Source organism: Phyllostomus discolor, chromosome 5, assembly GCF_004126475.2.
Source record: "Phyllostomus discolor isolate MPI-MPIP mPhyDis1 chromosome 5, mPhyDis1.pri.v3, whole genome shotgun sequence".
Classification (NCBI taxonomy): domain Eukaryota; kingdom Metazoa; phylum Chordata; class Mammalia; order Chiroptera; family Phyllostomidae; genus Phyllostomus; species Phyllostomus discolor.
In genome coordinates, this window is record NC_040907.2 from 28789914 (window position 1) to 28859102 (window position 69189).

The 69189-nt window shown below is 47.4% G+C and overlaps 3 protein-coding genes and 1 long non-coding RNA gene across 11 annotated transcripts; 3 read left to right on the plus strand and 1 right to left on the minus strand.

Annotated features, from left to right (window-relative positions):
• The first annotated feature begins 2257 nt into the window (after positions 1-2257).
• On the plus strand, positions 2258-28374 carry PPIH (peptidylprolyl isomerase H). Of its 6 annotated transcripts, XR_004903159.1 has the most exons (11): positions 2258-2389; positions 2750-2814; positions 3146-3169; positions 3439-3483; positions 3746-3788; positions 6729-6821; positions 10172-10259; positions 10754-10794; positions 11554-11643; positions 26497-26662; positions 28029-28374. XR_004903159.1 is itself a non-coding variant. In XM_036025870.1 (10 exons), the coding sequence occupies exons 1-9, from the start codon at positions 2324-2326 to the stop codon at positions 11620-11622; spliced, it is 534 nt and encodes a 177-aa protein (XP_035881763.1). In that variant the 5' UTR covers positions 2258-2323; the 3' UTR covers positions 11623-11643; positions 28029-28374. The 6 variants fall into 6 exon arrangements, 5 of the variants coding, with proteins under 5 accessions (XP_035881763.1, XP_028368198.1, XP_035881765.1 ...); XM_036025870.1 differs by lacking the exon at positions 26497-26662; XM_028512397.2 differs by lacking the exons at positions 26497-26662; positions 28029-28374 and adding an exon at positions 24391-24589.
• Positions 28375-29139: 765 nt separating this feature from the next.
• YBX1 (Y-box binding protein 1) lies at positions 29140-49685 on the plus strand. Of its 3 annotated transcripts, XM_028511635.1 has the most exons (8): positions 29141-29455; positions 30139-30202; positions 42044-42077; positions 44460-44549; positions 44848-45150; positions 45376-45458; positions 48439-48704; positions 49292-49685. In XM_028511635.1, the coding sequence occupies exons 1-7, from the start codon at positions 29290-29292 to the stop codon at positions 48671-48673; spliced, it is 975 nt and encodes a 324-aa protein (XP_028367436.1). In that variant the 5' UTR covers positions 29141-29289; the 3' UTR covers positions 48674-48704; positions 49292-49685. The 3 variants fall into 3 exon arrangements, with proteins under 3 accessions (XP_028367437.1, XP_035881762.1, XP_028367436.1); XM_028511636.1 differs by lacking the exon at positions 44460-44549 and having other exon boundaries at positions 29140-29455; XM_036025869.1 differs by lacking the exon at positions 49292-49685 and having other exon boundaries at positions 29140-29455; positions 48439-48710.
• Positions 34360-35637, plus strand: LOC118500586. Its single transcript, XR_004903160.1, has 2 exons — positions 34360-35283; positions 35337-35637. It is a non-coding gene; the product is annotated as an uncharacterized LOC118500586 (long non-coding RNA).
• Positions 49686-61763: 12078 nt separating the features above from the next.
• Positions 61764-67137, minus strand: CLDN19 (claudin 19). The gene is made up of 5 exons (XM_028513385.2): positions 65960-67137; positions 64643-64807; positions 64453-64537; positions 62625-62777; positions 61764-61900 (listed from the first exon to the last, which is right to left on the minus strand). Exons 1-5 carry the CDS (start codon positions 66180-66182, stop codon positions 61852-61854), a joined length of 675 nt encoding a protein of 224 aa, XP_028369186.1. The 5' UTR covers positions 66183-67137; the 3' UTR covers positions 61764-61851.
• Between the last annotated feature and the right edge of the window lie 2052 nt (positions 67138-69189).

A 69189-nucleotide genomic window follows, 5' to 3' on the forward strand; every position in this document is an offset into this window, starting at 1 on the left:
AGTTAACAGCTAGTACCAAGGCCCTTAAAAGAGTACAGAAGTCCCCCTTATCTGAGGAAGATATAGTCCAAAACCCCCAGTGGATGCCTGAAACCACAAATGGTACTAAACCCTGTATACAAGTATACTATGTTCTCCTAGACATACACACCTATGATAAATAAGGTACAGCAAGACATTAAGAGTAGTAATAAAATAGAATAATTATAACAACATACTGTAATGAAAGTTATGTGCAGGTAGTCTCAAAATATCTTGTACTTGTAATGATGTGAGACGATGCAATACCTATGTGATGAGATGAAGCAGGGTGAATAGCATAGGCCTCGTGTCACAGCTGGAACACAAGCACTGTGATACTCTGACAGTTGGTCTGATAGCCAAGACACCTACTAGGTGACTAATGGGCAGGTAGCATATACAGTATGGATGTGCTAGACAAAGGGATGATTCACATCCTAAGTGTACAATTTAAAACTTATGAATTGCTTATTTCTGAAGTTTTTCATTTACTATTTTTAATTAATATAAATTAATATTCACGGTCTATATGCTACCTGCCCATTAGTCACTTAGTAGACGTCTTCTGACCAGATCAACTGTCAGACTGTGGGTTGAAGGCAGTCGACCAAAGAGGAAGGTGAAAACTCAGATAAGAGGGAGCTGATGTATCCATTCATGATGCTGAGGAACAGAAAGTCCTCAGTATAGTAGCTGAGGACAAGTATTGGGTTAGCCAAAAAGTTCACTTGGTTTTCTCTCTATGATTCTAATAGTGCTTAGTTGTCTTTAACTTCATTTGAAACAATTTTGTTACATTGTATTGTGACAGCTGTCAATCAGCATGCATTTTGAAACCATCGAAATTAGTGAATTCTTGTACAGCCATTTTAATATCAAAGATGGAAGAAAATATGCAACATTTTTGGTATATTATGCTTTATTATTTCAAAAAAAGTAAAAATGCAACTGAAACATAAAAAAAATTATGCAGTATATAGAGAAGGTGCAAACGTATCAAAAGTGGTTTGTGGCCCTGGCTGGTGTGGCTCAGTGGATTGAGTGCCAGCCTGTGAAACAAAGGATCATTGGTTTGATTCCCAGTCAGGGCACACGCCTGGATTTCAGGCCAGGTCCCCAGTTAGGGGCGCAGGAGAGGCAACCACACATTGATGTTTCTCCTTCTTTCTCCCCCGCTTCCCCTCTCTATAAATAAATAAATAAATAAATAAATAAAATCTTTTTATAAAAAGTGGTTTGTGAAGATTCGTGTTACTATTGACGTTTTGGCCAAGTTTTTTGCATCGGAAGATGTTTAGCAGCACCCCTGGCCTCTACCCACTAGAAGCCAATAGTGGGAGATAGCCAATATACTCAAAATATCCAAATCAATGTTATTGGTGAAAATGAAAAATGTCTTTTATTTTACAGAAAAAAAACTGAACAGACTTTTTGGCCGACCTAATAACACTAGATTAGGCCAAGATGAGGCTGCCAGATAATGCAATGTAGTCCTCAGTAGGTAAGCAATTGGATTTTATTCTACATAGGGAAGCAGGGAGTGATTTATAAGCAGATTTATTTTAAAAGCTCTAGCTACTCTGCTTGAAATGAATTGGAAGTGACAAAAATGGAAGCTTTTGACAGAACTGGAACAAAAATTTTACTGATTTCAAGGAAGGGCTGAGTATTTACTGAGCATACCTTATGTGCCTGGCTGTTCTAAGCTCAGAGGAAGAACAAGAGTTCGTGCCTTCTGGGGCTGACTAGTGGGGAGGGCTAAGAAGCAGCAGGGTGTGATGGTTCAGATATGTTAGCTGCAAGAGCTGATGAGTAACCTGGAGACTGCCTAGTACAAACTTCTAGCCTGAGCGAGAATAATTTCTACTTAGTGGGGTTACGTGAGTGGGATGTCCCTTCATTCTGAAAAAAAAAGAAAAGAAAAGAAAAGAAAAGAAAAGAAAACTACCCAGGTATTCCTCCTCTTCCTCATATCCTCCACTTACACCACATCCCCCGCGCCCTCCCTCCAGCCGCAACTCCCCTCTCTCGTTTCCCGGGAAAGTCGAGTGAACTAAAGGCTTGCAGATGTCTCACGGCCAACACCGAATCAAGCCCTGGCCACCGCAGCGTCTCCCAGTTTGCAGGCGGAAACCTGTGAACTTTCCGCACTGAGGGCGGGGCGGAGGTGTGGCGGGGCTTCCGGGGGCGGGCCCCAGTCTCGGTAGTCTCTTCCCGCGCCTGCGCAGGAAACCAAACCCCTGGGCCGGTGTTAGGTTCGCCGGAACCTCGCTCTCCTGACTTCTGCTTCCGGGTCGGAGCCATGGCGGTGGCAAATTCAAGCCCTGTCAACCCTGTGGTGTTCTTTGATGTCAGCATTGGCGGCCAGGTGAGGTCCAGGAAGCCACCCAGCCATGCACCGAAGGGAAACTGCAAGGGGCCAGGCAGGCAGAACTCACCCGCCCCGAGATAGCGGACTTGGGAAACTAGAAAGTGAATTTGGTCCAGAACCTAGCGACCTGTGGGACGTGGTGAGCGGGAATAGAATGGAGAGTCTTGCTCCTCCTCTCTCCCATCCTAGAGCCCCGCGAGTGGAAGGTCTGCACAGAACGGAAGGATAGGCTAAGGAGGCGGAGGTGGGAGAGATCTAGTACATGTGGAAGGGAGGAGTCAGCCCTTCAAGGTCCCTGCTCCGAGAGACCTTCACGGTCTTGGACTGAGCCTTCTGACTGTCTCCCGCCGGTTGCAGGAAGTTGGCCGTATGAAGATCGAGCTCTTCGCAGACGTTGTGCCTAAAACAGCCGAGAACTTTAGGTAAGGTGTTCCAGCTCTGCCGGATTATATATTCCAGTTTTGCCGGATTAACCGAACCAGAACTCATCCTGTAGAATCGTCAGCATCCCTCTGTCCGTCCACTCACTGCCCTTGAGATCTGATTCTTCTGGGTGTTGCTGTCTGAACAGTCACGTTTTGACACCCCCATGTCAATTTATGTTGTTAATTTGCATGCCTGGGGGCCTGGACGTCTAGCTGGCCAGCTGGTGGGCTTGCTGTCTGCAATGTCTGTGCTCTCCCCTCTGGAGGTTAGGGGCACTCACAGCTGTGATGTCATGGTGACTGAGTCCCTCTCTCTTTTCCCTTTCAGGCAGTTCTGCACTGGAGAATTCAGGTCAGTCTCATACGTGGTTGAATTATCTGCTTGTTCCTGAGGGGTGTCCTGGGGCTGCACTGAGGGGACTGGGGGACCACCATAGGCCTTGAGTGATTGCTGGTGACAGTAATAGAATGTATTATCTTGAGGGTATTCATTTGCCTTCTTTCTTCATCTCTCTTGTCCTGACCATCTTTAGGAAAATCACTTGAGCTCAAATATGTGGTAAACTGGAAAGGCTTATTGTTACCTGTCATCATAGCAAATTTCTTTCTGTTTGGCTGCAGGAAAGATGGGGTTCCTATAGGATACAAAGGAAGCACTTTCCACAGGTAAGGCCAAGACAAACCACTTGGGGCTTTTAGAATTACCTTCTTGGGGGATTAGTCTCTAGAGGAAAGTAAAACCATAGGATAATTCTTGGTTCTTGAGAAGGAATGTTTTTGTGAACTCAAGGATTGATTTGAAGATTTCTTAAAAGCCCAAATGATAAACATTGTATTTTGAAATCAATGTTAATCTAAACTACAATGACTAAATCAATGTTTTTCTAAACCAGAGCCTTATCTCACAATCCTTTGTTCTCTGTTTTAGGGTCATAAAGGATTTCATGATTCAGGGTGGAGATTTTGTTAATGTAAGTAGTTCCTTTCCTATCAAAGCTTTAGAGTCCTTCTTTTCTTTTCTTTCTTCTTTCTTTCTTTTCTTTCTCTCTCTCTCTCTGTTTCTTTCTTTCTTTCCTTTCCTTTTCTTTCTTTTTTTTCTTCTTGTTATTGCTGTTGCTACTATTTTTACTACCAGGACCCAGTCCTAAGGCTTGAGAACAATAGCCAGACTTGATGTGGGGAGGAGAGGGGAATGGGAATGCCCTTGAATGTTGCTGGCTACCGCTCACTGTACCACTAGGTGACACACATAAGCACTTTGATGGAGTCACTAGCTTCCCAGTCTCAGCCTTTCAGGGCCAGAAATGGACATTTTCCAGCATACCTGTAGAGCAGAGCTGTCAAACTCATTTTTACCAGGGGCCTCATCAGCCTCGAGGTTGCCTTCAAAGGGTCGATGTGATTTTAGGACTGTATAAATGTAACTACCCTTAACTAGGGACAAGGAGCTCAGCTCTGCTGCCGGGTAGAAACAAGATAGGCTGGGTAAAACAAGATAGAGGGCCAGATTCAGCCCACGGGCCTTGTGTTTGCCACCTGTGCTGTAGAGGATCCATGACAGATCCAAATTAATTAGTTCTGTGAAACTCACCTAGAAATCAGATGCAACTTGTTTTAACTAAATAGTAGTCTCTTCAGTGAGCTAAATGCTTATGCTCCATTTTCCTTTCCACTCCTGGTATCACAGGGCCTGAGTTTATAATCATAAGTTGATTAGGGTACAAGGAATCAGCAAGAGAGGTAGGCGGTTCTGGAGGGATATTTTCTCTCTTCACTGGGAGAGCCCAGTGGAGTAGTCCTCCGCTACTAAGCGTGACTTTCTTGTTAGAGTCTGTGTGTGTCCCCTGTAGTCAGTCTGCCACCCTTCCCCTGACCTTAGGGTTTTAAAGAGCTGTCTCTTTCCTATCTAAGTAAAGTTACAAAGTGCAGATTTTAGGCCAAATCGGTCTTTCAGATATGTTTTGTTTCAACTTTATAATAATGTAAAACTGGCAGTTTTCACCAAAAAATTCTGGAGTTTTGTTTTCTCTCTAAAGAATGGAAAAAAAGAATGTATTAGGCCCGTGTTTCTCATGCGGTGACAATTGGTTGAAATCAAATCATTGCTCCTTTTAGACAAGGTGTATTCTTGTCATTTCACTGTAGTCCCCAACACCTGCTTCCTTTGTTTATGTCATGTGCCCCCATAGGCATTTAGGTTTGCAGCCCCTAGCCACTACTGACGGTAGTAAGGCTTGGGTGACCATGCATTTCTTCATTAGCTGGTAAGAAAGGCTGTGAAGCTCTTCTCTGCCTTCTTTTCTTTCTTCCCATAGGCTCCTGTATTGCCATACTGACTTAGCAGGAACAGGACCAACTTCTTACTGGTCATTGCCAGGCTCACCCAATCACCTGCCGATAGCCCCAGGTTTAGACAATAGTTGGTCAGCCAGAAGGCTGAATATCAGAGAGAAGCAACTGCTCAGAGCCACCCTTAGAGAATTAAAAATAGAATGAGCAAGAGTCAGAAGGAGGATTTGAAACCTTCTAAAGTTGAACCAAGAATATTTGTTTTAATAATAATTTGTTTTTCATTTATTTATTTAGTTAGGTTTTTTTTTGAGAGAGGAGGAGGGAGGGAGAAAGAGAGGGAGAGAAACATTGATGTGCCAGAGATTCAGATCAGTTACCTCTTGCACACCCCCAACTGGGGACCTGACCCGCAATGCAGGCATGTGCCCTGACTGGGAATTGAACTGGTGATTTTTCAGTTCTCAGGCTGGCCCTCAGTCCACTGAGCCACACCAGCCAGGGCTTTTCTTTTTGTAAAAGAAAAGTGCAAAAAATGAAATAAGTTGTCTCTCAAGGAATAACTCTTGTCATTTTAGTTTACAGCTGCCAGTCTTTGCAAATGTATGTGTGTTGACTACAACTTTTAACAGACTTAAATCATACATATGTTTGGATTTTTTGAAGATTTTATTTATTTTTAGAGAGAGGGGAAGGGAGGGAGAAAGAAAGGAAGAGAAACATCAATGTGTAAGAGATACATCAATTGACCAGCCACCTCTCATTTGTCCTCAGCTGGCCTGCAACTCAGGCATGTGCCCTGACTGAGAATTGAACAAGTGACCTTTTGGTTTGCAGGCCAGCACTCAGTCCACTGAGCCACACCAGCTAGGGCAGATCATACATATGTTTTAATTTTTTGTACTTAGTAATTGTTTGCATTTTTCCTTGTTATTAAGTCTTCTTCCAAAAACACTTTCTAATAGTTAATTTATATTCCATAATGAACAGTGAATTTATTTGATCAACCCACTATTGTTGAAAATTTAAGTTGCTTTCTGATGTTTGCTCTGAAAATTAATTTTTGTCATTTTTCCTACTCTGGCTTCTGGAGAGCACTAGCTAATGTGATCACAGAGGATGATATGGTAACTGATCTGTCCCCTAGGTTTATTGGGAAATAGAGCCTTCCCCTGGATGAATCAGCTTTGGCCAGGAGAGTGGTATCGTGTGGTGCACACTAGGTTTCCAACAGCTCACCCACCACATAGTTTGGGAGGTAGGTTAGGGTAGCAGTCAGTTAGGTGGGTACTTTTATATGACTGCAGGCATGAGAGTCTGGGAATGGCAAGGATTATGCATATGGTCACTGTGCTGTTCCCTACTTTGTATCTTAACCTGTCTTCCTAGAGGCCCAGCTCTGACCTCTTTTACCCAATCTACAAGAAGACCTGGCCAGGTAGTAAGCTACTGGTGCCTTGGATGGGGCTTGCTTTGACTTCAGGATAGGGTCAAAGAGGTGTGACTCCCAAAGTGATCAGCAAGTGTGGACTTTACTAGACTCCAGGTGCAGCAGCTGTCCTTTTTGGCCTCTGGGCGGACCAACACTGGGAGTTGCTAATACTTCCCTTCTTTCTGCTCAGGGAGATGGTACTGGAGTCGCCAGTATATACCGGGGACCATTTGCAGATGAAAACTTTAAACTTAGACACTCAGCTCCAGGCCTGCTTTCTATGGTAAGTGAGGTCCAATCGAGACTTTGAGTTAGATTTATCGCCAGCTGGTTTCTGGCCCCCTCGTGAGGCTCAGTGCTGTCTCTTTGGAGGAAAGCAAATGCTTTTCTTCTCTTGCTCAGCCAGGACTCACCTCTGTCATGCCCACCTCTTTCTTCAGTCTGGCTTGATTTTGTTGGTTAGGGGAACTAAAACTGACCTCTGCTATGTGTTTTTTACCCTTTATTTGAGCCACGTCATGTGGCCAGGCATTTAGCCTCACACTGCTCAGTGCCCATTTACTCACACTGCCTACTGGCTGGTCGTCTCCTTTCACTCACTCCCCACTCATTGCTCTCCACTCCCACCCCCTGTCCTGGCACGCCCCTCCCCATTTATAACCCCACTCACACAGGTCACTCCTCTCTCACAGTCCCTCTGCCCACCTCACTTAAAACCGCACATCTACCCTACCCCTGCTCACTCTCCTGCATGCTCATTCCCCTTCGCTTCCCCTTATCCACTTCTGGCTCCTTGTTTTCCCTTACCCCTCCCACCTTGCTTCCCTCTCTCTCTCTAACCTCCTCCCTCCTTCCCTCCTGCTCATCACCCACTTCCTTCCGTCAGCACCCCAACCCTCACTCCCTCAGATCCAATGTTTATGTGCATGTTCCCTGCCCTGCTTGCCCACTCCACCACTTATCCACTTAGGCAGTCGTCAAGTAAACATTTGTTGATATCCTCTCTGTTTCGGGCTCCATAGTAAGGCATGAGACCTGATTCCTGTCCTTGTGTCACTTAACATCTGATGGGGGTATCACTCGTGCAAAACGACAAGTCTAGTATAGTGCAGCCCATGCAATCAGTGTATTAAGATAAGGACACCTTACTGTATGTAAGAACTCCGTGAGGGCCCCAAGGAATGAGAATGACTGCCGCTGGGGGGGTCGGCAAGGCTGCATCACAGAGGAGGGCACATCTGAGTTTTTGAAAGAGTTCTGTACCAGAGGGCATGTGGCGTAGTCAGGGGACAGACAGTGAGGAAGGTGCTGAGAAGAACACAGGATGGGAACAGCAGGTGGAGTGGACTGGCCAGTAAGAGACCCCTGGAGAGGCAGGTTGTCTGGCTCCTGAAGGGCTTTACATGGCAGAATAAGGGTGAGGTGTGCGGACTCTCATAGGTTACGGAGAGCTGTACTCTTTTTGAGCAGAGTTGACCAACTTTGTGTTTTAGAACAAAAATGCTAGCTGCAGTGTGAGTGGCACACAGGAATGGAGGGGCTGGGGCAGAGAAGCCAGTTAGGAGGCTGCCCTAATAACTGAGTGGGACCAGGAGTACAGTAAGCCCCTTCTTAGGAAAGTCAAGCTGGGAAGTACAGGTAAAGGGTGAAGTGGCTTAGGTTGGCTTGGATCTTCTCCAGGAGCATTAAAACCGCTCTGAGTGTGTGCCGCTATGTTAGCATCGATGGAGGAGTCAGAAAAATGGAAGAAAGCTTGGTCGTTACTCCCTTCAGGTTGACACTGGTTGAATTGGGCTGTCAGTATTTGGTGGCATGGTTGTTTTTGCTCCTGTCTTCACTAAATCACATGTTCCTTGGGGGCAGGGACTGGGTCTCTTTGATCTCTAAGCCCTACACCTGATACAGAAAGGTGTTGAGCAGATATTGATGAATGACTGGAAGATGATCAGAATAATGGGCAACATTTATTGAGCACTTAGTCAACAAGCACCTTATTTGCATATTTATTTTAAGCTTCCCCAGATCTTTAGGATAGGTACGAGGGAGGAAACAGAGGCACAGAGAGGTTATGGGACTAAACTCAGGGCATGCAGTCAGTGGTGGAGCTGGGATTCACACCAGGTCACCTGGCTCCAGAGCTCCACAGCGGATTCTCTGAACCAGTAAGTTGTACTGCCTCGAAGAATGAACAGAAGAGTGGCTAAGGTCAGAGAGTGTCCCCTGAGCTCTGAAAACATGCCGTGTGGCTGTTTTCCTTTCTGCTTGCTAATAAATGTTTAGACATAGAGCAGCAGACTAGATTGGATGGATGGATGGATGGGTGGATGGATGGATGGGTGGGTGGATGGATGGATGGATGGATGGATAGGATGAACTGGGACCCCTAAGAGGCCTATGCCTCGTTCCAAAGCCTAGGCCTGTTCTGACTGGCCCAGACAATGCCTTACTTTCATATATGAGGTGTTCCTGAATACATGTACAAAACCCAAAAATAATCTCATCTTACATGGGGAATTGCTAAAGTATGATACGAAATCCCTAATTAGAGCTTACTCTTAGACATTGTCTTTAATGTCTTTATAGTATATCATAAAGTTTTATTCACAGTTGAACACAGAATCAACCAATTTAAATCTAATATCCGATTAAGGCTAGTTATCTATCCAATAATTTCCAGCTTTGCATCAGTAATAGTTTTCGCAAGACCTGTGCTTTTAATAGTACTAGTACTTTCAGTTTTCCATTTTCTACTCATGTTTTTCCAAAATAGGGGAAGTGTCATAATATGTTTGTAGTTACACTGACATTGATGTAAGACAGTGCTGCTGAAACCTTGGTTTGCTGATATACAAAAGCCTAGATTTAGCACACTGAAGGCCATTCAGGAGTGTCAATATGTGATGGACAAAAGTACACTCCGTGTGGAAGTCAGATGTCTCTTTGCAAAGCACAACTCAGCATTGTGATTACAGCCTGTTCTTTTATAATGCGTTATAACTATAATGCGTTTAACTATAATGATGTAAAAATAATTTTAAGGGAGGAAAAGGGAAGGGATATTGCTATGCCTAGAAAGTTTCAGATTCTCTATTTTTAAAAATATTTTTTCTGTAAAATTCAGTAACAGGATTTGGGTATAGTGGTAAAAAGCAAATGTCTTTAACTAAATGTAGTCTTTATTTCTATCATAGCACTCGCAACTTGCACCTTCTTAAATTTTTTAAAATAACCATTCTAATAGCACAAAGCCAGTCAGACAAAACAGCTTATGGCATAGACAGCAGACCTTTCCTTGCCTAGTAGATGCTCTGTCATTGTAATTCAGTTATACCTAGTATCGGATTAAACACAGCAAATCAGGTCCCTTAAACAGTCGTTCCTATTATAAAAATTCACACTGTAGGAGAAATGTAAATTTATTCAAGCATCTAGTTCCTTGAGGGCAGAGATTGTGTGTCCAGTTTATCTCTGTATCCGTGGGTCCTAGCTCAGGCCCCGGCTCATAATGAGTGCTTGGTAAGTTTTGCCGAAAGAAAGTGTGGAGGAATCAGGGCCGCAGGCTCTTTGGAGAGTCTCACTCTTCAGCCAGCGTGGCCTGGAGAACTCATTGCAGCTACATTTGGTTTCCATCAGGCAAACAGTGGTCCCAGTACAAATGGCTGCCAGTTCTTCATCACCTGCTCTAAGTGTGATTGGCTGGATGGGAAGCACGTAGTGTTTGGTGAGTCTTGCCCCTGTCCCATGGTCCTGGCCCCATTCACCCAAAGTGGGACTTCCAAAGGAGCCATTCCCTGCACTCTCACACCAAGAGGCCCTGACTAGTTTACCTACTCTGTATAGTAGGGGGAAAGTGGCAGTGGTGCGAGGTGGGGAGATGTGTGGAAGGACAAAGGAGCCATCTGATGAAGTATATAACCCCTCGGGTGATATGTATGTATTGTGGGAGAAAAGCCAGGGTGGTGGTGCTTAAGAAACACCTCAGAGGGAGCGTCGTGCAGTGGGGCTTTGCAATCACTCAGATCTAGGTTTGAGGCCTAATTCTGCTACTGAGTGTGCTATCTGTTACCTTGGGTAAGTCATTTCACCTCCGTTGAATCTTGATTTCCTGAATTGGTGTGAGGATCAAATGAGACAATAGTGTGAGAATGAGCACTGAAAGCTGGACAGTGCTATGCAAATGAGAATAGTGAAATCCATCTCATACTCTTCTTACAGGGAAAATTATTGATGGACTTCTAGTGATGAGAAAGATTGAGGTGAGTCCTATTTCTCAGCCGTTCTGGTCTAGTACTACCTGACTAGGGTCAAGAGCTAGAGAATCCTAGAGTGGGCTTCGTCTGTTAGGCCCAGACTTCATTCATTGCCTCCATTCCATGGACTTCCTCAAGGGAAGGGAGGGGAGACCACGTGCCTCCCAAGTGTTTTTAGACTATAATTAGCCTCCGTAGTGCAAACCAAGCTATGGTCTGGAGTGGCCCCTCCACGTACTTGATAAACTCCTACTCAGCACTGCATTCAAGATCCTTCGTGACCTACCCCTGCCTGCCTCTGCCCTGCTGCCACTGCTGCCTCCAGTCATACCAGGCTACTAGCTTTTCTCACACATCACTGCCTCTTGTTCCTCCTTGCCCCTGAGCCTTTGCTCATGCTGTTTCCTCTGTGTGGGGGGCTCTTCTCCTTTCTTTTCCTCCTTCCCATTTATCCTCAGTCCAGCTCAAACAATCTTCTGTTCTGTGAATCCTTCCCTGACCGCTTTAAACAATGTTTAGTTGCTTCGTCTGCTCTGTTTACATTTTCTTATAACTTATTACATTGTTGCATATCATAGCTTTGATTTTTCAAATGTACATCGTATTTGTGATCTGTATTATGTGTTTTCCCTGTCTGCTAGGACATGGACTGTTGTCATTTCAGCCCCTGATCCCCCAGCCCAGGGGCTGGCAGACATCAGTAATGTTTGGGAAGCATGTGCAGCTAGCTGAGTGGATAGATTTTTACTGTGCTTTCTCTCTTAGAATGTTCCCACGGGGCCCAACAATAAGCCCAAGCTGCCTGTGGTGATCTCACAGTGTGGGGAGATGTAGTCCCGAGCAAGACTGAATCAGGTAAGTGTGTCTTCTCTTTCTGGTTAGGAGTCGCCGCAGAGAGGGCAGTGTGGCCTAGTGGAAAGCACCTTAGAGTGGCAGACATGAGATTGAGCCATTTCCTCTCTTGGTGACCTAGCAGAGGTCACTTCCCTTCTCCAAGCCTGTTTCCTCATCTGTCAAATGGAGACAGTACCTCTCTCTTAGGGTCCTTGTAAGGATCACAAGAGAAAGCGTTATTAGGGCACTTTACTTTTCTACCACTTTTCGGTTTACAGAGTATGAGCCTAAAAGCCCTCGGGCAGTTTCCGACAGCTCTCTCAGACGGTAGTCCCAGCTGAGAGACATGGCACCAGCTCCGGGCGACTCCCTGCGGGGCCAGCCTGAGTGGTCAGGAGACAGACCTGTCTCGCTTCTCATCGGAGCTGGTAGGGCAGTTCCAGTTCCTGACTTGTATTTGCCAGCTTCGTAGGTGAACCTGACACCCTACCCGTTCTTTTTTTTTTAATATGCATTTATTTTTAGAAAGGGGAGAATGGAGGGAGAAAAACATCGAGTGGTTGCCTCTCGCACACCTCCAACTGGGGACCTGCCCCACAACCCAGGCATGCGCCCTGACTGGGAATCAAACTGGCAACCTTTTGGTCCACAGGCCAGCACTCAATCCACTGAGCCACACCAACCACCTTCTACCCATTCTTACCACTACCTGCTCTATGCTGGGCATCATGCTAGGCATGCTGAGGGGGGCAAAAAATTGAAGAATGTCTCTACCTTTCAGGTGCTTATAGGCAGTTAGACACATTCTAAGAGGTTATCACTAGTAATATGAGTGACATTGATAAGTGTCATAGAATTCAAGGGAGAAATTCATCACTTCCAGCTAGAATGGTGGTGACTTTCTCTCTCATTTTCTTTTTTTTTTAATATATTTTATCGATTATGCTATTACAGTTGTCCCATTTCCCCCCTCATTCCCCTCCACCCTGCACACCCTCTCCCACCCACATTCCCTTCTTTAGTTCATGTCCATGTGCCATAAGTTCTTTAGCTTCTACATTTCCCATACTATTCTTGTGCTCCCCCTGTCTATTTTCTACCTACCATCTATGCTACTTATTCTCCGTACCTTTTCCATCTCTCTCCTCCTCCCACTCCCCTGTTGCTAACCCTCCATGTGATCTCCATTTCTGTGGGTCTGTTCCTGTTCTAGTTGTTTGCTTAGTTTGTTTTTGGTTTTGTTTTAGGTATGGTTATTAATAATTGTGAGTTTGCTGTCATTTTACTGTACATGTTTTTTATCTTCTTTTTCTTAGATAAGTCCCTTTAACACTTCATGCAATAAGGGCTTGGTAATGATGAACTCCTTTAATCTGACCTTATCTGAGTAGCACTTTATCTGCCCTTCCATTCTAAATGAAAGCTTTGCTGGATAGAGCAGTCTTGGATGTAGGTCCTTGCCTTTCATGATTTGGAATACTTCTTTCCAGCTCCTTCTTTCCTGTAAGGTCTCTTTTGAGAAATCAGCTGACAGTCTGATGGCAACTCCTTTGTAGGTAACTGTCCCCTTATCTCTTGCTGCTTCTAGAATTCTCTCCTTCATTTTCACCTTGGCTAATGTAATTATGATGTGCCTTGGTGTGTTCCTCCTTGGGTCCAACTTCTTTGGGACTCTCTGAGCTTTCTGGGCTTCCTGGAAGTCTGTTTCCTTTGCCAGAATGGGGAAGTTCTCCTTTATTATTTGTTCAAATAAGTTTTCAGTTTCTGGCTCTTCCTCTTCTCCTTCTGGTACCCCTATAGTTTGGATGTTGGAACATTTAAAGATGTCCTGGAGGTTCCTAAGCCTCTCCTCGTTTTTTGAATTCTTATTTCTCCATTCTTCTTTGTTTGGTTGTTTCTTTCTTTCTTCTGGTCCACTCTATTGTTTTGAGTCCCAGTTTCCTTCCCATCACTATTGGTTCCCTGTGCATTTTCCTTCATTTCTCTTACTGTAGCCTGCATTTGTTCATCTAATTTGTGACCAAAATCAACCAATTCTGTGAGCTTCCTGATCATCAGTGCTTTGAACTGTGCATCTGATAGGTTGGCTATCTCTCGGTCGCTTAAAATGGTGGGTTCTGGGGCTTTGATTTGTTCTTCTGTTTGAGCCATCTCTCTCTTTTTTTTTTTGTCTGGTCGCACCTGTTACAGTAAGGGGCAGAGCCTTAGGTGTTTACCAGGGCAGGGCACCCCAGTGGCTGGGTTGTGACATTGTATGTGGGGACGAGGTCAAGAGGGAACAATGGCAGTTGCTCCATTCTCTGTGGGACCTCAGTCCCCTCTGCTGCTTCCCCCAAGCAAACTGCGCTCCTCTGGTGCCAATTCCTGTGTGGATGGGCTGGTGTACACCGTGGGACCCTCCAAGGACCTCTCCTGTGAGGCTGGGTGTCTCTCCGTGCGACTCAACTCCCACAGGTGTCCTCAATCAGTGTCCCGAGGCTCTGTTTCCCATCACTGGGATCCTGGGTTGTGAGCACTGCCTTGCTTTACAATCGCCGCCTCACTGGGCCTGCCAGTTGCCACCCCTTGGCCGCGGTCTGCCAGCTGCCGCTTGCGCACTCAGGGTCCACCTACTGCGGTCTTGCACACCCCAGATACCTTATGCGCGCCCAGTCCCAACTCTCTCTGCTCTCTGTGCCCAACCCGCACCTGGCTGCTCATCTCCGCCCCTCCTACCGGTCTGGATGCACAGGTCTATTTCAACTTCTTGGTTGTCCGACTTCCATTCAGATCAATTTTCTGTCAGTTCTGGATGTTATTCTGTTTCTAAATTGTTATTGTTCCTATCTTGGTTGTGCATGGAGGTGCGGTGCGTCCACCTATGCCTCCATCTTGGCCGGAAGTCCTCGGAGCAGTGCCCTGGTCCCTGTGAGCAGGCTGTGCACCAGGGAGACACAGATGTTTTGTCACTTCCAAGGGTCCTGAGCTGCCCCGGTGTGGGCAGCAGCTGCAGGTGAAGGAGGTGAAGTCGGTGGAGGCGGCACTGGTCATGAGGAGCCCCGAGGGCACCAAAGCCCGGCGGGCAGGCTAGGACCTGATCAGTTCCTTGGGCCCCTGCGCACTCAGCCTCAGTGAATCCGACACCCGCTATCTCTCTCTCATTTTCACACCTGGAAAAAAATTGGAAGAATAGGACATTCAACACTCATATACATTTCAACTAGATTAACATTCTTAGTTATCATTTTGCTTTCACATTTGGTTTTTTCTTTCTTTCTTTCCTCCTCTCACATTCCCATTCCTTCTTGTCCTTGCTCTTGCCTTCCTTCTTTCCTCCCTTCCTTTCCCTTCTTTCATTTCTTTCCCATTTGAAAGCTGAAGGCTTCTTGACACTTTACCCATAAATACTTCGGCAAGCAGCTCCTAAAAACAACAACACCCTCCATAACCACAATAATGTCCAGTATGCATGTTCAGACTCCCCCACTTATTCACAAAATAACTCTTAGAGCTCTAGGAAAAGGCATCCAATCTAGGTTCACATATTTCCTTTGGTCAGTTATTAAATAACACTATATACTGTATTTTGCCATGTATAATGTACACTTTTTTGCCCAAATTTTTGAGGGAAAAATAAGGATATGCGTTATACATGAGTATTACTAATCCTGTAGCTATATAAATGTTTTTATTCCTTTATTTATGTGTATGCATTAAAAGTGTAACTCTAGAAAGCAATAACGATATCCTTATGCAAAATAATACCCTGGAATATGATCATTGGTTTTGTTTCTAAATATAAATAAATAAAAATTTGAATTAAAAAATGAAAACAAAAGATTTTTTTCCTGAAAGTTTGGGCCAAAAACATGGGTGCACATTGTATACGGGGCCACATTATACACAGCAAAATATGATAATCTCATACAGATTTTCACACAAAACAGTTAAAGTGAAAGTCCTCCCCACCACCCACCCTTGGCAATACTGCAGCCCCAGTCTCACTCCTGTCCCCAAACGTAACTTTATCAGTTTGATGTGCATCCACCACGGCCTTTTCTTTGACTAATTTTGGGAGGTTTTGTTTTTCCTAAATGTCATCATACTACAGGGTCCGGCAGAAGTAAGGCCTGCTTCAGTGTGGTTTGTTGGTAGGGTAATACTATGGGTGTAATAATTTATAGTTTTAATTTGAACATTTCACCTAAAATGTCATGTGGTGTGCTTGAGGGCGATGTTGTTATGTTACAGAATTACGTGCTTATGATTTTGTAGTAAAAAAGGGGCGTTATCTATGCTGGACTCTGTATATTGTTCATCATTGTGTTTCCATTTGGTATTATGTCCTCCTCTGTTCAAGTAAAACTATCTCATTAAAAAATAAAAAGCAGACTTCCAGCCAAAATGGAGGTGTAGGTAGACACACTGTGCCTCCTCACACAACCAAGATAGGGACAACAACAATTTAGAAACAGAATAACAACCAGAACTGACAGAAAATTGAACTGTATGGAAGTCAGACAACCAAGGAGTTAAAATAGACACGTTCATCCAGATCGGTAGGAAGGGCGGAGTCGGGCATCTGGGTGGAGAGGGGTCTCGGCACAAAGAGCGATGGCATCCCGGGCACACAAGACCACAGTGGGTGGACCCTGGGCGTGGGGTGGCAGCCAGCAAACCCAGCAAGGCAGCGATTGTGAAGCAAGGCACTACGAGCAACCCAGGGTACCATCGCTGAGGAATAGAGCGTCAGGGCACTGATTGAAAACACCTGTGGGGGTTGAGGTGTTGGGAGAGACTCCCAGCCTCATAGGAGAGTTCGTTGGAGAGACTCACAGGGTCCTAGAACGTGCACAAGCCCACCCACACGGGAATGAGCACTAGAAAGGCCCAGTTTTCTTGGGGAAAACAGTGGAAGGAACTGAAGTCTGACAGAGAGGGGAGTAGGCGCTATTGTTCCCTTTCGGACCCCGCCCCCACATGCAGTGTCACAACCCAATGACTGGGTTGCCCCACCCTGGTGAACACCTATGGCTCCACCCCTCATACGTAACAGGCACGACAAGACAAAAAAAAGTGGCTCAAATGGAAGAACAGATCAAAGCTCCACAGCAAATACAGCTAAGCAACCAAGAGATAGCCAACCTATCAGATGCACAGTTCAAAGCACTGATGATCAGGATGCTCACAGAATTGGTTGAATTTGGTCGCAAATTAGGTGGAAAAATGAAGGCTACGATAAGAGAAATGAAGGAAAATTCACAGGGAACCAATAGTGATGGGAAGGAAACTGGGACTCAAATCAATGGAATGAATCAGAAGGAAGAAAGAAACATCTAATCAGGAAAGAATGGAGAAATAAGAATTCAAAAAAAAAAAAATGAGGACAGGCTTAGGAACTTCCAGGACATCTTTAAATGTTCCAACATCAAACTATAGGGGTACCAGAAGGAGAAGAGGAAGAGCCAGAAATTGAAAACTTACTTGAACAAATAATAAAGGAGAACTTCCCCATTCTGGCAAAGGAAACAGACTTCCAGGAAGCCCAGAAAGCTCAGAGAGTCCCAAAGAAGTTGGACCCAAGGAGGAACACACCAAGGCACATCATAATTATAATACCCAAGATAAAAATGAAGGAGAGAATTCTAGAAGCAGCAAGAGATAAGGGGACAGTTACCTACAAAGGAGTTGCCATCAGACTGTCAGCTGATTTCTCAAAAGAGACCTTACAGGAAAGAAGGAGCTGGAAGGAAGTATTCCAAGTCATGAAGGGCAAGGACCTATATCCCAGATTACTCTATCCAGCAAAGCTTTCATTTAGAATGGAAGGGCAGATAAAGTGCTACTCAGATAAGGTCAGATTAAAGGAGTTCATCATTACCAAGCCTTTATTGTATGAAATGTTAAAGGGACTTATCTAAGAAAAAGAAGATAAAAAACATGTACAGTAAAATGACAGCAAACTCACAATTATTAGCAACCACACCTAAAACAAAACCAAAAACAAACTAAGCAAACAATTAGAACAGGAACAGACCCACAGAAATGGAGATCACATGGAGGGTTAGCAACAGGGGAGTGGGAGGAGGAGAGAGGGGGAAAGGGTACAGAGAATAAGTAGCATAGATGGGAGGTAGAAAATAGACCGAGGGAGGGCAAGAATAGTATGGGAAATGTAGAAGCTAAAGAACTTACGGCACATGGACATGAACTAAGGGGGGGAATGTAGGTGGGAGAGGGTGTGCAGGGTGGAGGGGAATGAGGAGGGGAAATGGGACAACTGTAATAGCATAATCAATAAGATATATTTTTAAAAAAAAGTTTTTAAAAGCCCTGGCAGGTGTGGCTTAGTGTCTTGAGCAGATTCCCAGTCAGGGCACATGCCTGGGTTTCAGGCCAGGTCTCCATTGCAGGTGTGTGACAGGCTACTGATAGATGTATCTCTTGCATGTTTCTCTCCCTCTCTTTCTCTCTAAAAGTTAATAAATGAAATCTTTAAAACAAAAAAGCCCCCCCCCCCCCAAAAAAAACGGCCTTTGTGGGATGGCTCAGTGGATTAGAGCGTCATCACCATACACCAGAAGGTTGTGGTTCGTGCCTGGTTGGGGTGTACGTGGAAAGCAGCCAATTGATGTTTCTTTCGCATCAATATTTCTTTCTCTCTCTTTCTTTCTCTCTCAAATCAATAAATATATCTTTGGGTGAGGATTAAAAAACCTAACATAATATTCTGGGAGATGTTTGTAGCATATAGTTTATTTTTCCTTTTTCATTTTTAAAGATTTTATTTATTTTTACTTTCAGAGAGAGGGGAAGAGGAGGAGAAGGAGAGGGGGAGAAACATCGATGTGCAGACGTGCGAGAGAAACATCGAAATATCAATTGGTTGCATCTCACATGCCCCCACTCAGGGTCCTGGCCTGCAACCCAGGCATGCGCTCTGACTGGGAATCAAACTGGTGACCCTTCAGTTCACAGGCCAGTGATGAATCCACTGAGCCACACCAGCCAGGGCTGTTTTTCCTTTTTCTTAATGATATGAATAGTTATGCATTCTGAGTCTTAGTTCTTTGTAAGTTATGACTATTTTCTCCAAAAGTCTTAATTCTTTATATGTTGTGACTATTTTGTCCAGGATGTAGTTTAAGAAAAATTTGGCAGTGTGTTGCTTATCTGAACTTTGCTTATATTCTTTGTTGAACAGAAGTTCTAAATTTTGACAAGGTAAAAATACCAGTCTTTCCCTTATGGCTTTTGTGATTTATCTTGTGTAAGAAAGTCCTTACTACCTCAGATCGTAGTCTTCTATATTCTTGCTAATATTTCTTTAGTTGTATTTGTATACTTACAAAATTATCTTAGAATGTATTTTTCTCAATTTTGCCTTTTTTCCCAAATGGATTTCCAGTCAAATTTCAGACTACTTTAATGACTGTTTGTACCTCTATCTGTGACTTATTTTGTGTTCACAGCATCTGGCCCTTATAGGCATTCAGTAAAATTTTGTTGCACCAAGTTAATAGAGAGAGAGAGAATGTCAGGCATGTTAGGCAGGGAACTGCTGTGAGCAAATCCTGAGGCAGGAATGCACAAGTGTGTGCTGGGAGCTGCACATGGACCTCTTTCTTGTCCAGCCAGATGGTCCCTTTCCAGGCCTAGCTGACACCTAAGCTTGCCCTTCTGCTCGGACTGGGGCCCTCGGGCTCACCCTGTATCCCCCTTGAATAGCTGCTGGCCATTCCCTCCCTTTCTCCCTTAGCTTTTTGCTGTAACTAAAGTTGAACTCATAGGTCCTTTTCCTTCTAAAGACTGACCACTGATTACTGCCAGAGGACAGAAGATAAAATAAAGAAGATAAAAAAATAAATTATTTATGTTTTGGGCCTCTTGTCTATATTTTTCTGAGTCCCTGACAGAAAGTTACTAGATATCCTTGTTGGGGGTTTGATTTCTGACGGTGGCGGTCATCAGCCCTCCCTGCCTCACTCCCTGTTAGCAGAGACCATATAACCTTTGCCCCCGTGAAAGCCCCCCTTCTCAGCCCATAGCGTAAGCAGAACAAATTCCATGGGGGCCGTCATTCAATGTTCCCGAGGCCCTCAGGACCAGAACTGCCCAGCAGACATTCCTCTCTGCGATGGAGAAAATGTTTATGGCTGTGCTGCAATGGTCGCTTCCAGCCAAGGTGACAGTTGGGTACTTAAATTTAAGGAGCCACATGTGGTGGTGCCAGTTCAGACACCTAGTCCTGACTTGCTCAGAATTGCATCTTTCGTAGCTAATACTGAGGAACAATATAATGAAAGCAGTTATCAGTTATTGAATACTTCTTATGCTCAAATATTGAGCTAAGAATTTTACTTGAATTATCTCACTTAACTTTACCAAAAGTCCTCATCATAGGTTTTAAGGCACAGGTGGCCAACACAAGGCCCGAGGGCTGAATCCGGCCCTCCACCTTGTTGTATCCGGCCCAGCACCTTGTTTCTACCCAGCAGCAGTACCGAGCTCCTTCCCCCTGGTTAAGGAGTAGTTACGTTTATACAGTCCTAAAATCACATTCAGCCCTTTGAAGGCAACCTCAAGGCTGATGAGGCCCCCGATGAAAATGAGTTTGACACCCCTGTTTTAAGGTGTTAGGGAATCTACATGGCAGTGTGACCTAAATGAGTTCCAGAGATGGGAGCCCCTCCTTGGGTTTCTGAGTAATGTCATTTGGGAGAAAGTAAGGAAAAGAGGAGAATAATTCCTCAGGCAACAGGGTGCCATCCCATCCCTCTTCCCAGCTATAAGGTTACAAGCATCTCTAATTCTGAGAGTCCACCCTGTTCCAATCGGAAAAGACCTAGGAGGAGATGATCTCTTGGGGGCACTGGTTTAGCAGGAATCTACTGCATTCGGATCGAGATGTCACCTAATGATGCACTTGAGGCCTCGCGCCCAGGCCCTGAAAATATAAGGAGCTAGAAGGTGGGTGGGGCCGCTTGATCCACTGCAGCTCCCTGTGAAGCGTGTCCTTTCAGAACTCTTGTGTTTTGCCTTAGACCCTGAGTGTGGTTGTAGTGAAAATGAAGTTTTCTGTACAGTCTTCGATGTAGGAACCTTGGTTTTATGTCGGGGTCCTTAAAAGCCTTTTACGATAAATTTGGATGCATAAAGGAACCTTGCCCCTCAGGAATCTCCTGCCGTAGTCTGAACTGTGTTCTTTGCTGCTTACAATCACATGAGGGCTGGTGGAACCTCTGTTTTAAAAGCCTGAGAGTCTCTTGGAAAAGGGAGTGGCTGTTGGCTCTGGCAGCCCTGCTAGTCTGAATTACTGACCACCTCCCTGTGATCCCCAAACCTGGTATGTGTGGCCAGCAGTAGAGACTTTCTTTAGTTCATTGAACCCCAAGTTCCCAAAGAAAAAGAATCACTTGGGGACACTTGTTAAACCTACTAATTCCCAGATCCCTCCCCTGGAGAGTTTATTTAACATTTGCATCTGAGGAAAACATCCATAATTAGCACAACACATAATTTTACAATTATAGCTTATAATGAGGCATTATTGAAGTTCAAATAGTGATTAGGTTACAATTAATTGTGGCTGTGGGTGGTGGATACAGGAACAGTTGTGCAGGCGCTGTTTGGAAGGGCTGAGGTTTAGGACATGGTCTTTCCCATTGCGGGATTACCTGTAGACGTGATGGGTGCTCTCGGAGAATGAGCGTGAAAGACATGCGGTGGCACATGGGCTGGTCCTCTGTTCTACAACTCAGCCCTAATTAATTAAAATAGGTCCTGTGCTGGGCGATCACTTCCTAAGGTATGTAACTGTCTCTAATCCCTATGCTGTTCGCCTGGAAGTACTATAATACTGTCTGTCATTGGTCATTGAAAATAACATTTTCTTACACGATAGGCCCCTTGCTGCAGACGAGGCTACAGATTTGAAAAGCCCAGTTCCTGCCTTCAAGGAACGCATGGTCTCTTGGGAAACTTGCAGTCACAGACAAGAAAGCACGGGACTGCAGGTTTGAGGATGAAGTAAGGAAAGCAGGAGTGCCCGTGTCTGACTGACTATGTGGTTTGGGAAGACTGCGAAAGAGACAATGCTTCAGCTTAGTACACCAGAGAATAGCTTGTCAGGTGGCTGAAACTGGGGGAGGCACTCCAGGCAGAGGGAACAGCAGAAGCCAAGCACACCAGAAGGAAACAGCAGGAAATGTGTGGGAGATGGCAAATAATTCAATATGGCTGAAGCAGGAGGGTCTGAAAAGCTGACAGAAAGAGGTGAGGCTGGCTGGCAGAGGACAGGGCTAGCTGTGAGAACCAGCACAGGCTGAGGGGCCCCTGCGCTGTCCTGGGGGTGGGGGTGAGCTGCAGGCAGTGTGTACGTTTTTTTTCTCCCCGGAGTCAGGGTCGATTGTGCCCCTGTAATTCTCAAAAGGGGGCCTCATCTTCCAAAAAGAACCAAGCCAGTAGGAGCCCCAGAAGATTTTGAGCAGGAGAACATTGTGACTGAACTTTCTCAGAAGTTGATTCTGGCAGCAATGTGGAGGACGAGGTGGAGGCCAATATGGTGTCCCCTGTAGTGGTCCAGGCCAGAGGAAAGAGGTTCCACACCAAAACACTGGTCTTGGGAGCACTGGAAATTTGGTGGCAAATATTTGCATTCCTGTTGTGTGGGCCACTGTTTGTCCCCTGCCCTGAACAACCTGAGATTAAATCAAGCACAAGAGAAAAAGATGAAATTAGGAAATGTGATAAGCATGAAACGCTGCTGGTGAAGCATAGTATACTGTTTCCAGCAAACTTTCCTAGGCAGAAGGAGTATACTCTGATGATAAAAAGCATCATGTACTGAGTGCATAAAGCAGTAACATAATCGTTTATTATCAGTGTACATCATTGCATGTGCTGCGCTTTTATAAGACTGGCAGTGCAGTGGGTTTGTTTACACCAGCAGTGTCATGAACACATGAGTAATGGATTGTACCACAACGTGGCAATGGCTACGACATCACTAAGCAATAGGAGTTATTCAGCTCCATTATAATCTTATGGGCCCACCACCATACATGCAGTCCATGGCTGACCGGAATGTCACGTGGTGCGTGACCATACAGAGGCAAAGCCCCTTATGTCATAACCAGGCCTTACACACGTTGAGGTACCCCTGTCAATGGAATACGCTAGCCTTAAAAAAGAAACAGGTAGATCTGCATGTGTTGGCGGGATTTCCAAGGTAAATTAAGTGAAAATGTCAAGATGTACTACATTATATAAGCCATGATACTATTTATTTTGAATAACTATTTCAGAAATTTGTGTAGTGATTCATAGCTAACTGTTAATAATGGTTACCTCTGCAGAGTAGAGATAGCAAAGAGACTTTCTTTTCAATTTATATTGTCCTATATATCCTTGAATTTTCTACATTGAACACATATCTCATAACAAATACATACCATATATATATAGTTTTAACTAACCCTAGTGCCCCCAGCCCCTCCTGGGAGCATGTGGTCAACATCACTTTGAATCACTCCCAGTTCCTCCCTCTCCTCCCCGCTGTGCTCCGCCGTCAGCAGCCCCTCCTGTGAGCTGCCAGTACTTGGTTCATCTCTCCATCACAGCATTTCACACAGGTGTGTCTGTCGAGTTTCCTCTAGACCGAGAACTCCTCAAGGCAGGGACCACGCTGACAAACACAGTGCCTGGTCTGTGACAGGGCTTAGGATCTGGAGCAGCATGCAACTTACAAAGTGCATTTATACATTTTTGCACATTCTGCATTAGGGTCCAGAGTCCAACTTCTCTTTGAGCTTCATTATGACACCAGGGCTCCCTGTCCTCTGGAGGAAGAGGGGTGTGGCCACATTCATAGGGAGGGGAACAGTGTAGTATCTGAGTGTACTCACCGTGTTCTTTTAATACAGCTACCTCCAAGGCCATAAACAGGGTGTGGAATTTCCTTTCTCCAAACCCTGGGACCAAAACCTGCAAGTAAAAGAACTGCTGTTTGTTCTGCAGCTGCATAGAGTGCCAAAGAGCCTGGCAAAAAAAGACACATGCACCCTGACTGATGGTCTCAGTTGGGCCATTGTCCTGTTACCGGGTTTGATCCCTGGTCAGGGCTCGGGCACAAGCGACCCCTGGTCCGGGCACATAACGAGAGGCACCAACTGATGCTTCTCTCTTGCATTGATACGTTCTTTCTCCCTTCCTGTCTCCCAAAAAGACATGTGCTTTGGAGCCAGTATATTAGAAAGTCCCATCTCTGTCAAACCATTAAACCCCTGGGGACCCTAGTTTTCTCCTTTGCTTAATTGTACAATGTACACTGCACAGAGTTGTGAAGGGTAAATAATGAGATAATATGCTTGGTGGAATATTTTCTTCTTGGTTCTTGTATAACATACTTTTCAACTTTGCTTGGGAGAACGTAAGGTCTGGCCTATGTAAGGAATCATGTCCTGGCTGGTGTAGCTCAGTGGATTGAGTGTGGAGTGTGAATCAAAGGCTCACAGGTTCAATTCCCAGTCAGGGCACATGCCTGGATTGTGGGCCAGGTCCCCAGTAGGGGGAGCGTGAGAGGCAACCCACATTGATGTTTCTCTTCCTTTTTCTCCTTCCCTTCCCCTCTCTCTAAAAATAAATAAATAAAATATTTTTAGGAAATAAAAGGAATCACACCAGTCTTTACTCTTTTGGGACAAGAGGATCAGGAGTATAAAGGTGGGAAAGTTGTCCCATCGAAAGTCCACTTCCAGTCCTCTGAGCTGCTTATCTCTTCCTTCGCAGACGTCTGGGTCTCCGCCATCATAGGGCTGCCCGTTCTCTGGGCGATGCTCTTGAGTAAGATAATCTGCACTGGTCCCTGTGTCTGCTTCCTGGCCTGCCGATGCCCTGTTTGATCAAGAGACCTTGGAAGTATCACAGATTGAACCCAAGATTTTCCCTGTTTTTCAACTGTAAATAAAGGTGTGTTTGTTTGTTTGTTTGTTTGTTTTGGGGGGGTTGCTTGTGTGTGTGTGTTACTGTCATGACAGCCCATCTCCTCACACCTTAGCTGCAGCGCTCGTAGGTGCACAGCCAGTGTGGACCTGAGCCAGACCCTCGCTATGTAGTTGATGCCTCAACTTTACAAATAGTGGTCGCAGTCCCCTCTTATGTTCAGGCTGAACAAGCAGAAAAGGCAACGCCCTAGGGCAGACGTATTCCAAGGATGTTCCCAGTAGGGTCAGTTTGGTTGGTTCCGAAGCCTGTGGGAAGAGGGTCACTAATGCTGGATATTATTGGGTGGGAGGGTGTATCTTGATCATGATGAAGCGGGAATAATTTAGTCAAAAACCTTGGCTTGAACCTTGGGTCATTTTTTTTAATGGTTGAGGTCCTGAGAAGTTCACTGCCCCTTTCAGATCGCCAGTCTCTTCATGTACAAAATGGGGATGAAACACCTGTCTACCTCCTAGCATTGTTGAAAGGCTCGAAGAGAATGGAGGTAACTTGTAGATAGTAACATGCCTCGAGAATGTTAGTTTTGAAAGGCAGTGACCCATACAAAAAGTTCCCACTGAGAACAGCGTTCAAGAGGTGAAGAGTTCCCAATGTCTATGTTCTCCCATTTCTACTTTCTCCTGGCTCAGGGATAGGATGACTCATAACTCCTGGCAGCAGACGGCTGCAGCTGCAGAGATAACAGAGAGCTGAACTCTGTGGCAGAATTGAACCTGGTTAAAAGTGCCATTTCAGTGCACTGGCAGGGAGATACAAGGGACTTATAGATATTTGCAACTCTATAGCTGAGTAAGCAGTTCAGGGGACCCAGTGAAAAAAAGAACTGTGATTAACTATATCAGCTGGGACCCTGAGCTGGTGTTCTGGTGAGGGGCCATTCGATTGGAGGTGGTTATACTTGACACCTGCCTTCTCTGCTGGCCTCTGTCCAGGGCACTAGGGCTGCGGAGATGAGTGAGATGTGGCCCGTGCTTGGGACAGGAGATAGGCGCAGTTTTGATACAATGTGGTGAGTATTAGAATGTGAGCCCTTCTAAAGGCAGGAAATTTGGCCGGTTTTGTTTTTTGTTTTGTTTTGTTTTACTGCTGTGTCCCCTGCACCTAGAAGAGGTAAGCATCTAGCACCTGGTCAGTGCTCAATAAACATTTGTTGCATGAATGATAATGGTACGTACAAGATGCTGTGGGAGCAGAATGGAGAGACGGCCTGAGAAAAAGAGATACCATTTGAGGTAAATATTGACAGATCAGAATTCGTCAGGAGATAAGGGTGAAGAAGGCTTTCCAGGAAGAGGGAGCTGGGTTCTTGAGCCAGAGTCTGTTAGAGATGGGGACAAGGTGAAAGTCATTTTGTAAAGGAGATTGTTGGAATGAACCCCCTTCTTGCCTTTCACATCACTTAAAAATAGGCACTGGAGTTGTCTAACGTGTGGTCACCATGCTGGGCAGTGTGAGCTCTCGGGACTGGGCGACTGGCACAACTGCAGAGTAGAGAGCTCCCGCTTTGGAATAGGAGATGAATTCTGGCATGAATACTCCAAGTGCTTCAGAAGCACCTCTGCAGTAGTAGAGAGGTGGCTGCAAGGAAACTGGTAGAAAATAGCTCTCATCTTTATGTCCTCTAAACACGAGAGAGCTTAGCGAAGTAATTGGGTAAGTGATACTTTTTTAAGTAACATTTTAAAGGCAAATGTTACAGAATTTATATTTCTGCTAGAGAAACCATCTCCTCAAAACAGTTACATAGGGAAAGTTGCTCACTTATTTTCACAGGTGCTGTTGCCATTGTTCTGTCTTTGTAACTCTACTTTGAGAAAAAGCTTTCAAGCCTATACAGCACACTTTCAAATGTCGGCAGAACTGCCTTTTGAGGAAACATTGTTTTTTTAGTAGTCAAAAGTCATCTAGAACTGGAACAGAGGAATAGCAGCTCTGGAATCCACCTACTTCTCTCCATACATCTTGTTGCAGCTGCCCAGATGACCTCCCTTCTGCCAGTACTTCCTTCTCCGGGCCATTTCCTACGCCATCTCCCTCATTTAACAGATTTATTCAGGTATTGTGTCTCCTGTACTATGCTAGGTGCTCCAGGAATTCAGTCTAGCTGGGAAAATTTAACTAGTACAATACAGTGTTAGGATAGGAAGGTCTCAACCTAACATCTGAGACAAGTCCTAAAAGATGAAGAGTTAAGCAGGCAAAGGAGAAATGCAGAGTGTTACAGATAGAGGGAACAGCAAGTGATAGCCCAAAGGAAGCAAGGGCTAAATGATCACCCAGAAGATTGGACAAGGAATGTGGAAGAAGAGTGGGAGATAAGTTTAGAGAAGTGTATGCAGTCCTATAGACCACAGTAAGGAGTTTGAATAATCACTGGAAGATTTTAAATGAGACAGTGTCATGATCAAATAGATGTTTTCTAAAGAACACTCTGGATGTGTGGTGGGGAATATCAGAGTAAGAAAGAAGTAGAGAGATTGGCCGGGAAGCCACAGAAGTTGCTCTAAACCAGGGGTCAGCAGATTACAGCTGGCTGGCCGTCTCACTCTCTATTTTCCAATGGCTCGTGAGCTAAGAATATAGTGGTTTTTAGATGTTTAAATAGTTGAGCCCTGACTGATGTGGCTCAGTTGGCTCAGTCATCCCACAAAGGAAAAGGTCCCTGGTTTAATCCTTCCTGTTGGTCAGTGCACATGCCTGGGTTGCAGGTTCTCCCTGGTTGGGGCGAGAAGCAACAACTGATCAGCGTTTCCCTCTTTTTCTCCCTCCCTTCCCCTCTGTCTAAAAATAAATAAAAATATTTTAAATGTTTAAGTAGTTGAAAAAATTAAACGGTATTTCATGTCATAAAAATTATATGAAACTCAAATTTTAGTGACCAGAAATAAAGTTATTTAGAAGACAGATTTACTTGTTTACTGATTGTCTATTGACTACTTTTAGGCTGTAAAGTTGAGCAGTTGAGAGAAGATCGTCTGGCCTGCAAAGCTTAAAATATTTATTACCCAGCCCTTACAGAAAAAGTTTGTCTATTTCTGCTCTAGGCAAAAGATGATGGTGGCCCACAGTAGAGTAGTGGCAGGAGGAATGAAGAGATCAGAGGATTTTAGGACAGATCCAGGGAGGTCTTTATTAAGTGGCTTTGGCAGGCCTAGATGATACTAATGGGGTGAGGACTGCTGTACCAGCTTCCTGTTTCCCTACTTCCATGTTTGCCCTCCTACAACCCATCCTCCACTGAGTATGCATTTTGTAAAAATTATGCCACTCCCTACTTACAACTCTAAATTAGCCTTCTCACTATTGCCCTTAGGATAAGTTTCAAATAAAGTATCCCTAATTTGACCCTGCCTACCTCTACAACCCAGTGTCTTCATTCTAGTTTTATTGAACTTTACTTGCTTTTTCACCATCTATTCTAGCCTGTAGGATTTTACATAAATCTCATGTGCCTGGAGTCGGCACTCCACCTTCTCCATTTCCATTCCCAAACTGCTTTGTGATTTTGCCACGCTGGAGTGTTAGGTGTTGAAATTTCTGCTTTCATCCCTACACCGAATTTAGCAAGGCAAAAACTGGAGAACTAGTCCATCCCCAGGAGATCGTAGATGCTTAATAAAGAAGGATGACGGTGGAGGATTTCAGCTACACCATGTGGCAGCCTCAATTATAAATCGTTTGTGAAACATGGATAGTAATCCCTATTTCACGTGGCTACTGTAAGAATGAAATGCAATAAAAAATGCCTAGCTTGCTCAATAAACGTGATTTGAAAATAAATATGATTTGTGGCCAATACAAAAAGATGTGAACGCTTAACAAGACGGTCCTTAACGTGCCTGGTAAAACGGATGGGAAGGCAGGTCTCAATGGAGTACACCCCGCCCTCCACCCTAAATATGCAGAGTAGGGGCTGCTTGAGAGCCTGCGAGGTCCCCCCAAGGTGACTGCTGCGCCGAAAACGGACGCTCCTTGAATGCATAGGTTTAAGTCTGTTTCAGAAGCCCTCCGCTGTTCCGCGAGTACACGGCCATTGTAGAAAATACGACTCTATCCGCAGTAATGGTCTGAGGTCACGACGACCATATTTGGAGCGGGGAGGGTGGGAGGCCTTCTCTCTACGCGGGGCTAAAGTGTCGGCCGGCACTCCTCGAAGCCCTCTGGTGACTGGGCAATCCCAGCTCAGGCATTCGACCCTGCCTTTCCTACCACCAGCCACAACCCTGGATGTGTGGCCCGCCCGACCATGCTACCTCCTCGTGAAAGTCACGTTCTCTCTGCCCGTCCTCTGGGGTACTCTATGGTTCTCGTGGTGACTCTAATTCTAGTTCCGGTCTCTATGGCGGCGGCGGAGGCAGGAACGGTTGTAGGTCGACCGAATTAGCCGCCTAAGAGCCAATGAAAGTGGAGGAGTGATCAAGTACTAGCCAATACAAGTAGGGAGTTAGGGTCAGGTGGTCAGATTGACAGCATATCTGGCCAGTGAACGATGCTTAAGGCGGGTCGATCGCAGGGCTTATCCCGCCCGTCCCGCCATTCTCGCTAGTTCGATCGGTAGCGGGAGCGGAGAGCGGACCCCAGAGAGCCCTGAGCAGCCCCACCGCCGCCGCCGGCCTAGTTACCATCACACCCCGGGAGGAGCCGTAGCTGCCACAGCCGGCCCCAGTCACCATCACCGCAACAATGAGCAGCGAGGCCGAAACCCAACAGCCGCCTGCCGCCCCCCCCGCCGCCCCCACCCTCAGCGCTGCCGACACCAAGCCCGGCTCCACGGGCAGCGGCGCAGGGAGCGGCGGCCCGGGCGGCCTCACATCGGCGGCGCCTGCCGGCGGGGACAAGAAGGTCATCGGTGAGAGCCGGACGGGGACAGGGGTGGGGCCGTAGGAAAACCTGGCGGCGGAACCGTTACCCGAAGCGGGGCGAGCCGGCGGGCGCGTGGCCGGCGGAGACCGACTCGGTAGCGCGCAGCTGCCCCTCCCCCAGGCCTGCGCCCTCGCGGACGCCGGCCCGCCTGGTCCGCGTGCCCGGCAGGCGCACGCGCGCCGCCTCCCGCGCCCCTGGGCCCCGCGTGGCCGCGCGCCCCTCCCCCCGGGCGGTCGCGCGCCACCGACCGCGTGTGCGGCGGGGTCCCGCCCTCCCTGCGGGCCGCGTGCGCTGGGGCTCGCTTGCCGTTGTTCCGTCCCCCCACCCGCTCCCTTCCGCGTGTACCCTGAGGGCGCGGCGCGCCGCCTACGCAGGCTGGAGTGGGCTGGGCGGCTTCCCCTTCCCTCACGTGCTCTGCGCCCCGCAGCCGCCGCCTGCTGTCTCGGCGAACGCCCAACTTGGGCCCCCGCCCCTGGCCGTGGCGGGCTCGAGGTCACCCACGTGGACCGCGGAGGCGCGGTGGGTCCGGGAGCAGGCTCTAAAGGAAAAGGCTGTCAGGTGGCCGCGGACCGCCGCCGGGAAGCACACGAGGGACCGGATGCTGAAGCGTGGCGGTTTTAGAAAAAGGATGTCTGGTAATCGTGGGTTTTTTTTCCCCCCCTCTTCCAGCAACGAAGGTTTTGGGAACAGTAAAATGGTTCAATGTAAGAAACGGATATGGTTTCATCAACAGGTGAGCTGACCGTCCCACCCCTTGCTCGCTCTGTTCCAAGGTGCAGGCTTTAAGGAGTTGGGATTGTTGAAGCATGCTTAGATTGCTGCTTCTGGTATGTTGTTTAGGGGATTTTTGTTTTCCTTAATGACTGAAGGGATTAGTGGATCTAGAAGTCGTCTTTGTTTTGTGACTAGTAATTAATTTAAAGGTAGCTTAAAGGGTTTGTTATGGTACAATGTAATTTAAGAGCAGTCGGACTGAGCCCTGGCTGGTGAGGCTCAGTGGATTGAGCCTGCGGAGCAAAGTGTGGCCGGTTGGATTCCCAGTTGGGGTGTGGGGGAGGCAACCACACAATGATGTTTCTCTCCCTCCCTTCTTCTCTTTAAAAATAAATAAATAAAGTCTTTTTTCTTTTTAGTGGAATGAGAGAGCCATCTCTTAACAGGGCATACTGATGAAACCAGGATTTAGTATAAATCTGTTAGACTGGGGCCCACTGCATTTTTATACTTGTTTTATACGTTATTGAAATTGGTACTTGAAATCAGTGTGACCTATTGATCAGTGTGTAGGCTATTACAACTTGTTGACATTTGGAGGTAACATGATTTAACAGTGCAAATACACGAGGTCTGGTCATCTTGACTGAGGCTATATTGCCTTTGTTTAGTGTTTCAGCATAGCTGTCTTGAATGCCTTGGGTGAATTTCATACTAGGACTGCTTTGACAACAAGGGTTGTTTTCATTTGCTCGTAGAGTAAGTAACTTCTGGTATAAAATGGCCCTTGCCTTCCTCAATATTTAGTTCTTCTACTGCCTTGTCCGAAAATCAGACCTATTAAATCAGTTTTATTAAAGGTTCGGTTGTAGCTTGTTAGAGTGGCCTTAGCCCACGGTGGCAGTTCTCTTCGTGTTTGGAGGCAGAGGTACAAACTGCATCTTCAGGAATACTACTAGATGGCCTGCAGCAGCAGCCATGGCGAGGTGCAGTTCGCTGGCAGCACTCAGGGGCTCCCCCCGGAGCAGGGCGTCATTTTCAAGATGGCTGCCAGGGCGGGTCGTGCAGTTGCAGGGGGCTGCGCGCCGGTGTGCTGAGAGTGTTGGCCTTGCAGGTGTGACAGTCGCCTCAGCGTTTTCTTGCATCTGTACTTTAGAAGGCAGTAAACAACTGAAGGTATATAGGAACACAAGAATACCGAATGTTTGTGAAATGAACAACACTGCAGGAAACCAAATGAGCAAGATCAAGCTTAAAGACAAACGTGATTGGCTGCTGAAAAACCGGTCATCACTCAGCTGTAAAGTAGTGTGGGGGGAGCAAAAGGAATTGTAAGCACTGATGGTCTGCTTCCACGTTTGCAGTTGTGGGGAAACGTTTTGTTTCTTCCAAAACCTTTAGGAATTTTCCATCTGTTCTTAACACTGCCTTGCTGACAGGCCAAGGCTGCATTTTTCATCAGTTTTTTGATAATAGGTTGCTAGGAAGGGAAGGAATACTTTGGTGCTTATAATTGACCACTTTCTAGTTGATTGATCCCTGAACTTGTTAGCATTTCATTCAGTATTACCATTTTCAGGGCTTAAACCTTATACACTGGTTTTGGATTTGTGTGATTACAGTACTTTGAAAGGGTACAAATTCCTGAGTTCTCCTTCCCAGCTTGGATTCATTGGGTCTGGGGTACATTTTTAAACAAGAATTCCAGGTGATTATGGCTTGTGGATCATACCTTGAAAAATGTTGCTTTTAACCTTGACTCATTGTAATCATAGGATATCACAGTAGAAGGGACTGTAATTTGCAGCCTTTTCAGTGGTTAGGTTGTAGTTTGTGTGTTTAAAATTGTAGCATGTGCCTTCGGTTTTGCTGTATTTTGTTAAATGGACATAGGTTATATTTTCAAAGTGAACAATTGCTCTCAAGATGAAAAAGTAGTTCTTCACATTCTTAAATTTTTATTTTATGAGATGCCATTGCTTATATGCTCCTGTTCTGACTCTCAATGCAATTGGTCATCCTCCAGGGCAAGTTAAATTGGTTTTTGATGATCCTTTGTTTGGACTGTCCAGACCTCAACTATTTTGTCAAATAAACAGTTCAAATGTACTTTATGTTTTTCTAAATTGGTCATTTCAGTGATTCTGAGACTTTCGAATACGACGTAAAATCTGACTGCAATTAGTCCAGGAGAGGTTTGCCTTGATTGGGGGGGTGGGCGGGGGTGGGGGGGGTGCATGTCTTAAAGAACTAAAGTTCTTGAAGCTGGCAGTTGGTTCAGTTCAGTATGTAGATCTGCCTGGAGACACCTGGCCAGCAGGGGGTGGGGGGGTGTGAGATACACAAATGCTGTTTCTCTGTGAAGGAGAGGATAGATGGCATTGTTCAGGATAATTGCTGTGGCTTTAATTTTAAACTTGGGGTTCTATGATTGTATGTTCTGAGTTCCTAAGATTTTTATAATTAAAATAAAGAGGCTTTATGTAAAATTTTTTAAAAGAAATTTATTTTGCCTGGCTGGCATAGCTCAGTGGATTGAGCACGGTCTGCGAACTAAAGTATCACAGGTTTGATTCCCAGTCAGGGTACATGCCTGGGTTGCAGGCCATGACCCCCAACAACTGCACATTGATGTTTCTTTCTCTCTCTCTCTCTATCTCCCTCCTCTCCCTCTCTAAAAATAAATTAATAAAGTCTTTAAAAAAAGAAATTTATTTTGTAAACACTTGTCGATCTAAATTGTATTGTAATTATTGGTACAACTTAGTTAGAATTATTGGTGAAAGGGTTTTTTCCCTGGTGGTTCTAGTTTTTCTGAGAAATTCATTGTTAGTGTTTGTTTGCTGAGTCTGCATAAGATAATTGGATTATGGGACTAGAGGGGCTTATTAACCCCCCAGGATTATTTTCAATTTATTATTAAAAACTTGATTTGGAACTGCTGAAGGTGTCGTTAAAAAGATGCCACGGGGGTCACTGGTTTCAGGATTTGATCTCTGCTGTTTCAAACTGGAAGGCTGATTGTGTCTTTTGCTTCTAGCTGTTGTGGATTGATCATGCTCACCAAGCTTGTCAAAGGTTGGCACTAGTCAGGAACAATTTGCATTTCACCAGGGCGTGCATCCTTTATAATGACTACAATGGGAATATTTTTCTACTCTATAGAGTGCTTAAAATGCTAAATTAATCATTCTAAAGTTTTATGGCAGGCAAGGAGTTTGGAGCAGAGACCGAATAAAGCAGAGGTCACGACCTGGTGGCCTAGTAGCTAAAGCTTCCCCCAGGTGTTTTCATTATTTGGGATATAGCACCAAAAATATCCAGATGATTATTTTTAAGATTGGAATTTTAGCCTTAGGGCCTATAGTCCCAAGTAAATAGAAATTCAGCTGGCTGTGAATATTATTACCACCTGTAAATGAGGCATATCTTTACCACCATCTGTCAGGTTTTCTTTTCTCCTGTTGGTTTCCCTTCCTGCCATTCCTCTTTACAAACACACTTAGTCCAGGCTGTCAGGTTTGGTCTCCCTGGCACTCCTTTTTGGGGATTCCATGTATACATAACTGAAGGTGACTTCCTTCACACAGTGGTGATAAATAAAGGTAACTAATGTTTGTCAGGAACTTAGAAGCAATTTAAATGCCTTAAGTGAACCAATTCATGTAATCCTCAGACTTTTGAGATACAGTACCACACTTAGGCACAGACAGGTTGGGTAAACTGCCCCAGAAAGAGACTCGTGATTGGCAGACCTGGGATTTAAAGTGAATTTTCTGACTCGAGTTTGTGTTCACTGACTGCTGTTAAACAGTCTCTGAAAATAGACCCTAGTCATCCTCAATTTGGTTGTTGTCCACATAGTTACAGATAATTTCTTAGGGTGGCTATTCTTAGCTACTGAAAGACTCTAGTTGTCACTAGAGCTGTGTGCTGACTAGTTCTGAGATTTGAAAACTTTCTACCTTTCACTGCCTGTTTCATGTAGTTAGGCATTGCTGTAATAGGACCAGTTGAGTATAGAGATTGGCCTTACAAATTAAAGGACTTGTTTAATAGCTAATACTGAGAAATTAAAGTAGAGACTATCAGACCTTTATTCTGAATCTTCTGAATCTTACTGGTTTTATGTGGCCTGCAACCTAAGATTGGGTCTTTTAAAAACAAAAAAAAAAAACATTGAGCCTGTGACCCCACAAAGCCTAAAATATTGTGATTCTTAATTTTAAAAGTTTGTAAGCCTGTGGAAAGATGACTGCCAAGTCTCTTGGTCTGTCACAGTGAGACTGATACTAACTTGAGCACACAGCAAGATCCGTCCCAAAGTCATGGGTGGTCTATAAGGTAATTGACTAAATGCTTTGTGGCACTAGGGAAAGCTTAAAGGCTTGTGTGTTGCTAAGGAAGAGAATTTGGGGGCAAGGAGGCATAAAAAGATACTTAAGTAGTGCTCAAACCATGTCTTAAAACACTGTGTTTTTCTTTGAAACTGGAGCTTTTCTGACAGTGACTTTTATGCAGAACACTTGAGGATTGGTTTATATGCTGGTTATGTTAGCTGCTGATCTGAATGAAGCTGTCCAGAGGTCATTCAGTGTTCACCAAGTCACTGAGAGGTAAGATCTTCTCGTCCTAGAATCTAGAATAGAGAACTGGTGTATTCCACTTTGTTTTCCTAGTACTGTCAAATGCTGAGTTTCCTACCCTCCAAATCTTAGCCCTTGGAAGCATCTACAGTCTAGCTCACCTAAGGCTGGCAGAATGGTAAAAGATACTATGGGAAATAAAAGTGCCTCTGCTAGGTGTGTGTGGCCAGAGTGTTTTTTATAGAAAATAAATAAAACAATATTTGTGATCTTACAGTCATCTGCAGGACTGGGAAGTTGGTGTCTGGATACTTTGGCTTGTGGAACAGGTGGAGGTAAATCCTGGAGTTTGTTTTTTTGTAACCAAAGGGTTATAAATTAATTTATACAGTTGGTCAAATTAGTTTGTTAAAAGTGGCTTGGTGTGGTAATCTGCAACAAGATAAGAGCACTTAGTTGTGGCTACATAAGCTCGTATGGTAGGTCTCATTTCAACCAATGTTGTGTATTGCGCGTGCGCGCCCCCCCGCCAAAAAATGCTTTCTAAAACTTTTAGGATAGCTTCAGACCCTTTTAAAATTGGGTCGATTGAGTGGTTTAGAGGTTTTGTGCTGGCTACATGTTTTACTTGCATTGCACTACATTGGGATCTGTTGAAGAGACTTCTGTTGTCTTTAAATCCCAGCAGGATTCCCCCTGCCTTTTTTTTTTTTTTTTTTTTTTTTTTAAGCATTCTAACTTAAACTGGTGTCTGTCCCCAGCCCCCATCCTCTTCAGCCTCTTGCTCTTTGTGGTTCCTTTTTCTTGAAGTCAGTACTGTGTCCTTATTTACTGATTGTGACAATACTGTACTATTTCTAGATAGATTAAAACAACCTTGACAACCTATTTTTCAGTAGTAAATAATGCCCTTATTAACAAAAGAGGTGGGGGTACACAGCACGACGTTCGCTTGCTGCCGGAGGACAGGTGGATGACGGGTGGAAAGACACTGTTGGAATAGTGGAGACTGCGCCATTGGGTGCAATAGCAATAAATGTGAACTACACGTCAGGTTATAAAGACTTCGTATGAAAAGAGAAATGTAACATACTTCATGTTGACTGTATGTTGACATAAAAATTAATTTTGCCTGTTTTTATTTTTTATTATGGCTACTAGAAAACAAACTTAGATACTTGGCTTGTAGTTTATTTCCATTGAAAAGCAGTTCTAGACACTGGCTACAAGTAAAATTATTTCAGATGGCAGCAGTATGGACTAGGGTTAGGTTTGATGATTATAGTATGGCCTTCACTAGGTTTTTAAATGATAATTAACAAACATTTAATAGGTGTAAAATCTCCACATTTCGAATAAGGCTACTTACCCAAGATCATGTAGTTGGAATGGAATAGCTATCGTTCCAACCATGGCTTTTAGTGGTCCTAGTAGAGACAGACCTCTCTCATGCCTCATTTGTTTCATATGGCTTAACATACTATAATGTGTAGGAAACCATATTTGATAATTTAGCTGTTGCATTGGGTTGAATGGTAGGTGGCCTTCTGGATTTAAATCTTCGAGGTTGGGGCTGTGTCTTATTAAAGGAATGGATGAGGCTTTTGGGCTTGCTGTCCTTTGTATTTTAGAAATATCTTTTATTTTCTTTTTTAAAGATTTTATTTATATTTAGAGAGGAAGGAGGGGAGAGAAACATCACTGTGTGGTTGCCTCTAGTGCACCCCCAACTGGGGACCTGGCCCACAACCCAGACATGTTCCCTGACTAGGAATTGAACCGGTGGCCCTTTGGTTTACAGGCCAGTGCTCAATCCACTGAGGCACACCAGCCAGGGCTAAAAACTGAAATTTTTGCTGTCAGATTTCTTTAAAATCCAGATAAACTTTGGTCATGTTACAGTAATTCCATCTCCCCTCCCCACCTATATTTCTGGGGAATATATTCCAAGTTCCCCAGTGGATGTCTAAAATCTCAGAAGCCTCATATATCTTTTTTTTTTTTTTTTTTTTTTTTAAGCTATACATACCTTTACACTTAAAGAAAGCACTTTACAGATTCTCTTTGGCATCCAAATTGCCAGCATCACTACTCTTGCACTTTGGGGCCATTCTTAAGTAGAATAAGGGTACGTAAGCACTGTGATACTACAGCAGTCAATCTGGTGACTGGGCCAACTCCTAGGTTGGGTAGCATTATACACTGTGGACAGCTGGACAGAAGAGAATGAGTCAGATAATAATGGGATGCAGCGAGGTGGCTCAAGATAAGATTTCATCACACTACTCAGAACAGTGCATGACTTAACTTATGGGTTGCTTATTTCTGGAGTTTTCCATTTTAATATTTTCAGAGTGCAGAAGGGAAACTGGGTGGGGGAGCTATACTGCATTTCCTAGTAGGCTAGTATAAAGGAGTACTGTGTTGCCTGACATGACATCATTTGTGAGCCTGTATTGGTTTCTACATATAGTCCTCCGAGTATTCATGGGGGATTGGTTTCATCACACACACGCACACCCCCTCGAATACCAAAATCCTGAGGATGCTCAACTCCTGTTCCCTACTGTCCTTGTAATTGTCACAGCATCTTAGCGCAAAGTTGCAAAAGTCAACGAGACTGGGGTTGAGATGACAAACAACTTTAAATGTGGGTGAGGGTGACATTGAGGTACTCCTAGATGTGGTTCCTGAGAAGTTGACTAATGAGTTGCAGCTGGAACAGGAACACGTGGCTGAGGAGGCAAGAGAAAGGGGAAAAACTATAGGAGAAAAAATAACCTACAAGAAAATTCACAGTGAACTGTTTAGCAGAAGCTTTTGTAGACTTCAACAAGCTTGTTAAAAAGTTTGAAAACATAGATCCCAACACCAGAAGGTTTTCATTGATAGAGAGGAATGTTCTTGTGGTGCATTATCTGCTTATAAGCAAATCTAAGATGGAGAAAGAAACCATAGACCAATTTCTGAAGAGTGACACCTCCTCAAGAAGAGACTCAGACAGGTACTTCAGAAGGTATTCCATTAAGAAGGCCTTGTTATCATACGAGATGACAGATGACAGCTCTGTGCTGTGAGTTCCCTTGAAAGACCTCCCAGTGGGGCAAAATGTGAAGGTGGAAGACCATAATGTTGATCTTGAACGCTGTGTTGGCCTAAGCTAGGAGAGAGAGAGTGTGTGTGTGTGTGTGTTTATATATGTCTTGGTTTTTAACAAGAAAATTTAAAAGATGTTAATATTCTTTTAACAAAAAAGCTTATATTGTAAGGATACAAAAAAAATGTTCTGGGTCCTGGCTGGTGTGACTCAGTGACTGAGTGCTGGCCTGCAAATCAAAGGGTCACCGGTTCGATTCCCAGTCAGGGCACATGCCTGGCTTGCAGGCCAGGTCCCCAGTTGAGGGTACATGAGAGGCAACGTCACGAAGTCAATTAAGTTAAAATTAAAGAATTAAAACTTACATGGTGAAGTAAGGTTGCAGCAAGCTAACATTCATGGAAGAAAGAATGTTTTAAAAGGAGTGGAGCCTGAGTGGACAGTAATGCCCTAGGCCTTCGCATTCACTCACCACTTGCTCACTAACTCACCCCGAGCAACTTCCAGTCCTGCACCGTTTGTGGTAAATGCCCTATGCAGGCGTGCCATTTTTGTCTTTTATACGGTATTATTACTGTACCTTTTCTATGTATGGTTGCTTGAGTACTTAACATTGTGTTTACATTAACATCTTGTACAGGTTTGTGTAGATGCTCTCTGATTGCAGGGCAGATTCACCTAATGGCGGGTTTCTCAGAATGTATCCCTCTTAAGCAATGCATGGCTGCAGAGTCAATGCTGTACAAATGGTTGTTATAATGTATTTATGTAATGACAAAAATATCTGTATATGTTCCTTCAGTAGAGATGGCAACTATTGTAGGCCTGTCTACATAGTACATATCACACATCAGCAACAATATAACTTTTCTTCCTTCCACCCCTCCTTCTGACACCTGCTTCACTGCCTTTTTTCCTTTGTCAATATGTTCCATTTACTTACGCATTCACTAGTTGATTTTTTTTTTTAAGATTTTATTCATTTATATTTGGTTTTGGAGAAGGAGGAAGAGAGGGAGAGAAACATCAATGTGTGGTTGCCTCTAGCACACTCCCTACTGGGGACCTGGCCCACAACTCAGGCATGGGCCCTGACTGGGAATCGAACTGGTGACCCTTTGGTTTGCAGGCCAGTGCTCAATCCACTCAGCCACAATAGCCAGGGCCATTGGCTGATTCTTGTAGGTGCCCTGACCAGGGATTGATTCACCACCTTCTTGATGTCATTGTATTTAACAACTTTCTTCAGGTGGCAGATGGGATCCACAACTGACACGTTGGTGGGGACACAGAAGGCCATACCAGTGAGTTTCTTAATTCAGTTCAGGGATGATCTGTGCAGCCCCTCAGCCATCACACCACAGCATCCCAGAAGAGCCACCTATAGTCTTCTGGGGGGCAGTGATGGCATGGACCGTGATTGTGAGTCCCTCCATGATGTCCAAATTGTCATGGATGACTGGCCCCAGGGGAACCGAGCAGTTGGTGGTGTAAAGAAGGCATTGCTAACAACCTTGAGGGAGTTGTCGTACTTCCATGGTTCACACCCATCACAAACATGGGGACATCTGCAGGAGGAGCAAAGATGATGAATGATCCTCTTGGCTCCACCCTTCAAGTGAGCCCCAGCTTTCTCCAAGGTAGTGAAGACACCAGTGGATACCAACATATTCAACATCAGCATCACCCCATTTCATGGCGGGATCTCGCTGCTGGGAGATGGCGATGAACTTTCTATTAATGACAGGCTTCAGGTTCTCTGTCTTGGCCGCCTTGGAACTCGGCATGGGTAGAATCATACTAGAACACGTAGACCACGCAGTTGAGGTCAGTGGAGGAATCATTGATAGCAACAATATCTACTTTGCCAGAGTTAAAAGAAGCCCTTAGTGACAAGGTGCCCAATACAGCCAAATCTATTCACTTCACCCTTCACCGTCATGTCTCAGGGTTGCAGCTGTCTATTGAATGAGTGAGTGGAGCGCCACCTTGTCTGTTTTTTTAGAAGATTGTCCTCATTAGATAAGTAGTTCTGATTAATTTGCAAATATTTATTCTACAGTCCTGAAATAAAATTCATAAACTACTTTTATTTTGGTGTGTATGTGTTGGTATGTATGTAAATACCTATTTGTCAGCTTCATTAGGAGACATGGTGACTGGTCGTTGCTACCACAAATAATGGATTGATAAAAGGAGCACTATAATGGCTACCCAGACACGCTTGTGCCATTATTAGCATTAAAAAATAAATATGCTGTCTGTGGAAATTGCATATTTAGTAAATTTAATGCATATTAAAACAGTAAAAAAAATGCTTGACTCAAAAATCAAGTAAGTTTGCTTATATAAAAGTCAAGTAGAACACCATATAGTTATTTACCTAGTCATCTTGAAGCCTGACACTCTTCACCCATAATGCAAATAGTGCTCCTGTTGAGAATCATTCTCCTAGACTTCACTCAAGTTCCTGTTTTTCTCAGATTTTCTAACTTCTTCTACCAATTTTTTTTTTTGGTCCACTTAGCCTTAGGGATTGAAAATTCATCATATTGGGCATGAACACTAATCAGTGGTGGCTCTGAAAACTGTTTATAGATGGCCGTTATAACCAGCTATTAATTCCCTAGTGTTCCTAATACTCAACCAGCTGGTGAGGTCAGTTTTCAGTCACATGCCTTGAGTAGTACTTTTGCAGTTTATGTGTAGGTTTTATTTTAAAAGATTGAAAATTGTCCTGTTCTCATAAATAAATCCTCATGTCAGTGATATTCCAAGCTATATGGATTCTTAGGTGTATGCTTTGCTCCGTGGATCAGCAAGGAACCAACAGTCAGTAAGTCAATCTAGTTCATTGTAACCTTTGTTCCTTTCGTCATTCAGCACTAGGACTACCATGGAGCCTTTCTCTGGTTTACTAACAGTGAAGAGGGTGGGGGAGCTCAGTAACAGTCTGGAAGTCTGTTTCTCCTCTAGGGTTGGTTCTTGTTCATAGTGTCATCACCATAACCCCAGCTCCCAAGCTAAAAGCTCTACTAATTCTCCACTCCCCCACCCTTGCTTTTAACATCTTTTTATCCACAAAGTTTTTTCCATTTTACATTTGTCGTGTGCAGTACCTTAGTCCAGGCCTCCCTTCAGTCCTGGCCCAGACTTCTGGAGTAGCTTTTGTAACAAACTAGGCATCTCTTGGCTTTTCATAATAGCAGCCACTGGATTTTAGTGGCCAGTCATTTGTATCATGTCACATTTCTCTACTCAAAAGCCTATCAGCAGACTGACTAGACTAATGGTTGATGTAAAAAGAAGCAAAAGGGGGTTGTGTGTGCTAGTACAAAATTCCATTTACCTTCATCTGCTTAGTTCTGCAGCATTAACGCTTGTCACATGAATGATGTGGGTATTGGTGGTGTCCGTATTTGTACTTCATTATGGTGTATTTTATTAACACTTTGTTTTTCAGACAGTATTGAACAGAAAACAGGAGTTCCCATGTACCCTGTGCCCACACGTGCACAAAGTCCCCACCATCCTGCACCACAGTTGATGCATTTGTTATAGTTGATGAATCCACGCGGACACACTTCCTTCTCTAGTCTCTAGTTTTCGTTAGGGTGCGCTCCTAGTGTGGTACATTCTGTGGGGTTTCTAGTGGTCATTTTTAAGACCTCAGGTAGAGTTGGGAATAGGAAATGGTGAAGAAGAAATGATGGAGGTTGAAGTGACAAAGAAGGAAGATAGTAATTAATGGGTGGAAATATATTTGTGGTCTCCTACTTCAGTTAGTAACTATGCTCTAGTGGAAAGAGGTGGGGTTTGCTAGAACATTGGTGATGTTTATTCTAATAGGATAAGGAGTGATAATCTTTGTTCTGTCCTCCACCCTTTTAGTGGCTTAGTAGGTCACTCTTTGATTTCTTACATGGTGTTTTATCCTTCTACAGGTGGTGAAGTTAATGACTGTAGGCAACTGCTTAGTCTTTAAAGCAGAAATCATAGTGGCTTACTAATTTTGTTGTTTCATTTTTAAATTTTCTAATGGCTGATTGAGAGCCCGAAAGTCTCTAATAAGAAAAATAGGAGGGAGATGCATAAAAGACCCAGTGTATTCTTAATCTTTGGCAACATGAAATGTATTCCATTTTTAACTTGTTCAATTTGGTTCTCTGTCTTGCAGGAATGACACCAAGGAAGATGTATTTGTACACCAGGTGGGTGCTTGTGTGGATATTTATGGTTCTGGCTCAAGGCTTTTGAGAAGGGGGGGTTGTCTTCTCAACTGTTGTTTCTCGAAAAAAAGAATTGTAAATCCAATCACTGAGACATTTATTTCATCCCTATAGGAAGAGTCTAGCATGTCTAAAGGTATAAATGTATTGGCAGTTCACTTCAGATAGATGTTTCAAATTGATGTTTTGTTCATAGTTACCGCTTTTTAAAATGTTGGATTACTCAAGCCATTACACTGAATTTTTTAATGTAATTTTAGATGGGTAATAAACCTCCATTAACATGAACTTGAACTATAAGTCATTTTCAAATGTTAGGTTTACCTGTATGGTAAGGACAGATTGCAATAATCCTGCAAGACAAAGCTGCAAGACATTAATTTGAAATGAATCCTAGAAAACTAGCAAAGTAGCATGGTCCCTTTCGCTTTTTCTGAAGCACTTTGAGTCGTTAAGATATATTTTTACCTTAGGAGAATTTTGGCTGGCTTGGAAATTGTAGAAGTCCTCACCTAGTTTAAGGCTAAAAGAAGAGGCAATGTGGCAAATTTGGAACTTAACCAAATAATTTTTAGACCAACTTCAGTGTTTTGGGAGGGGGGAAAAACCCAGTTGGGTTCTACATGCTGAACTTCCTCTAGTACCATTTAATGAAAATATTTTGGAAAATGCTTGAGCAATTAAGGGCTGTATTGTTAACGTAAGCCAGTTTTCACAAACATCTTTTTTCAAGCCATTGTGAACTTGGGTGGCAGCATGCTGTCTTAGGTTGGACTTTGTAGCTCTCTCAAAGTGTCCTATAGAGCATTTACTGGCAATCAAGGGGGGAGCCGGATCAATTTCTGATACATCAAAAGCCCTATCAGATAAACACAGGGTCATTTGTAAGTGTGGAAACATTTAAATTCTAAATACAAATACAGGGCTGCTCAGACAAAATGATATTTTAAAACAAGTGTTTTATAAAATTGAAGACCAACTCTTAACTTGTTCCTTCCCTTTTACGTGTTCAAAAATACAGACTTAGGACCAAGAGATGGCAAGATTTGTTAATCTTGCTGCCTGTTAGCAACACTAAAGGGTTGGGGGCAATGGGGGGGAGGGCATTGCAGGTGCTGACTGAAATGAGAGTTTAGGAATTTTAATTATCCATACTTCTGCTATCCCCTATGACTGCAGGTAATTTAGAGTTGGATATATATGAAAGGTACGAAAACTTTGTGACAGTTTAGATGACAGATGAGATCATTTATTTGGCTGAATGTGTGTCACCCACTTGTTCTGACCCACAAGGTGTCACCAGTATGTTCTCCTCTTTATTTTGGAAGTGGTTTCAACATTTACTTGTTTCTTGGGACTTCGGCTGCTCAGGTCTTAGTGATGTATTAAGGAGACTGCAGTTCTGGGCAACTTAGCTTAATCGGCTTTGGATTGTTGGTTGTCCTGCCCCCTTTGGAATGGAATGCATGACTGATCCCGTAATGGATACCGCTGTGATGTAGTGAATGAACATGGGATTTGGAGTCCCGAGACCTGGATTCAGAGAAGTCTGCACTCTGCCACTAATTGTCTGTGTGACCTTGGGCAAGTCACGTAACCTTTTAAAGCCTGTTTTACCTGTTAAAAAAGGAGCATAAATACCTCACACACATCATTTGTCATGAGAGTAATAGGTAATGTGTGAAAGAACTTTGTGGAAGTATTGCCCACAGGTGTGAGGTGTTATTCTTCCCCTTTTACTTTGTCATAGCAGTCTGGAGAACAAGAAACGTGAGCTGTATTGTGGGGATGGTAATGGCCAATTGTCCCATGTAGTCAGATACATAAAAAGTAGCATAGATAATACATGAATTACATCCCATGGAAGGGTTTTCACAGACAGGTTTGAAAGGGTTTGGGTTGACATTTGTATGGTTTGCTGGGCAAAGTTGGTTTGGTCAACTTTGAAGCATGCAAAACTAAACTCGCCTGTCATCTAAACTGGCCCTGGGTGGGCTAGCTTCTACTATTAAGTGCAGTCTTTGGGGGATAGATTGATGTCCTCATTTCGTTCAAAGCAACAAAAATGCTTTTGCTAAAGCATTTAGAAATGTATATATTGTCTTGAGTGTTAAATTACTTGTTTTAGTTTGGAAAATAGTGGTAAAATGCTGGGGCCTTGTAAGACTGTAATAGAGTATTTTGGTTGAGGTTGGGGGTAGCATTGGTGCCTGTTTTTGTATATTTATATTGCTGGTTTGGTGTTATTTAAAGCTAATTTTAAGTGTATATTGAAGCTAAAATAATACTGACTCTGGTACATTTTAAATGAAAAAGCACATTATTCTCCCCTGTTAATCTATTTTTGGAATGTGATATTACTAGACTGCCATAAAGAAGAATAACCCCAGGAAGTACCTTCGCAGTGTAGGAGATGGAGAGACTGTGGAGTTTGATGTTGTTGAAGGAGAAAAGGTGAGGATGCTTTTTGCGTAAAGGTTTGACTTCAGTGTGGAAATATTTTGGAGATCTCATCCGTTAGGATGGTGGCTCTAATGTGGATGGATGGGTCAGGTGACCACATGAACACAGGTGCCTCAAGCCTAATATGCTGGCTGCAGTTAGAGGGCAATCTCATCAGAACAGTGAGGAATTAATGTTTAATCATTTTTGTGCACCCCTGGCCACAGACCCTTTTTTATTTGCTTTGTGTAAATTTTGTTTAGTGTACTTAATTCCGTTGTCATTTTCAATATGTGATGACTTTTTGTAGGGTGCGGAGGCAGCAAACGTTACAGGCCCTGGTGGAGTTCCAGTGCAAGGCAGTAAATACGCAGCAGACCGTAACCATTATAGACGCTATCCACGTCGCAGGGGTCCTCCACGCAATTACCAGCAGAATTACCAGAATAGTGAGAGTGGGGAAAAGAATGAGGGATCGGAGAGTGCTCCTGAGGGCCAGGCCCAACAGCGCAGGCCCTACCGCAGGCGACGGTTCCCACCTTACTACATGAGGAGACCCTATGGGCGTCGACCACAATATTCCAACCCTCCTGTGCAGGGAGAAGTGATGGAGGTAAGTTTTGCCAAAAAGTAAGAGGATCAACAACAGTTATACGGTAACTTTTGATAGAACTACATTTTTTAAATTCCTAATAAGAACCAAAAGGATTAATAACTAACTTATAGAATAGTCACAGTTACTAGGTAATTTTTTAATTCCTATTCAGACTTTGGACTTGTCTTGTTGGCATTTTACTCCATTACTGATCAGTCGGCTTGGTTTCCTTCGTCTTTTCAGGGTGCTGACAACCAGGGTGCAGGAGAACAAGGTAGACCAGTGAGACAGAATATGTACCGGGGCTACAGACCACGATTTCGCAGGTATGACTTTATTTTAGAGATTTCCAAGCATACTTTAGGGCTTGGCAGTATCGCGCTCTCCTGCAGTCTTTTTGAATAATGCTTCACATTTTCTTTAATCAGATGTCTAAGAGGTGAACCTGAAGTCAGTTATCTTTGAGACCGTTCTTTGCATCTTTTTTACTGGCTCTAGATGGGGTCATCTTGACAGGTTGAGGGTTTTTTGTTCTGGGGGTATTTGTTTTTTCTTACCTCTGTGATGAGGGTATAGAATTTCAAATTTTCTGTTCTCAAACAGGTGAGAGAATAGTTTAAACTGCATTCTGTCTTAAAGACCTGTGGTAGGGAGAAGGGTAAAGGTGAGCATCACCTTTCTAGCACGAGGAGTATCTGACTTGTACTGCACCAGAATTGAAGAATTGAGAGTTTTGCCTCTGGTGATGGCATAATTTTTCCTTAATCATTCTCGATTTAAGTGTGTACTTTTTGTTAGTCATCCCAAAGTTAGGAAATATAATCGCTTGATGAAGAATTTACAGTTTGGGGCCTGACCAGTGCGATTCGGTTGGTTGGGCGTCATCCCGCACAGCGGTGTTGCTGGTGCGGTCCCTGGCTGGGGCACATAGGAGAGACCACTGATGGGTGGTTTTCTCTCACGTCTGTGTTTCTCACCCTCTCTCTCCCTTCTTTTTCCTTTCTCTAGAAATCTTTTTTCTTTTCTTCCTTTTTTTTTTTTTTAATTTACAATTTTGGGGAAAGAAACCCAGTTCCAGACTTCAATTAAATAACCAGCCTGCCTATTTGGGTATTAGAAAGAAGATCCTTTTTCACAGATGTTTAAATATTAGAATATGGAGTAATTGGGAAAGAGCTCCATCAGCCAGACACGGTTAATACATAAATGTATACTACACTTTGAACCAATATTCCCAGTCTCACAATGGTAGAATGTAATGGTGTGACAGTTAAGTTCTCCAAATGTGATTTCTAACACTGACAGGCAATATACTCAAGGAAATTGGTCTTTTGCTAGGAACCGTGTTTCTTGTAGAAGAAGCCCGAGGTACGTGGGCAGCAATGTGTTAGTAGAGTCTAAAGGAGAGGTTTGAGGGGGTTGGGTCAAAGATGTGAACGTGTCTAGAAGCAACAGGGGGACTCAAACAACAGAGTAGTGATCACAAGTTTAAAGCAGGCTCACCCACCAGCATGGTTGTGTTTTTTCTGGCCATTTTGAACAACAGGTTCAGATCGGGCAGAATTTGATTTGTGTAGCATTTGTTTATCCAAATGAAGATACTAGGGTTGGGGTTGGTTACAATGATTAATGGTGGCCTTTGTATTGGGTGAAGATAAGAGGAAAAGATTAAGGGAGAGTTAAGGACATAGGTGATAGGATCATTGGCTTACAGATGCTAGTGGAAATAAAATGGAGAACAAGAAGAGGTAGACTAGGAAGATGGGAAGGAGTGATTGGATGGTGGCATGCTTAAAATCGAGACACAGCTGGACAGGAGGTAAAGAGTGAAAGCTCCAGTTTTTGGGGTCTGTCATAATTACAACAGGAAAGGGATAGTGAAGGAAACGTAGCCTAACAAGAAGTTTGAAGCTTTGGGGTTCCAGACAGAAATGGGGGGAATTAACTTAGAAGCCACAATGGTGGGATGGGATGACCACCATTTGAAGGCTGCAGGGTACAGCCACAGCAGTTTTGCCAAAGACTCTGACTTGATTGATTGATTGATTGATTGATTGATTAAAAGGGTTTCAGGAGAGGCGGGAGTAGTTGGGAGACAGGGATTTAGAAGTGGAAAATGGAAGGTAGCGATCTAAATGGGAATGAAGTCCAGGACTACCAGAAGATACCAAAGGCATGTTAGTCCTGGTGTTCCTGGGGCGTGATCACCTGCAAGAGAAATCAGTGTCTTTTCTTGGATGATTGGAAATCCTGATACTGTTGTCTGTGGTCCTGATATATTTGGCTTCTTTCCCTTGTCCTGTTCTTTAGGTTCGCCCATGGTGCAGCACCCAGCATCCCTTTTCATAGCCAAATGACATTCTCTCCCGTGGCTGTCACATTTGTTTCTCCACTGATCAGTTGCTACACAGTTGGGTTGTTTGCCCCTCTTCTAAGCTGATTTTTCCACATCTTCACTAGCCCTGGTTACTTTTTGGCCTTCTGATCATGGCCTTCCTAGTGAAATTGAAGTGGAATGACATGCCTTTCCCCAATGACTGTGCTTTCATTTGTGTGAAGAGGGCATCTTTTTGGTTTTCAATTCCTGCCTTTTAAGCAGGTGTTCGTCTATAAAGGTTGAGTAGCCTTTGTTCCCAGACATGGTTACTATAAAGCCCATTTTAAATGTTCTAAAATGATGTCAGCTATTGTTATTGTTCCACTGTTGAAGTCATTTTGTGGTTAGTTTTGTAATAGATTATACTGTTGTACCAGTATAACTTACCAACATCACTGTTGTATAATCTATTGTAGACTATTGGTAAACGTTTGCTAGTCCAAAAATCAGTTTTACATACTCATCTTATAGTGTGCTCTTCCCCCCAGGATCTCACCCAAGGCTTTTTCTTTCCCCTTCCCTTCTTCCTCCCCAGCAGGCGTGCCTCTCCTAAACTCTTAAGTGTCTGTCTGCACGAGGCTTGCAACCAGGGAGCAGTGGGCAGCCACAGCTCATCCCGGGCTGACCCCCTGAACCTGTTTCCAAGCTCCCCTTTTCTCTGACTTCTTAGAGCATCCCAGCCCAGGCTCATTTCCCTGTCCCCAGCTTTTAAAAAAAAGAGTGAAAATACTCTTTTTTCCATTTTACACTTCCAAGTACTGTACAAAGTCATCACTCAGTTTGTGGAATACAAATCACATTTCCTCTTGCTTTTGCTAAATTGCTTGCAGGCCACTTGATAAACGGAAAGAACCAGATATGGTGGTACATTAGTGGGTGGTTTAAAGAAAAAGTTCCATCATTGCAGGCTTGCACAATGTTTATTCCAGGGGCCCTCCTCGCCAAAGACAGCCTAGAGAGGACGGCAACGAGGAAGATAAGGAAAATCAAGGAGATGAGACCCAAGGTCAGCAGCCACCTCAACGTCGGTACCGCCGCAACTTCAATTACCGACGCAGACGCCCAGAAAACCCTAAACCACAAGATGGCAAAGAGACAAAAGCAGCCGATCCACCAGCTGAGAATTCGTCCGCTCCCGAGGCTGAGCAGGGCGGGGCTGAGTAAATGCCGGCTTACCATCTCTACCATCATCCGGGTAAGTTAACCTAAATGAAAACCTTAAATGGCCTTCTGGCCTGTTAGCAGTCATGAGTAGTGCTCATTAATGCAAGAGAAAAACTAATGTATTTTGAATATTTTAGGGTATTTTCAAACTTTTCTGAATATATTGTGATTTCACAAGTTGAGAAAAGTCTTTAAACAGAAACGGCATAGGTGCTAGAATTAATAACCTAGATGAGGATGACCCATATAGTGTCTTTGGGGAAAGGGGCAACTTTGACATCAGTTTCAGAGTAAGGTATTCTTTTTTTACTTGATACTGAGAGGTTTGTAATTGTTTCTGTGTGGCTCTGGAATTAGCATTTTTAGTCATTGATGCTTTGGGGTTTTGTCCCTCTATTTTTTAGGATGGCAAGGTCATTCAGAAACCTCCAAGTAACCATGTATAGGCACAGCGTTGTCCGCCCCTCCCCCTGGTGTAAACCACTGTTAGGATAAACACTGGGAGGTGTGTTGATGCCCTCCCTGCTTAGTTAATGTGATCTGGAGCCATTTGGTATATTAAAAGGACATTGCAGTGAATTATATAAGATAATCTTTCCCTTTTCCCCCCTTTTACAGTTTAGTCATCAACAAGAAGAAATGAATATGAAATTCCAGCAATAAGAAATGAACAAAAGATTGGAGCTGAAGACCTTAAGTGCTTGCTTTTTGCCCGTTGACCAGATGACTAGAACTATCTGCATTATCTATGCAGCATGGGGTTTTTATTATTTTTATCTAAAGACGTCTCTTTTTGGTAATGATAAAAGTGTTTTTTAAAAAAAAAATAAACCCGGTTTTTTCTCAATACACCTTTAAAGGTTTTTAAATTGTTTCATATCTGGTCAAGTTGAGATTTTTAAGAACCTCATTTTTAATTTGTAATAAAAGTTTACAACTTGATTTTTTCAAAAAAGTCAACAAACTGCAAGCACCTGTTAATAAAGGTCTTAAATAATTGTCTTTGTGTAAATTTCTGTCTTGTCTTATTTTGGTTTATAAATCCTTAGTAGGGCCTTTAACTTAATATGGGCACATACTAAAAATCAAAAAATAATTTGCTCTGGTAATCTGGTCGGTTTCTTTAAGTTCCTTTTGCTGAGAGGTGGTGGTAATGGTAAAGGGGCGAGGTCCTGCTCTAGCAACTTCTGTCCCTGAGGACAGCAACTTCTTCACACCAGTTGGAGACACCCAGTGGCAGCCATAGAGCCCAGGGTGCTCAGTAAACACCAACTCGGCTCCTTGGAGTAGTCAGAGGGGATGGTAACAACAAACAGTGTAATGCCCATGAGAAGGCTGCAGAAGAATGTGGAGGTCAGGGAAGTAGTTTTGTGGTCTTCACTCCCTTGTAACCCAAGCCTGGTCTGGCTGTGTTTTTTATAGTGTCTTGTTAAGTGCTCCTTGACTTCCTTTATGGAACAGTTGGTGACTACTGTCAAGAGACTCTGAATCATCTTTGGCCAGTTTGGGGTGGGGGGTGGGGGCAGAGCAAAAGATAGTGGGAATAGAGAACAGGGTGCCCTGGCACATCCCAGAGGCCGGCGGGGCTATGAGTCCTGGTGGCAGTGCCCCTTCCAGAACGTGCTCAAGACTGGGGAACAGAGATGGCGGGGCTCTGGTATCTTAGTTCTAGGGGACTGGTGAATGCAGTGGGGACATTATATTTAAGTGGGCTAGGCTGTTAGCTACTGTTCAGCAGTTTGAAACTCCTGTTCCAGATTTGGGGCCAACTCTTGGTCTTCCAGGAAAATACTTCGTTGGCAAGAATACAATGGAAGATTTTTGGGATAGTCTTTCTACCAGTGTTAGACACAAAACTACTTTTTGTTGTTTTGGTTTTTTAATCCTTATGCTGGGACATGCTTACTGATTGTAGAGAGAGGAAGAGAAACAGATTGGTTGCTACCTGCATGCTCCCCCCATCCAGCAACCAAACAAGCAACTTAGGCGTGTGCCTTGACTGGGAATCAAATTTGCAACCCTGCGGTGTTCTGGACAGTGCTCCCACCAGCTGAGCCAACACCGCCAGGTGATCTTTTGTGTGTGTGTTCTGTTGCTCGGCACTCCTGTGAATTCCTTCACCTCGTGTGAAGATTGGCTAGCCTGTGACTACTATAAGGACCCAGAGGACGCATTAATCTTTCTTGGAGGCAGGATGCAAGTTCAGACACTGGTCAGCCGATCAGATGAGCACCAGCATGAGACTGGAGAAGTCAGCAGTTAGGAGGGCAGAAGCCATGCTTTGCAGCAAGAGCGGCAGTGGCTTCCTCAGCTGGCAGCTCTGCCTTGGCTTTCGACGGACCTTGAGCTTGGCTCTCCAGCCTTTTCACAGTAAGGAGTAGGTACCATGTATCAGGCATGTGTCTATTGTTAAAAGGTATCTATTGTTACCTTCGAAATGAGAATGAAGGTGATGATGCTATCATGATTTCTATTGAGTATATTGGTGGGCCTAGCCAGTACAGCGAAATAAAAATGATTCAAAAGGAAATGTTATATATCAGGAATATTGGTAACAGAAAAGACATGTTTTTGGTCAAATCAATGGGTAATTTGTCAATAAGTGGCTAATACTTGCGTATAATATTAGCTAGTGAAACCATGGCAGTTATCAAGGAAATGGATTTAGGACTGTAATACTTCCAAAATCTGGGAAAAAGCAAAAGTATTGATATTGAAAATTGAGGACTTCTTAAAAAGTTAAGGCCTTTGTGTTCATGCATATTGAGACCCGATGTCAGTTCACCTGTTGATTTAAGTTTGGTAAGTTATCTTGGTGCATCTTAGAGATGTTGGAAGTTAGAAGGATGTACAGGAGCACGTCACCAGCCACGAGTATGTGTTCTGAGAAGTGCATTGTGAGGTGAGCTTCATCTTGTGGACGTCCGAGGATGCTGCTCAAACCTCCCTACTTCCAGGCTGCAAACCTGTCCAGGACATTGGGCAACTGCAACACAACGGTAAGGCGACCACAGGTACAGTAAAACGTGATACTTTAGAGGTTAAAAATGGCACACCTAACAGGGCATTTACTGGGAATGGATCTTGTGGGACTGGAAGTTGCCGTGGGTGAGCCAGAACAGTGAGTAGAGGCCTAGGGCACGTCACTGGACACTACTGTGGACGGTGAACACTGTCCACAGGCCGTCCCCCTGCTTGTTTTCTAACAAGATCAGGAACAACATCAAGGCTGTCGGTGCTGCTCCGAGAACAGGGGTGTTAGCTGGATTGATTGGAAATACCGAGGACACATTGGGCAGGGTGTAGGTCACCGTGGTGGTGACTAAGGAGAGTAAAACTTGGCCTGGGGGTTGGGAGGAATCATGGAATGGAGAGAGGCACTGTGGTTTTGGTGGTTGCATGCTGGGGCCGTAGGTGAAGGAACTTTGTGGTGTACATAGAAAATGGGGAGGGGGCATTTAACGGGGGAGGGCATGGAACTGAGAACTTGGTATTTTGACTTGGGAAATTTGTTTTTTGCTTCATTACCAGATCTATTACCAACCAAAAAACGTTTCTTCCAAGACCTGGCACGTTCAGGGGGTATGGCCATAGGCCAAAAAACATTTCCAAAGTACCGGGAGGGGCAGGCTGCCTCCACACGGCCACAGAAACCCTTGGGCGTGCAGTGACACTTAACACTTGCTAAGGAAGTCCCTGGGGACCTGTGTCCTTGCACAGGATCTGCGACCTTCAACAGAGAACTCAAAGCGACGTGCTCCGAAGACCGTCAGGGTGGATCTGGGAGGGCTGTACGCTGAGGGGACAGGCTCCTCTGCTGAAGCAGACCCATGACTGGGGTGTCACCTGTGCACTGGTGAGTGAGGTGCTGTGAGTGAGAGGGAGGCTACTGCCAAGTGCTACAGGTAGTGATCCCATCAAGGAAAAAGTTTCTGAGCCACATGCCCTTCCATTTCTTAGAGGAAATTGAGCTCCGTTGTAGCCTTACGAGACCATAGTTGACAAAACATGTAGTGCGTGACAAGTAGTTGTCTTAGAGAATGGGAAAGCAAACGAAACCAGGGAAATAGAAACACCAGCAGATGGGGGGGGGGGGTGGTTATCAGGGCATTGCCCTCTGACTTCAGAGGAGGAAGAGAACAAAGGTGTTGAAAGTGAATGCAGGGTTATAGTTAACAGTGATCCCAGCATCCACTTCCGCAGACCCAGATCCAGGGATGGGTCCTGGTTGGCCAGAGCCAGTAAGAGCACGCATGCTCTGGTGACTGGAATTGGTCCAGGAGTTGGCACGTGTTCTTAACTGACTCGATAGAGGAAGGGTACTGGTTTGAGGGAGTTGGGAGAATAGGAGGTGCTGGTCCTTGACGAGTGTAATTACGCTTGAGCGGTTACTGGGGAATGACAGGTAGGCTATCATCGTGTGAGTGGAAGCAGGAATAGAGACGTTACTGGAAGTAAAGAGGCCGAAAGTAAACAATGGCATTCAAAGCACCTCTCTGCGGGCACTGAGGTTGCCACAAGTGAGGGTGGAAGTGGTAGGTGTGACCCTGCAATTAAAGTCTTCAAGGAATGCTGCTTGATAACAGACTTAGTCTCAAGGTGCAAGCTTCGAAGACAGAGTTGTTGAGGCCTACGACGGGGGAGGGTGGTTTAGAGGTGGCAGGCCAGGAGTTCTAGCCAGAAAAAACATCACTGAAGGGACTCCACCAGAAGTGGTGGGTCTGGTTAGTGGCAGAGTAAAAAGGTGAAGGGACATTTCAGAATAAGCTGGTGACTGAGTTCCAGAAGGCACAGTGGAAGGTTTGGGAAGAAAGCAACATTGGGTCAGAACAGGAGTAGGAGAGGGCCAGTGGGAATTCAGGTAGGGACTGAGGCAAACAGTGGTGTAGCACAGGACAGGCTCAGCCCTGCGGTTCTGCTGGAGGAAGGACTAGTCTGATGGGCAAGGTTGGCCTGTGACTGGGAAGGAGCAGTCTTAGGAACTCTGCCCCTCCCTGCTTGGAATGGTGCCCCAGGTAGAGGAGGCCAGCTTCCATCCCTTCCATCTGGCTCCCTACTTACAAAGGCTACCAATGAGACAGAAGTGAGGGGACTGGAATTCTACTGTATTTACACCTCTTCCAAGTGATGTTTTAGCACCCCTTGCAGGCTTAGGACAGCTAGCTGTACAGCCCTGCACTTGAATTCTGTCTGGGCTCAGGAGCTGGTGATAGGGAATCTGGATTCCTTTTTAATAGAATGCTTTTCACTTCAAAAAGACAACCCAGGGTGGGGTAGCAGGGGGAGTTGGATCATAAGTGACCAATTTGGACATTGCTGCAGAAGTCCATATAAACGAGACCTGGACCATAGATACCGCAGTAAGAAACGAGGTCCAGTTTGAGATGTCAGAATGGAGCTGACAGAGCATGACTGCAGGATGTCAATGCAAACAGGACCATCTTCTGGTGGTAGACAATGCAAAAGAGGGGAAGGGCCTGTTTAGTTTTAGGTATGTGGAGTTTTTGAGGTGCTTGGTGGGGGGGAATCGCTGGGAAGCATGCGGGAAGTGGATTTGCAGCTGAGTGGGGCATGGGTCGAGGCTGAATGTTTGACACCCAGCAGGCAGCTCTGGAGAGCTATCATCATGGATGGAGTCACATTACTCCAGGGGCATCCGTGAAGAGCAGACAGTGGAGGCCCAAACTTGTGGAACAAGGCCAAGGACATAAAACTGATGACCAGAAAAACATGTATTAAATCTAGAAAGGTGGACGTCATAGAATCCTAAAGAACAAAGTAGGGATGGTTCAGGTGGCATCAAAGCCGAGAGCTCCAAGAAGGCGAAAGCTGAGCAGCACCAACGAGACTACCGGGGAGAGCAGTCCTGTGAGTGGGGGTGGGCCCCAGGCGCAGCGGGTGGAGGCGGAGGAGGGTGCTGGGCCTGCACCCTTCCCCCATGGCGGGGGGGGGGGGGGGGCAGGCCCCAGCCCAGCCTCAAGGAGTCCTCTCACTCATTCCACATGCAACGAGTCTGCGAAACCTGTTGATTCTTCCCTGGAAACATCCAGATTCTAACCACTTCCAATCACATCTCACCTGGATTATTTTTTAATGACTTTAAAATAAATATTTTGTTTGTTTTTAGAGAGAGGAACAGCAATGCGGTTGGCTGACTCTCGCACACCCCCAACTGGGGAGCAGGCCGCAACCCAGGCATGCGCCCTGACTGGGGACCCAGCCAGTGACCTCTCAGTCCACAGGAGGGCGTTCAGTCCACTGAGCCACACCAGCTGGGGCTCACCTGGCTGTTACCGTGGCTTTCTAGAGGAGCTCCCTGCAACCTTCCTTCCCACCCCACCACCACCCCTCTCCTGTAGTCAGTTAACACAGCAGCCAGCCTGTGTCTTCAAAACCACGCCAGAATGTGGGTCACTCATCTGCTCAAAGGCGTCAGAGGCTTTCAGTGTCATGTCCACCACGTACCCCCACTGCCCCATTCCCACACAGCTCTCCCCGAGGCTTACTCCACTGTATCCTCATGGGCCTCTTCCTCATGGGGCCCAGGCACAATCCCTTCTCGAGGCCTTTACACGTGCTTCTCTTTCTTGATGGGAAGACCATTTCCCCGGGTAAGGGAACGGCTTTCCCCCTCAGATCTGCCAGGTCTCCGACTACCCTGACCTTCCTCGACCGCTCTGTTCAGTGCGCAGCCCCTCCCTACCCTGTTTCACTCTTCCGTAGTGCCTCTCCTCACCTCCAAATCTACATTTACTTTACTCTGCCCCTTTGCTAGAAGGTAAAGGCAGGGATTTTGGCTATTTTGTCCACTGCTGCTATATCCAACAGGGCTAAAAGTGTACAGGGCAGAAGCACAACAGATACTTAAAGTGGAAGGAAGAGGGCTTTTGCTGGATGGGTAGGTAATGTCACCGCGACCCTGCTGATCTCTGTGTTAGCCAACTGTGAGAATGAAAGGGGCGTGGCTATCAGTTACACTGGAATGAGAAGGCTGCCTGGGCACTGTGGGGGTTTTGGTCATTCCAGAGATACGCAAGGAGACCTGTTTATAAGGGAGGGAGAAGGTATGACCTGAGAAGAAGACTTTCTGAGTACAGTACAACAACATGCTTCATTCTACCCTGGGTATAAAGTTCAGTTTTCATAGGTCATTTTGAGACAGGAAGGGAAGTAAGTGATTTCAAGTCAGAAGACCCGAGTTGCTATCCTGATGAAGAAGTCTGACCTTCCAGAGCCTCTGCAGGGCGCTCACACAGGAGTCAGTGTGGAACGCCCAAGTATTTCTCAGTGCGGTCTCTGGACCCTCCACAGGGCAGCCAACAGATTCTGGCTCCTCCCACCATCAAAGTGCCTAAGCCCAATGCAGGAGAGGAGCCTGAGAACTAACATTTCACACTAATTTCAAAAACAGGTTCAAATAGTACTGACTTCCAAAAGTTCTTGTGAAGATTAAGTGAAAATCAGATAATAATACCTGATACTTTATTAGTGCTCAGCTCATCTTGGCTGTTAACCTGACAGGAATATTGAGAAAGTAGCTGTGAAAACTGCAAATGGAAAGTGCGGGGCCATGAGAATGTGACTTGCAGACCTCCGATGACAGGGAGCATAAATGACCCATGATGCTTTGCTCTGAAATCGGCCCCTGGGCTCACTCTGAGGTCACATTCCCCTGGATTCAGAGCAGTCCTGTCCCTGGAGGACTCAGGTCTCCTCTGGCAGCCAACCTTGGCTCAAGGACTCCCTTGGTGACTTTGCCAAATTTTCTCTGGGCTGCATGGTGGTCCAGGGTGCATCCACTGATGTTTTTTCACGCAGGGACTGTCCGATGGCCCTCTGAGCTCCTGCCCTATTTTCTCTCACATGTTCACTCTTATTTGGGTGTCTACTGCTTGCAGGACACAGAGTAACATAAAGAGTCATCAAACATTAAGGAAGTGACAAAGGATTCTGGGAAGAAAGCTGAGTATGAGGCACCTGGAATCCGTCCCCAGCCGAGACAAGTACACTGGCCAGACTGGTCTGCTGTGACTATTCTGGAGCCCTACAGTGTGTGGAAGACTTGCAGCATTCTAGAGAAGGCTTAGATGGTAAATTGGGGTTCGTTTTGGGAATTTCAGCCCTTGGCTCTGCAGCAACTACTCATCCCCAGTGCAGCCCAACCCCATGGCAGGCAGTTGAGTGCCCATTCCTGGAGCCTTGCGCGTACCTTGCGGAGCCAGACTGGGCAATGAGGACCCTGTCCTCCCAATAACAGGGCTCTGTTCTGGCTGTTACTGCTGCCTCTGACCAAGGAGGCGCAGACCTGGAGGCAGTCGCCGTTGTTGCACCTGCCCCCTCACTGCATCCCTCTCCACCAGCCGAGGTGACTTCCAGGGGCTACACAGGCTTGGTGCTTCCCTCCACCCCATTGGTTTTAGTCTTTTTCTCTTTTCCGGAGCCAGACGTTAGAGACTAGGGAACAATCGAAGGCAACCACATATAAAGAGGAAATTAGAAAGTCACTGCCCATGCCCAAGGAGAGTCACAGGTTCAGATAAAATCTGAAAAGACCTTGAAATTACACCTTAGGCTGATCCTTGGCAGAGAGACAGCCTAGAGCAATGAAAACAATAACAAAAAATACAGCAGCCCTAGGGCAGAAAAGACAATTTGATTTCCAGAGTTACCACATTATATTAGATCAAATGACCAGGGTTTTGTTTTGTAAGATTTTATTAATTTTTTTAGAGAGAGAGGAAGGGAGGGAGAAAGGGAAAGAAACATCACTGTGCAAGAGAAACATTGACTGGTTGCCTCCTGCACACCTCCAGTTGGGGACCTGGCCCACAACCCAGGCATGTGCCCTGACTGGGAATTGAACTGGTGATTTTTTGGTTTGCAGGCCAGTGCTCAACTCACTGAGCCACACCAGCCAGGGCCAAAAAGACCAGTTTTTAAAAATACTACAGTAACAATAACTATCACAAGATATGCAAAGACAGACGTGTGGCCCATTCAAACGAACAAATAAATCAGCAGAAACTGTCCCTGAGAAAGACCTGGTAACTGATGCACTAGACAAAGATTTTTAAATAACCGTCTTAAAGATGTTTATAGCCCGCAACCCAAAGGGTAGCCAGTTCGATTCCCAGTCAGGGCACATGCCTGGATTGTGGGCCAGGTCCCCAGTAGGGGGCACATGAGAGGCAACCACACATTGATGTTTCTCTCCCTCTGTTTCTCCTTCCCTTTCTCTTTTTTTTTTTTTTAAAGATTTATTTATTTATTTATTTATTAGGGAGGGAAGGCAGGGAGAGGGAGAGAGAGAGAGAGGGAGAGAGAGAGAGAGAAACATCAATGTGCGGTTGCTGGGGGTTATGGCCTGCAACCCAGGAATGTACCCTGGCTGGGAATCGAACCTGGGGCACTTTGGTTCCCAGCCCGCGCTCAATCCACTGAGCTACGCCACCCTTTCTCTTTCTAAAAGTAAATAATAAATAAAATCTTTAAAAGCTATATTAAAAAAAGAAAGATGCTTATAGCCCTGGCTGGTGAAATAGATTTTTATTAGTTCAAAGAACTCCTGTATGCCCTTCACTCAGCTTGCTTAATATTATACTGCAAATATTTGCCTGGCTGTCTTCATGTGCATCTATGGAGTTTTTTTTTTCTGAGGCCTCATCATCCTCTTACTACTTCAGTGTGTATTTCCTGACACATGAAAACACTACAAAACCATAGTGAACTATCAAGCTCAAATAAAGTTGATGTAGGACCAAGTAAACCACAAACACCATGCGAATCTCACCGCTTGTCCCAAGAATGTCCGTTCCAGGTCCAGAATCCAGTGCGGGATCACCCACAGTGCTCTGTTCTCCCTCTCAGAGCTCCTCAGTCGGAAATAGCTTCTCAGTCTTTGTCCTTCGTAACTTGCATGGTTTCGAAGAATTCAGGTTGTTATTTTGTAGAGTAGCCTCAACTCAGATTCTCCTGTCTTGCCATAAGTAGATTCAGCTTATGTACCTCCAGCAGGAGCATCGTATAAATGAAACTGTTTTTCTTAGTGCATTCTACCGAGGGACGCACAATTTTGACTTGTTCCTGTTCCTGGTGGTGTTAACTCTTATCACCTGATTCAGATGTAGCTGCTGTTGCACCACCGTAAGTTGAAGTGGGATAACCTGAAACACTTGGAGGGATTCTTAGCAATTTATGTGTTTCACTTGCGAATGCCCACACAGAGAAGAATAGAGGGAACCCCTAAGTACTGACAGTTACCAGTCTTATAAATAAATACACCTGCCCCCTTTTGTTCCTAGAATAGTTTAGAGCAAAGTCAGCCATTATATTACATCAGTGTGCACTTCTAACAGATAAGGGTTAAAAAAAACCCCACCATGGTGTCAGTACCACACAAAATGACCCATACATGTAACACAGAACTAACCATAATTCCTTGCCATCCTCTGACACTCAGTCCATATGCAGATCATCAGGGCCAACAGACAGGGCCCCTGACCTGATACTCCAGGGCCCGGGCTCACGCCCCCTCAGGGGCACACAGGTGTATTCCTCCCCCCACCAATCTCATTCTTGGGGGAGCCATGTTGCAGATAAATATGCAGGCACTTTAGAATCATAGCCTCTGTCTCCTGCTAATTATCCAGCCTTGAGGCCAGCAGAGTCGCCCAGATGACCCACAGACCTGAAAGAGGTTGCTTCAAGAGAGGCCAAAGGGTCAGGTTCTCAAACTCCCAGCCTCCAGCCCTCCTCACTGCTCCCCGGCATCTTCCACTACCAGCACCTACTGCACTGTTCGCTGGCATTCCCTGGGTTGCAGGTGGTGAGCTGACCCTTCACCTCTGCAGTTTCTGGCTTCCCTCCAGGAGGGACCACACGGAGGCTTGTTCCTGCCTGGCTGGCAGGGCCGCCCCGGCCATGGAGCTAGGCTGTCTTGCAGCCTGCCCCTGGTACCCTCAGCTAGCCACCAGCCCGTTCTATCCCGACATCTTCCTACCACGTCCTATGACTGCGGAACCTGGTTCCTTCTGGTTTCTAACAAGACCCAGAACAAAAGTTTAACCCTTGGATACTCGGCTTATGAGGAACACTTTCGAAACACTTATGAGCCCTTAACACCCCTTAAAATTCTGCCCCATATTCTGGACTGAGAAAGACAGGTTTGATGTCATGTCTGCCGTCTCCTTGCCAGCTGGCTGACAAATAAAGCTCCTTTCTTTTCTCAAAAGCGAGTGCCATACTTTTGGCTTCTTATGTGCATGGCCCTTGCTTGGTGATGGTCCTAAGCCTCTGGTAGACGCTGGACCTTAGTAGGAGATGACGCACGGTGTCCTGGCAGCTGCTCCATGACCAGACAGCGGGGGCTGCCCAGTCCCCAGCCCGGCGGGGAGGCCGAGCCTCAGGGCCCATGTCCTACCCGCTCAGCCGGCACCTGTGACAGGGGCCTTCACCAAGATGCTCAGATCCCAGGTGCCGAATTCGCGGTTAGTCAGGGCTCTCTCGGCTCTGTGTGACAGAAACCAAACTCAGCATTGTTCAGCACGAGGGGCGCATTTATTGGGAGACCCCAGTGCTCTCGCGGGAGAGCCTGTCTCTGGAGAGAGCCCCAAGGAGACAGGGCCCCTCTCGTCTTCCCCTCCTCCCCTCTCCTTGTAGGCGCCTTTCTCCCTCTGAGACCCCCTCAGAGGGGCAAAGAACCTGGCCCCAACTTCAGGTGCTGCCCACACACTGCGGTCCCACGGAGCTGCCTGCACCCAGAGGCCCATTCAGTGGGGGTGTCGGGGGCGGAGCCCGGGCCCCAGCTCCCCAGGCAGCTCCAACGTGCGCCCAGAAGCAAGAACCACTGAGTTTCAGCGCAGGCTCCCAGACAGACTTCCGTAGTTGTCAGTCGAGACTCGAGGGTCAGGAGTTCAGTAACCCATTTGGGGTCACCCTCCGGCCACCCGCTCCGGCCAGAGCCGAACGGGCCTCACGAAGCAGCCGTTCATTCCCAAGGCTGCAGGGCCGTGTGGCGGCTGCCCGTCAGGACACCACAGGAATCGTCCCACAGGCGCTCCTGCTCCCCGCCCCCGCCCCGCAGTGTCCCGACATCCACTTGTCAGAGCCCACCTCTCAGCGTCAGGCTTAGGGAGAAGGCTGGGTTCTGTCCTTGGGGTTTGCAGCTGGGGGACATGTGGTGGCAGACAGGCGGCGGGGGAAGCCAGGTGGAGGGCACCAGGGAGGCGGGGGCAGGCCTGCTCAGCTCTTTCCCCGTGAGAGAGAGCAGGCAGTGGCCAGAGAGAGACTCAGGGTCCGGGGAGGGCGTTTGGGGCGGGGGGAGGGGGGGGGGTAGGCCTGAGCCTGAGCGGAAGAACGGGTCAGAGGACTCCCCGCTCTCAGACTAGGGGCTGGTTACCTGAACTGCAAGGCCAAAACCCCGTCCAGCTCTGACTGACTGCACCTCTGAGTGAGCTGGCGCTCTGGCTGTGGTCTGGGCGACCTCAGGCTCCCTCCCTGCCCTGGTTCTGGGGCAGGGAGGTAGCGGGGCCTCAGCAGACCGGAGAATAGGACCCATGGGTGAAGAAAAGGAGTAGCTTTGGGGTGGAGCCGAGCCTGGGGCTTCCAACCTTCCTCAGGATGGTCCTAATGCCCGAGAGGCCCAATGTCCTGCCTCCGGGACCTTCTCCACTTAGCGATCCTAGTGTCTTCTCGCCCTGGCCCTGATCCCCAGAACCCAGCTGGAGGGCCTCCCAGGGCTTCTCCCCTCTCCCACGGAGTGCCCCAAGGGGGACATCCCAGGGGCAGTCCCTGAATAACAGGAGTAGGACTGTGTCTGTCTTTAGACCAAGGGCTCCCTGACCTAGGGGCCGGGCCAGGCCTCAGGATGGGGCCTCCCATCAAGGAGGTCCTGGTGCCAGCCCAAGGCCAGCCTGGGGAGGTCACGGGGCAGGGGGCAGGAGTCCTGGTCAGCCTCGGCCCTGCTGTACCACCCACCCTGAACCTCTGTCTCCCCATCTTTATGCCCAGCAACCCCAGGGAACAGCTCTGACTTCTCCGGGCCAGGCCCACCCCGACCTCGCCAGGGGCAGATCAAACGACACCACACGGGGGCTGGACGTTCACTTCTCTTTCCAAAAAAGGGCCACGCACACAGTCTAGGTGTGGCAGGGAGGCAGGGCCAGGCGGGGACTGGGACACTACACACCCAGGGGGGCCTTGGAGGAGGCAGACAATTTAAGAACTGGTCTGAAAGTCAAAAGAGAGGAGAGCCGGTGGTTAGTGCGGTGAGCAGCTGTGGGGGAAGGAGGGGCGGGGGCTGTGGGGTTCAGGCCCAGGCACGGGGACTGGCCAGCGGGGTCAGACGGGCCCTCGCAGCAGCCCTGCCTGGGCCCACTCCCGGGGTGGGGGTGACGCGGTCCGGTCTGGCCCAGCCCCCTGTGCGGCTGTCCACGCAGGGCTGGGCATGCTGGGAGAGCTGAGCCCTGGACTCAGAGATCGTGGGGCCAAGCCTCCCGGTCTCTCTGAACCTGTTTCCTCATGTGTCATGTGGGGACACATGATCAGTACTGCCCCTTCATGGGGTGGCTGTGAGGAGCCAAGGTCCATCTTAGTTGCTTTGTCCACAGGGCCCAGCATGGCACTCAAGCTGCCCTTGGGTGAGTAAATAAGCTGTCGGTGAAGGCGGGGCTGGGCTATGGGGGAACACGCAGGTGCCAAGAGACTGTGGACAGGCCCATGCCTGCACCTGGACCTGCTCATGCACCTGTGGGCTAGGTCCTGCCTCTGGCCTCTATCTGAGTGACTGGGTCTCAGAGCGAAGGGTGGATTCCTATGTTGGGGACAAGGTGCTCAGAGCTCCATCTGAGCTCAGGGTACACCCTGTGTCCTCCTGGGCCTGCCCAGGGCACTGCAGGGGCCACGGAGTGCTGGGCGGGAGATTGCTGGCTGGGGCTGGCGGGCTCAGACGTACTCTCGGGCAGCAGCTGAGGGGCCCGGCCGGTAGGGCTGCGGGCTGCTGTTGACTCTCTCGGGCTCCGGGCATGTGCAGCAGAGGAAGGAGCCCCCCAGCAGGGCCAGGCCGGCAGAGGCCCAGCCCACGAACAGAGCCGGGCCAAACTCATACCTGCAACGGGTAGGGAGGATGCCGTCAGGTGTGGCTGCCACCCCGGCTGTCTCAGTCTTCACTGGGGCTCCCCAGCCTTGGCCCTGGCAGGAGGCAGGCAGGGTGTGAGGAGCGAGACAGGAGCCCTCACGAGCCTTAGCAGCCTCTCGGGATCAGTGCTCATCCTTGCTCCGACCCCATTCCCGCAAGGTGACCCTGTGCAACCTCGGGTCCCTTTCCTCAGCCAGCCCTCGCAGGGGGTGAGGCGGGGCCCGCAGGTCCCTTGGGGAGAGCAGTGCAATCCCTGCCATCTCTCGCAGTCACGGTCTGGCTCACAGAACTCCCAGGCAGGGCTCCCCACTGCCCCCTGGAGAAGGGCAGACCCCACTCCACCTGGCACTCCAGGCTCTCCACGCCCTGGCTCTGCCCTCCTGCCTGCCTCAGGGGTGCCCTGCGTCTCCCCACGTCTGTGCCTTTGCACCAGGCGCCCCCTCCTGGAGTGGCTCTGTTCTGCGCCTGCTGCACTCGGCCCTCAGGGCCCAGCCAAGAAACTACCTCTTGGAGGGGAGTTTCCCACACGCCCCTGTACTCCCCCAGTTGTGCTGACTCTCACTAGGTGGCCATTCAGTCCCCTGCTTGCTCGGCTCCCTGGGGAGGACCTTGAGGGCAGACGACACCCAATTTGTCAGTATCCCCAGGGCCCAGCAAGGGACCTGCCGCCCAGGCGGCCTTAGGGAGTGTTGAAGGGATGAAGGGACAGTACCAGCCTGGCATCCCCAAGCTGAGCTGCATCTTACTTGGCAGGTCTTCGTGGCCAGAGCGGCCGGCCTCAGGGAGCATAGCAGAGGTCTCATTTTTCTTTCCTCTCCATCCCTCCACCTCCTCCAGGGAGCCCTCCCAACAGCAGCAGCCCAGGCATCTTTTCTTATCCTTTGCCCCCTTCCCGCTCAAGGCCAGTGGGGATGTCTGGGGCTGAGATGATCCCATTCGCTTCTCCTGCCCCTTGGGGCCCAGGCCCCTCACAGAGCCCTGTTCAGCACCCATGCCCTTGGCTGTACACGTCCTGACCGTTCTGCCTTTGAAACATCTCTGACCTACTCTTCACTTCTCGTGCCCCCATGGGCCCAAACCCTCTGCTCCAGACTTTGCAACAGTACCTCAATGGCCTTGCCCCTTCCCCACCATTCTTCACACCACGGCTAGAGGAATGGTCAGCCACCCTCTTCCCACCCAAGGACCCGCCTCCTCCAGCAGGAGTGACAGCAGCTGGTCTTGGCTGAGGGCTCCCCGCGGCCTGCGTGCCGTGCCAAGTCCCCTACCCACCCATCTCACTGAACCCTCACCAGCACACGTGAGCTGGGTCCTTGGGTCCTGGCTCCACGTTACAGGGAGGAAACCAGCACAGAGAGACTGAGGGACTGGCACCGACACACAGCCAGCACGCGCAGAGCTGGGATTTAAGCCCAGAGCCAGGCACTTGGCTCCTGGGGTGCCCTCCACAGGCCTCCTGCTCCTTCAGAGGGCCCAGCCACACCTGCCTGGTCCCCTGCTCCAGAGAGCTTCTCAGTGACAGCACCTGGGGCCAACCCCCGACCCCCCCTCCATGTACCCTGCGGGATGAAGGCCAGTGGCTCCAGAGGCTGTGGGAAGGGAGGCCGAGCCTGTCCCCTGGCCCGAGCCATGCCTTGGCACTCACCTGGCGTTGACAGGTGTGCTCGGGTTGAAGAACTCCTGAGTCACCAGGGTAGCATACCAGGAGACTGCAGTCAAGGTGCAGAGGCCTAAGGACAGGGTGGGATGCTCAGCTCTGCCCCCACTTGGCCACCAGGGCGGGGCTGGCTACCTGTCATGGCCAGGCTGGTGGAGAAGCAGCCAGGGGCACTCACCCGCCAAGAGGAAGAGGGCGCCCCCAGAGATGGCAATGCGGCTCTTGGCGATGGGGTTGCTGTCTCCGACCCGGGTGCACTTCATGCCGACGACGCTGAGGACCATGGCCACGAAGCCCAGGAGCACGGCCACCACCATCAGGGCTCGAGCTGACTGGATGTGCCCTGGGGGTGGGAGGGACTGAGCAGGTGGTGGAAGAGGTGGGTGGGTGGGTGGGGGGAGCCCAGGATGGGAGGGGCTGGGGCAGGACCCGGAAGCTCCTCCCAGACTGCCCCCCAGACAGTACGAGGGCCCTGAAACAGGGGTGAGTCCAAGCTTCCCCATTGCTCTCTCTCGCTTGCAGGCTCCTCTGGGTGTCATGTGGTAACGGGGCAGTTTGCATTCTCCTCAGCTGTTTTCTGGCTGGGGGTTCCCTTCTGGACCCGTCCTGCCCACCCAAGCAGCAGAGGCAGCTTCTCCTGGGGCTTTTCCAATTCAGCAAGAGGAACTAAGGGCGTCTGAGGCCCCATTCAGCTCAGGTGGCCCTCGGGCAAGGATGCCAACCCCCACTGGCCATCCTGATTCCGGTCACCTTCCCCTATGGCCTGTGAGTCACCATGGCAGTTGTGTGCCTGCTGCTTGAGTCAGCCTGGGCTGGGCTGGGGGGAAGCTCAGGGAGGTGGGTGATCTTCCTAGACTGGTGTGGGGGAGGGCAGCTGGCTCTGGCCTGTGGGCCAGGGGCTGGGGGGGCGCTGGGCCTGGAGCCATGGACAGAGCTGCAGTGGCCCCTGTTTATGAGCCAAACTTCCAGGCTTCATTCCACACCCCAGGAGGGAGAAAAGAGAAACCTGCAGGCCCGAGCACCTGTGTGAGCACATGCATGTTTGTGTGTGCGTGTGTACATGCGTGCACACACGTGCATGTGCATGGGTGCGCCTGCCTGCCGGCATGCCCTTCTAGCTAGTGGAGCCAGCATGTGTGTACATGCATGTCTGCCTGCAGAGCATGAGAAGTGGAGGGGAGGGTTTTGACTGAGCTTCTCCGAGTGCCAGGCACTCCTCTCACCTGACCCTCCCATCAGCCTGTGAAAGTCAGAGAGCTCCCTTTACACGTGAAGATACAGGTACGCAGAGAGGATCAGTGGCTGGGATCTGAACCCAAGGCTGCCAGAGCCTGGAGCCCCTGCCCGCCGTGGGGCACCAGCCTGACCTAGATTATCAGACGTGCACGGGGCAGGGGCTGAAGAGTGCAGCCCAGCACAGAGGGGGGACTGTGTGAAAGCTTGCCCGAGACCTCCCGCTCCCTGCCACCCCCAACTCAGCTGGCCGGGGGCCTACCTTCCAGGGCAAGCAGCGAGTCGTAGAGCTTGCACTGCACCTGCCCGGTGCTCTGGGAGGCGCAGGACATCCAGAGCCCTTCGTAGAGGCCCACGGCGGTGATGATGGCGTCGCCCGCGTAGGAGGACTGCTTCCACTGCGGGAGGGCTGTACTGGCGATAATGCCTACCCAGCCACCCATAGCCAGGAAATAGCCCAGGAGCTGGAGGCCCGAGTTGGCCATGGCCCAGGGGAGAGGGCCGGGGGTCCCAGAGCTCAGGGCTGGGCCAGGGTCCCTGGGGGGGTCAGGAGCATGGCCAAGTGAGCCGAGCTGTGGGCAGGGGTGGAGTGCAGCAGTGGCAAGAGGCTGAAAAGGAGAGGTGGCAGCCCAGCCACAGCAGCAGCAAAGGCAGTGGCTGGGGCTCTAGAATGCAGGGGGAGGCCTAGGCGCTGACAGGGCCAAGGGCCCGCCCACTGCAGCGGGCTAAGCCAGGGCAGGTCCCAGCAAAGCTCCTGCTCAGCCCCCTGTGGGTGGGGAGCTGGTGTGGGGCAGGTGGAGGCCACCTCCCCTCCCACCCCCCAGGGATAGAGAAGGGAGGGACTGGGAGGAAGGACTCTGCTTGCCCCTGTAGGAATCTGGTACCAGTGCCCTAAATTTCTCCTCATTCCCCCCAAGCACCAACCCTGAGATGATGGACTTTGCTCCCGGGTGGCTGAACTGAGCAGGGGGCTTTCTGTCCTCTCAGCCTGTAGGACAGAGAGGAAATGGAATTCCAATTTGCAGCAGGTAAGACTAGAGTAAGGCATCAGGAAGGACTTTCTGGAGAGGGTTTTGAGGTCAGACATGGAGAGACTAGGCTGGGGAAGGGCGGAGAGGTGGTCCTGGGTGCCTGGGGGCCATGTGTATCAAAACCAGGGGAGGCTGGACCATGGGATGCGTGCTGTGGGGTCTGAGATCCGAGGCGGGCAGAAGAGGAGCCCCATCAAGGCTGGGCCACACCTGGCTGCTGGTCAGCAAGGGGCCTGGCAGGGAGGTGGGAGATGGCATGGACCTTCTGGCACCAGCCTGAAGGAAGGCAGGCGGTTCAGCCTGTTAATCCCCTTGCTGGCTAGCTTAGCAGCTCCCAGCTCCAGCACAGCCTGGCAGGGAGGGAGCCGTGGCCTCTGCACATTCCTGGGGTTCAGGCTTCGCCCTCCTCGCACCCACCTTCCCCTCTGTCCCCCACCCCAGCTCTGCCCTCTAGAGCCGGGAATATTTAACTCTGCGGGACCTCATTAGCAGTCCCCTCACGTTCTGCTTGCCGTGGGTGCAGGGGAATGTCACAACCTGCGCCCACTCCTGCGAGCCCCTCCCGCAGCCACCCCCTCATCTCCAGGGGCCACCTGCTTTTGCTGGGCTGCACTGGGGGACGTCAGGGTCCTGCTGCTGACCACCCCAGCTTCCTCCCCCACAGCCCCAGCGCCCCCCACCACGGGGACATGTCCCCAGCCTGCGCCCTTGCATTCTTCACGTGGCTATGCAAATGAGAGGGTGCCAGGCACTGCTCGGACAATGGCCACCCTGTGTGCCCGCCCCAGGCGTGGGCCCCTGGTATGGCCTGGAGCTCCCATCAGTGGGTGCTGGGGGAGCGGCCAGCCCCCTGAAGGGTCAGGAGTGGGTGCTGTTTGGCCTGCAGTTCTGAACACGGAGCCTCCTGTGGCCCTTCCTGCTGTGAAGTCCAGAGCCCATGGATCATGGATCTGTGTACTTGGGAAGGCCTGTGGGCCCCAAAAATCAAACAGAGGGTTCAAACAGTTGTAGAGGTCGGTGCTGAGTTCAGCTTCCTCTGTGTCTCCACCACAAACAGTGCCAAGACAGCAGGATCGAGGCGAGAGAGGACATTGCTAGAGCCAAGAGTGGCCACTCCGGGGGATGCACAGAGCACCTGGGGCAGGTCTTTGAGCTTTAGTATCAAGGCCACACAGACACCCAGTGTCAGAGCCACACAGGCCCTCAGGCCCACGGCTGTAGCCTTCTCCACCGACGAATGTGGGAGCTGAGAGCCGAAGAGGGGGCGAGTGGCTGGCTGCCTGGGACAGAAGTCTCTGGGCTCTGAGGCCTGAGAGGAGTGTGCCCCAGCCTCCCTCCTGGACGGCACCCGGAGCCTCTCACGCTGGGGACGCAGAGACCTTTGTGACCCAGCACGACGCTCGCATCTCATTCCACAGCCCTTCTGCGTGTCCCTTCGCCGTTGTTTGAGGTTTTGAGTCTGTTCTATCAAAATGTCCTCAGATGGCCTTTCCCTCACCATGTCCCAGAGCCTTTTAGGATTCAGATCCTGCTCCTGGGGTGGAGTTCCCCACCTGGCGGAGCTCCTGCACCCAGGGCTCCTGCCGCCCTGGCGCCTCGCCCCCCGCCCAGCCCAGTGACTCCCAGGCATGCTGCAGAGCACCCGGCCCCATTAAGTCCTACCTGGAAACTGCCCCGGGGTGTCACACTTCACTGTTTGAAAAGTGCTTTCACATACCTCACGAGAAGCCCGGGGCTCTGGCCTTACCTCTGCCGTGGAAAGCTGTGTGACATTAGGCAAGACCCTTAGCTTCTCCGGGTCTGGTTCCTTAACTGAAAAGTAGGGCTCACGCCACCGGTCCCGTCTGGTTCATGATGGTATTGTGTTCACAGGGGTCAAGTAATGGGCGAGGAGTGCTTTTGGAAAACATAACATGCCTGAAGAAATGAAAGCTCCGTTCCCAGGACTCCTTCCCGGCCAGGTCTCCCCTCTGCGCCCTCTCAGCCCCGGTGGGGGTGGACTGACTGGCGGAAGAGCCACTGCCACCTCCCGCCTGGCACCCCTGGCAGAGAGTGGGCGCTGAGGAGACACGCGGTGATCGTGGACTGGTTGGCGTGAGGACTGCATGTTTTCGCCTCCCTCCCAGGGGCACAGGGAGCCCTTTCCCGAGCCCCGCCCCGCCGACAGTCGGGAGGTTCTGACGCGGTTGGTCGCCATTCAGCACATTCTCGGCAGCCACCACCTGCCACGCTGGAGGTGGAGCTGGTCTTATGGCCCCCCACTCAGTGTGACTGTCCTGCAGAACCTCCTCCGGCGGGGAATGCAGAGGACGTGCCTCCGGCCACGCAGCGAGAAAGCAGTGCGGCCAGCAACGTGGCTACCCACAGCCGCCCAGCCTGCCCAGGCAGGGTCCAGCGCTCCGAGCCGGGTCCCGGAGCGCTCTGCATATTTCCATTCGCGGCCCTTGGGGCGCTGTTTGCC

Coding starts and splice junctions, on each gene's coding strand:
- PPIH (XM_036025870.1), top strand. CDS start 2,324: ATGGCGGTGGCAAATTCAAGCCCTGTCAACCCTGTGGTGTTCTTTGAT. Junction 3,170..3,438: donor TTCTGCACTGGAGAATTCAG/GTCAGTCTCATA, acceptor GTTTGGCTGCAG/GAAAGATGGGGTTCCTATAG. Junction 3,789..6,728: donor AGGGTGGAGATTTTGTTAAT/GTAAGTAGTTCC, acceptor CTTTCTGCTCAG/GGAGATGGTACTGGAGTCGC.
- YBX1 (XM_036025869.1), top strand. CDS start 29,290: ATGAGCAGCGAGGCCGAAACCCAACAGCCGCCTGCCGCCCCCCCCGCC. Junction 29,456..30,138: donor CGGGGACAAGAAGGTCATCG/GTGAGAGCCGGA, acceptor CCCCTCTTCCAG/CAACGAAGGTTTTGGGAACA. Junction 42,078..44,459: donor AAGATGTATTTGTACACCAG/GTGGGTGCTTGT, acceptor TGATATTACTAG/ACTGCCATAAAGAAGAATAA.
- CLDN19 (XM_028513385.2), bottom strand. CDS start 66,182: ATGGCCAACTCGGGCCTCCAGCTCCTGGGCTATTTCCTGGCTATGGGT. Junction 64,538..64,642: donor CGCCCTCTTCCTCTTGGCGG/GTGAGTGCCCCT, acceptor CCCTGTCCTTAG/GCCTCTGCACCTTGACTGCA. Junction 62,778..64,452: donor AGCACACCTGTCAACGCCAG/GTGAGTGCCAAG, acceptor TACCCGTTGCAG/GTATGAGTTTGGCCCGGCTC.